The 72,089-nt window shown below is 36.0% G+C and overlaps 2 protein-coding genes across 6 annotated transcripts; one reads left to right on the top strand and one right to left on the bottom strand.

Moving 5' to 3' along the window:
* Positions 1-2,035: 2,035 nt before the first annotated feature.
* LOC136230076 (ABC transporter G family member 5) lies at positions 2,036-4,164 on the top strand. 2 transcript variants are annotated; one of them, XM_066019012.1, is made up of 2 exons: positions 2,036-3,576; positions 3,662-3,901. In XM_066019012.1, exons 1-2 carry the CDS (start codon positions 2,137-2,139, stop codon positions 3,749-3,751), a joined length of 1,530 nt encoding a protein of 509 aa, XP_065875084.1. In that variant the 5' UTR covers positions 2,036-2,136; the 3' UTR covers positions 3,752-3,901. The 2 variants fall into 2 exon arrangements, with proteins under 2 accessions (XP_065875084.1, XP_065875085.1); XM_066019013.1 differs by having other exon boundaries at positions 2,036-4,164.
* Positions 4,165-12,328: 8,164 nt separating this feature from the next.
* On the bottom strand, positions 12,329-47,645 carry LOC136231252 (DNA topoisomerase 3-alpha). 4 transcript variants are annotated; one of them, XM_066020579.1, is made up of 25 exons: positions 47,243-47,379; positions 46,245-46,359; positions 45,978-46,156; positions 45,819-45,891; positions 45,435-45,557; positions 44,877-44,998; positions 44,716-44,788; positions 44,512-44,628; positions 43,829-43,912; positions 42,942-43,121; positions 42,697-42,825; positions 38,436-38,510; positions 37,393-37,482; positions 34,350-34,454; positions 30,200-30,234; positions 28,289-28,418; positions 26,703-26,755; positions 26,528-26,627; positions 22,988-23,026; positions 20,366-20,444; positions 19,660-19,731; positions 18,201-18,272; positions 17,216-17,380; positions 12,959-13,085; positions 12,329-12,792 (listed from the first exon to the last, which is right to left on the bottom strand). In XM_066020579.1, exons 2-25 carry the CDS (start codon positions 46,269-46,271, stop codon positions 12,585-12,587), a joined length of 2,457 nt encoding a protein of 818 aa, XP_065876651.1. In that variant the 5' UTR covers positions 46,272-46,359; positions 47,243-47,379; the 3' UTR covers positions 12,329-12,584. The 4 variants fall into 4 exon arrangements, 3 of the variants coding, with proteins under 3 accessions (XP_065876651.1, XP_065876650.1, XP_065876649.1); XM_066020578.1 differs by lacking the exon at positions 46,245-46,359 and having other exon boundaries at positions 12,959-13,079; positions 47,243-47,644; XM_066020577.1 differs by lacking the exon at positions 46,245-46,359 and having other exon boundaries at positions 47,243-47,643.
* Positions 47,646-72,089: the final 24,444 nt, after the last annotated feature.

Below are 72,089 nucleotides of genomic sequence, written 5' to 3'. Positions count from 1 at the left end.
TTTGGTATATAAAATTTTATGTGCACAAATATGTTTAGTTCATTATTCAGGTAAAAATATGAATTGACTTCTATGTCAATCTGAATAAAAACCAGAAACCATTTCATTGAAATATCAGACAAATAACAAAAAGCAATGAGCCACACTAAATTTAAAAAAAAATGGCATCTAAACAACAGTAGGAAAACAAATAATGAATAAAATCTGTCATCTGAAAAAAATCATTGACATAATTGATTAAGACCTATGTTATCTGAAACATGCTACAACGACATAAATCAATATGCAAACTGTCATCATGTTAACCAAGAAGCCAATTTCCCATAAAATAAAATTTGATATTTTTATTTAGTAGACTGTCATTCAAGGGTCATATAGGTAACGAGAATAATAAATATATCGTCATCGGAATATACGTAGGATGACAGTGTACCAATAGACTGATGTCATGAAGTTATTTCAATTGATAAAAATCAACTATCATCGAAAAAATCACCGAACGACAGCGAACCTTGTGATAGTTCAGTTTTCTTCGGGACGATGATTTTTATTTTCGTTTGAAAGGATTATCGGCATAATAAGTTTTCTTCCTTTTGAAAATAAATCTTCTATATTATATTTATCCTTATATTATTCCGTTTTAAATTATGTTGGTAATGTTTATGCTTTGTTTTATCTCATTTGCTTTATTTATGTTTATTGCATATTTATTTTGGTGGGCCTAAATTAATTTAATCGAAGTAGATAAAATTCCTAACTTGTAGAGATTCTAACGATATTTAATAGGGCTGGTTACCTCAAAATCACATTAGTTATAAAAAATTTATGATTACATTATATCACAAATCTTAATTTTAAATATCAAATAAGTATGTATTTATAATTGATTATAAATTTTAAACTCCAATTCATAAATTTTAATCTTAAAAAATATATTAAAAACTCTTAATTTATAAATCTCGATCCTTAAAATATATTGAAAATAATGATTTTTTTAACATCATTTAAATAATAATTTGAAGTAGTAGTAAATAATTTTTAAAAATTATATTTCTATGTAAATTCCCCTATTTAATAATCGATCATTAACATATATGTTTCAAAAATAATTTATACAACGTTCTAAAAAATGTGCATTTACCAATTAAGGTTGGCTTGAGTGGTTACGAGTTTCAAGTTCTTAAATTAAATTTCGAGTTTGAATCTTAACTTATTCAAAAAAAACTTTAATTGTGAGAAGATTCACCTTGAAGAGTATTTAACGAGTCTCAAAACGAGAAATCAGACAAACTATAAAAAAAATATATATGTATTTCTAAAACCATTTTCCATGTCTAATTAATTGGACATATTATGTCTTTTTAATAATCATCTGTCACTATCCCTTCTTTCTCTCATATGTGGTTTTTTTCACGTACGTCGCTATTCGAGAAACTCTTTCTGTTTGATTTTCTTGAAATGAATTTATTGTAATATAAAAAAGTTGGTTAATTAGGTGATATTAATTAAACTTAGAGCATCTCTAATGAAGTATAATAAACTCCTTTATTAATTTTTCTCATATTGAAATGAGTTTAATATATTGAGCATTTATTTGATTAAGTTTTTTACTATTTTTATGTATATATTTTAATTTTAAAATAATACGAATATAATTTAATTAATTTGTCGTGATCGGTGGATTTATTATAATTGGATGCTTATAGAGTGTAAATATTGGAGTTTGGTTATGTGCACGAAGCGGCAAATTTTTAGAAGCATCCGGTTATACATGTCAAATGGAGCTCATACATATTTTGATACATGTAACACGGACCCACACATATTATAAGAGGTCCCACTATTTTAATTATTATGTGGGGTCACACTACACGTATCCAAATGTGAATTGGGAATCTTTCGTATGACATGGAAGACCCGGTGCTTAATATAAGAACTAGCACGAAGGTTGGATATACTCTAACCCCAAACTTGGTGTTTATATATATATTGCATGGAAAATGACAAATTATAGTACTGCAAGGGGGAACAATAGTTTCGTTTCACGTGAACCCTGCTGTAACAAACCATCCATTTGAGCCATTATTTTACAAAATTTTGAACACAAGAAAGAGAAGAGAGAAAACACAAGACAGAATGAAGAAACAAGGGTGTGAGATTGAAGCAAGAGGGATCTCCTACAACATTTCCATCAACAAAAGAGAAAACCCTTTCATTAACGTCAAACATCAAAAAGGTTCTGTAAAGCATGTTCTAAAAGATGTAAATTGCAAGGCAAAACCATGGGAAATCCTTGCCATTGTTGGTCCAAGTGGAGCTGGTAAATCATCCTTACTTGAAGTCTTATCTGGAAAACTCACTCCCCAAAATGGTTCCATTCTAGTCAACCATAATTCTCTCCATAAATCTCAATTCAACAAGATTTCAGGTTATGTAACTCAAAAAGATACTCTCTTCCCTCTTCTTACTGTTGAAGAAACTCTCATGTTTAGTGCCAGATTTCGCCTCAGGCTTCCTCAAGCCCACCTCAAACCAAGGGTCGACTCCTTGATTCAAGAACTAGGCCTTGACCATGTAGCCACCACTCGTGTCGGAGACGAAAGGGTTCGAGGTATTTCCGGTGGTGAAAGGCGGCGTGTTTCCATCGGAGTTGAAGTTATACATGACCCTAAAGTCTTGATTCTTGATGAGCCAACATCTGGTCTTGATAGCACTTATGCTTTACAGATTATTGATATGCTTAAGGAAATGGCAGAGAAAAGAGGTAGAACTATAATACTAAGTATTCATCAGCCCGGTTTTCGGATTGTGAAGCTGTTTAATTCTCTACTTGTGATAGCTGATGGCTCGGTTTTGCACCATGGAACTGTGGATCAGCTTGGTGCTGATTTAAGAGCAATGGGGTTGCAGCTTCCTCTTCATGTAAATGTTGTTGAATTTGCAATCGAGTCCATCGACGCCATTCGTCAACAGCAGGAGAAAGCGATGGATGAACAACAACAGCATCAGGGAAGTGGAAAGTTGACTCTTGGGCAGCTGTTTCAGCAGCAATCTAAGGTTGCAGATGAGGAAATCATGAGTACTGTAGGAGTTGAAGCCCCTCGAGGTTTCGCCAATTCTAGATTTCAGGAAACAGTAATTCTGACTCACAGATTCTCAAAGAACATACTGAGAACAAAGGAGTTATTTGGGTGCAGAACAATTCAGATGCTGGTCTGTGGGATAGTTTTGGGTTCAATATTTAGCAAAGTGAAAGATGATGATTTAACAGGAGCAGAAGAAAAGGTAGGCCTGTTTGCTTTCATACTAACTTTCTTGCTTTCTTGCACAACAGAAGCTCTTCCAATATTCTTACAAGAAAGGGAAATTCTGATGAAGGAAACATCATGTGGGAGCTATAGAGTATCATCATATGCAATTGCAAATGGACTAGTATACTTACCTTTTCTTCTGATTCTAGCCATATTATTCTCAATCCCATTATACTGCCTTGTTGGTCTAAACCCAAAATTCTCAGCATTCATGCATTTTCTGCTAATAATTTGGCTGATTCTGTACACAGCAAATTCAGTAGTGGTATGTTTGAGTGCTTTGGTACCAAATTTCATAGTTGGAAATTCAGTGATATCAGGAGTGATGGGTTCATTCTTCTTGTTCTCAGGGTATTTCATATCAAAGAAAGGGATACCAAATTACTGGATATTCATGCATTATATATCATTGTTTAAGTACCCATTTGAAGGATTTTTGATAAATGAATTCTCAAGCTCAGGGAAATGCTTGGAGTATATGTTTGGTAAATGTGTGATAACAGGACAAGATGTGCTTAAAGAAGAAGGATATGGATATGGTCAACAAAGTAGATGGACTAATCTCCTCATTATGCTTTGCTTTATCTTTGTATACAGGTTCTTCTCTTATGTCTTTCTTAGATTTAGATGCTCTCTCAAACCCTAAATTCTAATCTCTTTCTTTTTTATTTTAACAAGAAATTGAGTGAGCATGAGGGTCACAACACAAATATCGAGGCTGCTTTTGTTTGATATCTCTGAATGTAATGTATCACGAGAGTTAAGAAAGTTCACATGTATGTTATTGTTTTGTTGTTTTTTACGTAGCAGCCAAAAAGTATAGCATTATCATTATATCATTATCAAAAGAAATGTCCACTTTTCATCAAACATATCCTCTCATCTCTCTCTTATTTGCATGTCCTCTTTTTGCTTTTTTTCACATTGTTTCCCCAAAATTTTAAATCCGTATTCTTTTTCTTTTTTAGAATTTTTAACCTTTTCACTATCATTAATTGATTGTTATTAATCTAGATTTTCCAAATAAATAAGAAATATAAGAGATATTTAAAAATATCCCAATTTCAATCTTGACATGCGTAAATGTGACATGGGCATGTCACAAAAATTAATTTCAAAGTTTTGCGCCTAAAAAGTTTAGAAAAGACTAACAAATGATTCAAAGATGTATAAAATCTCACCTGAGTTGCTAGCTCTCGTATAAGAAAAGACTAACAAGCTCACACATGGCTACTAATTAAGGAGAACAAAAAATAAAAATCACATATAAAATATTTTTAAATTTTAAATTTTTTATTGATTTTTATAATACTTTTATTATAATAAGTGAAGAAAATCAAGAAATTACAACGTAAATCTCATAAATTAATAGAAATTCTGAAATGAAATATAAATTAATGGCAAAAAAGTATGCGAAGAAAAATTAATTAAAAGAACAAACTCAATTTTAATGATCAGGAATGAAATGTGAAATTTTTCTCAATATTACGACCACGAGTCAGCAACAATAATAGTTTCATAGCTCAGAAGGGGTGGAATTAATGTTGGAAAATATTGCACTTGAGCTAATTGAATAAAAATGCAAATAAATGGTATTTCTGGAGTCGGAAATGGCTTAGAAAGTCAGGTTTCGTGTAAGGGTTTGGACGAAACGAAGGTTTAGAGTCGAAGTTGGTATGTAATGGATTAAACCGGTGTAAAAAGTTTTGGATTTAACAGACTCGAGGGGGCTGAAAAAACTATAGGAAAAGGGTGGTCGAATCTGAAATTTTAGAGCTGAGATTTCAGCAAATTTGTTGTCTTGAGGGTCGAAAATGGATTAAAAATTTGGATTTCGGGCACGATTTTGGACGAAACGAAAATTTCAGATCGAAGTTGGTATGTTAAGGATTCAAATACAAAAACCATTCTGGAATTAATGAACTCGAGGTAGTCAAAAAATATGGTGGAAGATGGCTAGTTGAATCTGATTTTTTTAGGACAGAAAAATAGATTTTCATTGATTTTTGAAGTAATTAAAAGCTTGTATTCGGAGGCGGATTTGGGAAACGAAAAATTTGATGCTCGATTTTGGTTGCTGGAGAGTATTTAGAAATCGAAATTAAGCATAACCGAGGTCGGAAAGTCCGTTGAAATATGTGTTGAAGTTGGGTATATGTTGGTTTTTTGTTGTGTTTTGTTTGGGGTTAAATCTGATTTTTTTCTGTTGTATTTATAAACTTTGAAGACTTGAAAATCAATGTTTGTAACTTCCACTAACTCCACCACTTTGGAAGAAGAAATTTACATGCAACAGCCTGTATGTTTCATTCAAGAAGGCATTGAACAAAAGGTTTGCAAATTGATCAAATCGATATATGGCCTCAAATGGTCTTCAAGGAAATGGTACCTTCATTTTCATAATAAGATGACATCGAATGACTTCAATCAGATTGAATAAGACCATTGTGTCTATACCAAGCGCTTCGAAAATAAGTTTGTCATTCTATCGTTGTATGTCGGTGATATCCTATTGTAGAAAATGACAAAACTTATCTAAATCAAACCAAAGTTTGACTTGGTACAAGTTTTGAGATGAAAGATATGGGAGAAACAGCATATATCCTTGGTGTCAAGATCACAAGGGATCTCTCTAAGAAATTAGTGGCCATGTCTCAATAGACTTACATCAACAAAGTCCTTGAGCAATTTAATATGCAGGACTGCAAACCCATAGACAGCCCGATGAGCAAAGATCATGTTCTAAGCTCAAAGATGTTTCCAAAGACACAACAAGAAATCCAGAAAATGGAAAGTGTTCCTTATGCAAATGTGGTTGATAGCCTTATGTTTTCTACGTTATACACTAGGTCTGATATTTGCCATGCCATCAGGATGGTAAGCAGATATCAATCCCATGGACAAGCTCATTGATTTGTTGTGAAGAGAATACTGAGATATCTTAAAGGAACGATAGACTATTCTCTATGTTACCAATGAAAGAGTCTTCTAGAGGATACACAGATGTAGACCGGATAAGAGACTTAGATGAGAGAAAATCCACGCCTGGCTACGTCTTTTTTCTCGGAAATGGGGCAATTTCTTAGAACAGTAAAAAACAGACTTGTATAGCCTTATCTACCATGGAACTGAGTATATGTCTTACTCATCTACAACCCAATAGGCTGTTTGGTTGAATAGATTTCTGGATCACCTAAATATTGTTACTACAAGCTCTTCAGTAATAATTAGCACTGATAGCCAATTTATTATTGCTTTTGCTAAGGATCTTAGCAAAGCAAAGCATATTGAGATTAAGTATCACTTTTTAGAGATTTGGTTCCACGAAAAGAAGTTTGCATAAAGTATGTTTCAACTCATGACATGGCTGCTGGCCCTCTAACAAAACTTGTCATGATAGATGTTTTTGTGAAACATATTAGGTTTGGGATTGCTTAGGATCTAAACAAACTTCTGTTACATGTAATTTTTAGAACATGTATTTCAAATTTAGTAAAGTACTTTTGAATTGATTATAATACATATATGTAAATGTTGTATATGAATGTTTACAATTGAGCATGTCGGACAGATAAGTAGCTCATTCACACGAGTGTTTACCCTTATTTTGTTATTGTGGTGACAAAGATAAGGATGAGGCGAATTTTTTAGTAAATGAGAACTTGCTTAATTGAAGCCGACTTGTTGTAACAATGAATCTGATTTCATTAGATTGCAAGATAGAGATATACATATAACTGAATAAGTATGTATACAAAAGATTATTTACAATCTAAGATTTCAATCGGAGTCATTTAATGAAATCTTCTACCTGCAATATTCGAATGTAGTCCTATAATGAGAGAGACTAAGGTTGGATGTTATGGTACATCGGAACTGAAACCTTCATATGGTGTTACTTTGAGCACATACATGTGCTTCCTTCAAATGGAAGGAGTTGAACACTATAGCACATGTTTTTCATACCATGTGTGCTTAGTGATCAAGAGATGGAAAAAAGGACAATCTCACCTTTTTCCTAGTGTGAGACTCACTTCGTGAAATCATGTTTTTCTTGAAAAGTTATCATTGGTACCCTTAACTAGTTCAAGAAGTGTAATTCATTTTGGCTACCTTAGAGTGCTCTCAATATCTAGGTGTTGATTCAGCTCGAAAAGGGACCGACTAGGCAAGTAAAATGAATTATTATGGAAAGAACGTAGTAAGAGGGAAAGACTTTATTAAGTTCACATCTTAAGGTTCTGTGTTTCGCGAATCCGGATAGTTGTGCATCTGTGCACACTTGTGAAAATAGATAAATTGTTGAGATGATACAGTGGATGTGATATAAAGTCTAGAATAAAGCATACATTTTTTCTTAATTACACATTAATGCTAGAGGTTGTATATCTCCAATGAGTATACAGCATTTGAGTTCTCGATTGTATATCGGTCGCACGAACTATTTGCGAGTATGAACGAGAGGGAGTAATGGAGTATGTTTCCGTTACGTGCAGTGGGAGATGTAGGAATTAATGGAGTCAAATCTTAGCCCATTTACTGATCCATTAAGCCTGCTCGTAACCTTAGGGTTAGGGTTAGGGGTTTGGGTTTAGGTTTAGCCTAGCTATAAATAGATAGCTAAGGAGGTTAAACTTAACAGAGAAGATAAATAAAGACCTAAAATACAGAGAATGCAATATACTGCATTCACGGAAACTGCAAAAGGCAATTCTTCCTCTCATGCTATCTCTAGATGTCGCCCTCCTCCTATCTCGGTGTGCATTCTTAGTTCATGGAACTACGGTGATTGCTCCTCTAGTGTAGCCTTCATCTAGATTGGTGACACATAGCCAGGTTCGTTTCTTCCGTTGATAATCAATGAATATGTGCTACAAAAGGTAAACCTAAATTTGTTGTATGTTAATTAATATATGTGGGTTCATTACCAATCCCTTTGAGGTTAGAGATAAAAACCATCAAATAGAATAATTAATAATTACAAAAAAAAATAAATTAAATTAAATTAATAATGATTTGGTGTCTTTTACAATTGTGATAAAATGAATTATCACTATTTAATATATTTTTTTATATATTGTTTATGATACATTTTTAAATTTTATCTATTTGAATATTTTTTTAAATAATAATATTTTGGAAAGTTTAATTAACAATAAGTTAAAATGCGATCAAAATATTATTTATCTTTATTGTAATAATTAAATTTATTTAATGGCTAGATTAACTTGAAAATAAAAAAATAAAAAAATTTAATTTCAAGTCAACATCAAAATTCATAAAAAGATATAACAACGAATGAATTAATTTTAAAAATAATTATACATACATTACAGAAATATTGAAAATTAGTTAACTTCCAACTCCAAAATAAATTATAGATACCATATACAATTTGTTTTTACTCAACACACAAACATTTTAAATGAACTTATATTGTTGTACGATAATAATGGAAGATATAATAAGCAAAATTATAAAATTTTACAAAAGTATGAATATTATTTTTTTATATAGAAATTGGGACGAGACAGAACTAAAGCGGGGTGAGTACCATGGTCCAAGAACTGTCAAATCCGCAATATAATAAAAAAGGAACGTTTGAACAAGAGGAAAGGAAGGAGAACAAACAAATTATATATTTTTTTAATAATAAGCTGGTTGTATTTCCTTTATATAACCTAAATTTTATTATATTAGTTGTATATAAATTTAAATATTTTTATAAATTTAAAAAAACAAAATGGAGGTTATTATAATATATTTTTATATTACATTGGCCAAGCTAAGATTAATAAAAATATTATTTTAAAAATATTATTTCAAGTTATATTATTATATATTTTTTTTAATTTTGCCCTTGCAAAAGAATGTTTGATAAAACTAAAATCATTTAAATAGATAACAAAATGTATACTTGCACTATCCTCAATTTTAAAGTTGATTTTAAACGTATAACGTCACAAAATGTATTTTTTATTTCAAAACGGAATAGGTAGTCTCAGCAATAGCTATACAATGCACAAAGCCTAAACTTTCAATTAGACCTACAATAAACAAACACCTAGAAACGTCAAAGGGGTACATAGTGACAAATTTTCTCTCTTTTTATTTTCTAGGCTTAATACATCATTTGCCATCTGAACTTGTCCAAAATGGTTGATTGGCCCCCTGAACTTTCAAAGTGTCCCGATAGCCCCCTGAACTTGCATAAAATGTTCAGTTAGCCCCTTGAACTTGTGTAAAATGTAATCAAATAATAATTCGGTTGTAAAAAAAAGTAAGTCAAATGCGGAAGATATGTTACACGTGCCTTAGAATGTTATTACATACTTCACAAAATATATTAAAACATGTTAAAAAAATATATTAAAACATGTTAAAAAAGAATTTCTTACTTATTCAACTATAATACATTTTCTTCTCTAATATTATAATCGCATACCCCGATCTTGGTCATTTTACTTTTTTAAGATGCGTGCAACATATCTTCTGCATTTAATTTACTTTTTTTTTACCACCAAGTGATTAATTGATTACATTTTATGCAAGTTTAGGAGGCTAACTGAATATTTTATGCAAGTTCAGTGGGCTATTGAGACACTTTAAAAATTCAGAGGACCAATCTACCATTTTGGACAAGTTCAGAGGGCAAATGACGTATTAAGCCTATTTTCTATCTTCTTTGCTACTTTGTTTGTTTCCCATCACCAAATCCAAAATGATGATCTTTTAAACACTAGTTTCATCTTCTTATCCTCTTCAAGCAAAATCATACCCATAAGTGATGGATACTGAGGCATCATCTTGTCCGTAAAGTATCAAACTATTGACCAGGTCTACAGAAATGAGATGCATTTACATATTTTTAATCATGATAGAGAATCAGAGACTACAAGATACTTTTTAAGTATCGCGCTTATACTAATTTTAACATGTACTTTTATCCGTAAACTCATATGTAGTCTTATGCGTATAAAAAGTAATGAACATCTATTAGCAATATCAGTTCATAAAAGAAACTACAATAGAAACATAATAATAATTTTATTGAATTGAAGCACAAAATTAATAAAATTACAATAAACTCATTATAATAAACCTTCATATGGACTAGCTGAACGGAAGAAGAAGATTCTGATACCTGATGAAATCAGTCTCTTTAAGACAGACTTTACCTCAATCGACAATCGTCTATACGATAAAAGCGTAAGTCGAACTCTAACCGTGTGTGTCAAATTATCACCATAAAACCAAACGATATGACGAACAAATAAAAAAAAATTAAGAGCTGAACAAATTTTGACAAAGAGAAAACAATTCAAACAAACTATTTATGTATTTCGAATGCGGAAAAAAATTCACTGTTATAGGAAAAATGTTGAACGTTTTCCTTTCAAGTATTCAAATGAAGAATTAATCTTACTAAATTAACGTTGATGACAATTAAAATCACTGTAACCACACTATTTTACAAAGTTAATGATTACTTCAATTTAATTTCATTGACGAGATTTAATCCTCTAGTAACTACTATTCATAATTTAAAACGAGTTATGACACTTTCATTAAGACTGCACTATGAAAAGTTGTTATCACCCTTACAATATTCATTATGGACAAAAAAAAAAATTCAAGATCAAGATATAATGATTTTAATGATTGAAACACTTGACAAATGCGCAGTTTCTATGGATTTTAAGAATTGAGTATTAATGTACCTTTAGCATAACAATCAATATAGGTAGAACATACATTCATCCTTAATAAGACATAAATTCTTGACATAAATAATGATTGCAAAACTAAATTTTTATCAACGTCATCCATCTCATTAGTGTTGTCATCTGCATAATAACTCGATATAGTCACAATGAATTGACAGGAGTTTTTTTCCTACACAATAACACTAACAAAAACAAAAAGAGAAAAATGGTTAACCTGCATCGTTTCTCTCAAATAAAACGTGGCACTCTTATAAATTACTTTTTACTTTGTTGATGTGGATGAATAATGAAAAGTTATATATATATATATATATATAAAAATATAAAAACTAATAAATGCTTGTTTTGTAATCAATTTAATTTACCAGTAATTCACTTTCAGAATAAACCAAGTAACACAAATAAATATTTTGATATTTGAACAAACACTAAGGGCATTTTGTGAGACATTCATTAGGAACAACTCCCTCCCTCCCTCCCTCTTATTAATATGGCAATGGGTATTGCTATATACCGCACCCAAATTCCCTATCATCGCTTCCATTGGACAATTTTGCCCTTGCCATAAAAAATTTGTCAAAATTGAGAAAAAAAAATTTGAGAGAAAATTTAAAATTTAGCCTAAACGGATGCGGCATACCGTCCGACCCATGGGTCGGGCGGTATGCCGCATCCGTTCCCACCATGGGTCAGACGGTATGCGGCATCCATTCCCGCCATGGGTCGAGTGGTACGCCACATCCGTTCCCGCCATGGGTCGAGTGGTATGACGCATCCGTTTAGGCCAAATTTTGAAATATACAAAATCGTAAAATTTTTAGTGACGAAAAATACTAAATCATTCAATTTTTTGTGGCGAAAAATTAAAAATTCTCCTATTTTTTGTGACGAAAAATGCAAAATCGTCATGAAAAATATATATTATCTTCATGAGTTCTTTGATAAAAAATACAAATCTTAATGTTTCCGACTCGTAATCATCCATTTTCGAGGTTCGGATTGTCACATATCAATTATTTTCATAATTTTAATTATTGTTGTTCGGGTTTATGATTTTGGAGAGAAAATGCAAAGAAGGTAATCAGGATTTGAGAAAATTCCACTTTTTTGTTTCAAAAAGTGAGGAGGTTAAATATGTCACAAATGGACGGTGGACTGGAATTTGGGTGCGGTATATAGCAACTCACATTTGCCTCCTTTTTCATCCACTATCTTATCCATTTATACAGACCAAAGTGTGTTTAATCACACGACCACATGATAATCTAAGCCTAATAATTTACATTAGGCTGAATAATGAATTTCTTCCATTTAACCACATAACCAATCGTCCTGAAGTCCCAAAATAAATGCTTGAATTGACTACCCTATCCGCATCAGCTGATGCCTGATATGCCCACTGTAACTCTCTATTTAGCATTGTAACTAATATAGAATCGATTAAAAGTTATTCCTACTTTGTTTTTGTAAATTAGCAACAGCATTAAATAGCCACGATGACAGACCTACTTTTTCATATCCATGTACTTCTCCATCAGCTGGAACCTCAATTCGGACAGACATTGGCGAAATGTGATGGATCACCACATCTGTAACATCTTCTGTCAGATATGGGATCACCAGTAGCTGATACAAACGTCCTGTCAGCAGCACGTCCTCCATTTTGAACACCTCTCCCACGGCCACCCCGCCTGCCCTGATTTGAACGACCAGCATTTCTCTCATTGTTGCTATTGCTCAAGCTGTCCTCCCATCTGCATCAACACAAAGCAAACTTTTTAACATTAATATTCAGCTAATATGGATTTTTGTTCAATTTCTCCTTAGATTCACTTAAGTAGGCTTTATCTTATTCAGATAGCAAGGTGAAGCAAAATTGTAGATGAAATGTGCTCAGTAATCAAGGCACGGGATTTATACGCAAAGAAGTTGCATCCATTTGACGGGCATGAGTAAAACTTTCTTCCCCTGTTATTTGCTGTATTTGCCGTACGCAAAACACAGGTTGCTCCACATGTCCCACATGGCACTGAAGATTCCCCTACATCTTTAAAAGCAATATATCAGCAGGTATTATTTATGATGTACACATTTAATGATGAGAGACCATTAAGATAAGTCTAGCAAGATAAATACCGAAAAAAAAAAGAAAAAAAAAAACCATGCTTCTAGGTCTCACAATCTTCTTTGATTCCACAGTAGCAGGCTTTAAAAGAACAAACAGATCACTATAAGAGTGCTAATAAATAAGGAAAAAAATGGAGCAAGTCGTGAACAATTGAAGTTCATCAAGGGTTTTAATGATTTAAGCCGTTAGGTTTTATTTGGTAGGATGTAATGCATTATAAAGTAATCGAACTTGTGATATAAATTATAATGGAGTGTGATGCTATTTCAAAATGCAATTCCACTCCAATGGTTGCAGGAATAAAAAAATGCAAAGGCTAATGATTTTTTGTTCTTGTATTCAGTTTCTTTTTTTTCTTTTTGAAGTAGAAAGTGGTGATGGTGATAAGTGTAAAATACCATATAATATATGGGATACTATGTAATGTGAAAGACTGCATGAATATATTATTAATGGCGCGCGTACCAGGCGCAGGCCTTAGCGCCATGGGGCTGCCATGGCGAGGCGCAATCGCCATGGCGGGCGCCTGGTGCGCCATTTTGCGCCAAGAGCAGTTGCCAAAGGCGCATCAAGGCGCGCCTTGGCAGTTAGAGGCAGTTTTCTGGAATGTTTGGCAGTTAGGAGCAGTTTTTCTGGAATGTTTGGCAGTTAGGGGCAGTTTTATTTAAAAAAAAAGTTATTAAAAGAGAGAGAGAGATTATACATTTATTAGAAGAGAGGAGATTATACGTTTATCATTAGTAGAGGAAGAAACATAGTACGTTTATGATTTGAAGAGGAAGAGACAGAGTCATTGTATTTTATAAGAGGAAGAAGTCTAGTAGAAAGAAAACACTACGGATTGAAACAACAGAAGTCTAGTAGAAAGAAAAACACTACGGATTTAGTATTCAACTTTATCTTCCTAATATGGAGTTTATTTTGCATTTTAAAAATTATTTATGCTTAAGATATTTTCATAATTTAGTATTCATTGCATTTTTATGTTAGTTTTATAGTTTATAATTTTTAATTTTAAAAGTGCGCCTTGTCTCGCTATGGTGCGCGCCATGCGCCAAGGCTCCAAGACCCCTTGCGCCTTAGTGCGCCATGCGCCTTTAATAACTTACACATATATGTATATATACAAGACATTCCTAAAATCACTCCTTAAATCAAAGTTGACTGATTCTTACAATCAAGGATGACAACTACATATTTATGTAACAATTTCACTCAAGCTGGAGCATAGATATTAATAACGCCCAGCCTGTTACATATACAACTAACAACTTGCAAGTCTCCTTCCCATGGAAGTTTCTCGCCCCTAACGACAGTGTTTCCACAGAACTGAACACCCAAGGCAGAAACTCAAAATACAGCATCTATGCTCAAACATAGTCTCAAAATAATATCTCAAAGAAACTCAAGGTTCTTTAGTATATAAAATGTAATCTGGGAAACACAACCCAAAAGAACAAATCGGACCAGCAGATAGAGACGATAACAAAACAACAAGCCTCATCGCAAATGGAGAAGCTGAACCAAAGCAAAGGGCAAGAGGCTACACGCAATGTCAACACAAAGGGGATTCATCAGAAAACTAACCGTACAGGCAGAGAGATAAGAGAGAGGCGACAGTGCCGGAAAAGGACATCCCAAATGCCCTCATGTGTGGACGTCATTCCAACAAAAACAAGCAGAGCGTGTAACTCACTTGCAGTGATTCCAGTGACTGACCGGACCGTGCAGGCTGGTTGATCAGTGACAGGGGAAATCGGTGAGGGAGGCGATGAGACGAAAAAATGTTTCAGCCAAGGACTTTCTCACGACAGGAAGTAGCAACTCATAGCACAAACTCAATTCTAGGAAACTCAACCTAGAAACCAAAAATAGAAGCCAAACTAGATTCTGATACCATGTAAATAGGAGAAATACATAGGATACCCCGTGATCAAAAGACTACATAAATATGTTTAACTTAAGAGGAATACAAATTATATACAAGACACTCCTTAAATCAAGGATGGCTAGTTCCTACAATCATGGAGCTAATCAAAGATCACAGCTAGATATTTTTGTAATGTTACAGTTAGAATGTGAATAGCAGTAAACAGCATAGTTGTCAATAGCTTAATTATAGGAATGAGATATATTACTTTTCCTAGTTTAGCTATACACTCTTGTATAAATACCTATATTGTTTGCAAATAGATGGTTATTGAGATTTCTCTTCTACATGGTATCAGAGCTGCCCTTGTGAGCAGAGGAAATTTTCTGGGTTTGAGAGCTGCCCTTGTGAGCAGAAATTTTTTCTGGCTTGAGATTTCAAGGGTTGTTTCTTTCAACTTCACAATTTGCCCTAGTGAGCAGGCCTTTTAGACTTAGGGTTCCAACCAAGTCTTAGTTCATTTCACTGCTTATATCAGAAGGACCAGTGCTCCGATCGCCGTTTACCCAAAATAGGATGACCGTTTGACAAGCACTTGTCACAGACGCACCCCACAAGTTCTACCACCTCTACGTGCCAACGCATGAGGACGTGTGACGCCGAAGTTCCGCCTCCTATTGTGTTCTCCAGCATCTTCTGTATTCTCATAGTTGTTAAAGGCGCAAGGCACACTAAGGCACTAAGAGGTCCTGGAGCTAGGCTCAAGGAAAGGCGCGAACACGAGGCACAAAAAGAACATATATATATATATATATATATATATATATATATATATACACATATATATATATATATATACACACACACATATATATATATATATATACTCTAGTTAAAGCATAAACCAAAAGAGAAAAAAATTATGACCACAAACAAAACAAAATCACATAAAAACATAATTCTAAATCATAAATATCATAAGCACCAAGTTAAGTTCATACTTTAGAGACAGTAACATATACAGCTTAATTATAGGAATTAGATATATCAGGTTTTCCTAGTTTAGCTATACACTCTTGTATACCTGTGTTGTTTCCAATAGATATGATTATTGAAATTTCTCTCAACCTTTCTAGTGTTTCTACATGTAATGATAAGAATTTAATAAAAATTCAAAATTTAAAAAAGAAAAAATCAAATTCTGATTACATGCATTTTTGCATGTAATGGATAATTATGAATTAGAATAAGACCACCTACAATATGATTTTTTTCCTGGATGCAATCAAACGGGATAACGTGATTGAGTATATCCTTTCAAACATAACCTTAAAAGCATTAAATATGTCAACTTGATTTAATGTTTGCTTAAGTGGTACGGTTCTTCAAATTGATAGAGAAAGAAGAAAGATAAAAGTATGAAGAGACGAGAGGGGAATTCCTTTCCTACATTTTGCCTTAGGATAGGTTTACAACTCAAACCTCTACTCTAGATACTGTCGTAAATACATATAGTTAGTTGTTTTTTGTGAGAAGATGGGCCCGAACCCACAACCTCCTTTAGAGGTGTACCAATTGAGCTATGTCCCTTTGATATCATAAATACATATAGTTAGTTGTATATAATAAACATATAGCTGTATAGATATTAAATCCCCAAATCAAATCTTTAATCATAGGAATGTAATTATGTAATTAACTTTAATACAGGTTACTCTTATATATAGGTGGACCTTTCTACAATTGAATATATGGAATTCTCTCTCTCTCTCTGGTTTTACAGATAGAAAAAGAAGCATCTAAAATGCTACATTGTTTTGAAAAATTCATATTGATTTTGGATCATCTAATTGCCTTCCATAATCCTTGATGACATGAAACTGTCAATTATATTTCCTCACATTCAAAGGCAAAGATATAGCACAATCAAATTTAATCATCCATGGCAAAGTGCCCAATGTGATTATACTCCCAACAAATATCGAAAGTACCTATCAAAGGCTAGCCATTTATTATCCCATGATATGAGACACCGCACATGAAGCATTCTAATACCATATTCAACGTCATGATGAAAATGTTAAATCAGGTTAATTTAACTAGAAAAAGAAAAAGAAAAAAATTATCTTCTTAAAGCAATCATCAATTATCAAGTTAAAGGAAGAGTTCACAGTGGTACCGCTTTGTTGATTCATTCCATGGGACTGAGCACGCCGAGAAGATGGATGCTGTGAAGGGCAATCACTAGAAGAATGCCCAATTTGCTGGCAGTGAATGCAAGTACCATGCCTACTGTTACTTTGTTGGAGGTTGTTGGATGTAGTAGTAGGAGTTCGACCTCTTGCTGTAGAACATATTGAACTGTTGTTATAGTAGTTGTACACAATTATAAATGTCAGATATTAATATAAATTGGGCCGTAGCTGTCAGCTTAAGCTTTTAGTTCAATTGGTTCCATAATATGGTATAAGAACCTCTTTGACCAAGTCATCAAGGGTTCGATTCCTGACAATCATTTGTGATTTAATTTCAACACATGATAAGATGGGCTTGTGTTGTACAAACTTCAAGCCCAGTGGGCATTTATTTACTGGGAGATATTAATATGAAATGCGTCTTAACTATCAGCTTAAGTTTTTAGTTCAATAAATCCCATTTGTGTTGTACCACACACGCTTCAAGCCCAGTGGGCATTTGCTTTCAGGAGTTTCGGATTTTAATATGAATTGGGCCTTAACTATCAGGGGTGTCAGATATGAATTGGGCCTTAACTATTAGCTTAAACTTTTAGTTCAATTGGTTCCATGACAACGAGGATCACAGAAGAATAATTGCATTAAATATGTCTTTAATACAGCTCCATACTATTTTCATAATGCTACTTTATTTAAATGATGGACAAGGAAAATAGAGGTTCACTTGAAAAAACCAATCTTTAAAAACAGTACAATTATAAAATGAAATTTCCTAAATTACAATGAGGTGCTTTTGCTTTTGAAGCCCCATGTTTGACTCTGGTGTTACAATTTCCTGATTCTAGTCAATTTTTACCAACAAAACTGATTACCAAGAACAAGAACAGTGAAACAACAATCATATCATACTTTCTTTCAGATTAAGAAAATCATATGCCATTGTTAAATCCAGAGAATATGTTTACAGACCTTGTGCACGGGAACCAGTTCCACATATCTCAACTAACTGTCTTAGAGTCTCATCACAACCACCAATACAACCTGATCACCATGTGAAAGAAACCCAACATCAGATATGAAAGCCACTTGCACAAAACATCAATATAAATAATGTGCGAACAATTTTTTTCAGCAAAACGAAAACAGAAAAAAGGGATGAAGTACTTTGCTGGCCATTATAAAGAAGGGATATGAAAATAGAAACAGAATAGAGCTGGAAATGATATTAAATGTCTACAAGAGACAACTGTCTAAACTAAAATGATTTGATCATTGCTCACAAGGAAAATTGACCATCATACACACGAAGAAGAGCTGAAAATGAAATTAACTAAATACAACTTGGGAGAAGACAATCTAGACTAAAATGATTCAATCTTTGCTCATAAATAAAAGTGACTATGTTATGAACCTACAGCTCTGGTAGCCACAGCAAACAGGATCTGCAACAACAAAATCCATCAGGAGCTCAAATGTCTAGGCAACACACTCTATGACTAAAAGAAAGTAGGTATACTAATTAAGACATGGTCTATTTTCTTATATATGTATCGGTTAGGTGTGTTTAGTTTAAGTTTTTACGTCGTTTTATTTTGTATTTAAAAATTATGCAAGTCTACGATCTGTAGTTACTGTAGTTGGGGTTGATTAGTTCCTTCAAGGCTGTTACAAAATAGTTGAGACGATATGAAAGGAATGAAAAATAAACACTACTATCTATTTCCAACAAAATTTAAGCTTTGAGGTTGAAGCCCTATAATGGCTTGTTCAATCTGTTACAACAGGTCTCAAAGGGACAAAACCTAAGAAACTGCAGAGGGCCAAAAAGAAGAGGACAGTGGGAGAAGAAAGACAATCAAATCCAGGGAAATAACATCATTTCTCATATAAACTACTAAGAGAACCAGAAACTATGAGTTTGCACACACAACAACGATAGCTCATAAATACCACCCTAGCAAGAATATGGCATGACATGATTAATTAGTCTTGGTAAACTTATGTCAATTGATTCTGAAAGGCACCTTACGACCATAAAGATATCTATGGATCTGTTTGGCATAGTAATTGCGATTGAGTGAAACACATTCTTAATCATAGAAACTAAAAGCAGTAAGAGCTTATATTCAGATAAATTAACATGTTTAGACATTAAAAGCTGTTGAGTCACATTGCTTTCTGGAACAACATCAATACTGAAAAGCTTTCCTTCTCTGCAGTTATAGTCAACAAGCCTAATTCTACATCTAAAAATATAACATAATATTTGAAGGTAAAACTGAAACCAAACCTAATATGCCTAAGTTTCAAAACGAGATGCAAAAGTTGTAACAGTGTTTATAGAAAAAGAGTTCCATATTACATAATGTAGAGTTCACTGAAGATTATTGTGAAGTATGTCCCTTCAGAATGCTGAATCTTCCCTTACCTAAGTGGTTGACATCAAAACCTGGTGGGATTTCAAGCTGCCGAAACTTAAACTGAATCAAGTAAACAGGACCTAAAAGATAATTTGCATGATTAGTGAATCAAGAGAGCACAGTAGGTACCACCAAAAACACTGATGAGATAATCTGAGTGGAATATAAAATGCATGAATACTTTTAATGAGGTTGTCACCCCAAAAGGCACCTCAAAGGGAGAGGTTTGCGTCACATATTTAAGGAGCTATATAGCTTCCAAATTTAGCAATATGGGATGTTTAACACGCCTCCTCACGCCCAATTCATTTGGTACGTGACGCTAATATCAGCAGGGGACCAACATTGAACCATGGGTCTGATACCATGTCATGGACCCAATTGAACTAAAAGCTTAAGCTCGTAGTTGAAGACCCAATTCATATTAATATTTGATACCTTCTGTCTGGTCTTGTGCCATTTAAATTATGATGTATCAAGTTGAATTACAAAATAAAAATGTAGCAAAAATATTAATATTAGTTCATGATCACATTTAGATGAAGATTTAAAAATCTTAGGCAATGCAATAATTTAGCTGTGACTGCTCGAAAGAGAGAGATATGCCTTTAATCAATACCTACCCATGCTCAATGTAAACAATCAACCGAACTTGATATCCAAAATGCATATGATTTATATTAAAACAAAAGGGGAAGTATTGTCAGTAGAGACCTGGAGTGCAATATGGGCAAATGTTGGTAGTTAAAGTGGCTTCAAGCACAGGTCCAGGAAGCCATATAGCATTCCTGCACTGAAAAAGTAAACAAAATTTTCAAAACTATTGTGACGAAAGCCTTAACACTACAAAATAAAATAACTGCAGAACAATGCAAAGATAGATAACCACAAAAAAAATTTGATACCACATCAAATCCAAACTGATAATAATAATTCAAATATCCTGACAGAAAGAGTTGCATATAATGAGCATAGTTGTTAGAATCGTACGAGTCGACGCGACTCATACGATTCGATCCGATTCTGTCTGATTTCGAGTCGTATCTATGGTACGACTCGAAATCATAAATAATCGGACATGAATCGGCCGAACCAGTGGTGAATCGGCCGATTCAGTCAATTCATGAACTCCATTTAAAAAAGAAAAAACTGTTTTTAATTTTTAAAGAGCAAAATAAGTGTGTGCAGAACTAAAAATAATTAAGAAGTTATGGAATACAAGTAGGAGCCTCTTTAGACTTTACAAATTCCAACTCTTTCTTTCTCTCTGTTTCTTTTCTTTTCATTCTCTCTTCTATTTCTTTCGTTCTTTTCAACTTTCCTTCTCTATTCTTTTCGTTTTCTTCAACTTTCTGTCTCTGATGATGATTCTTTGGCAATTAGTTTTATTAGGATTGCATTAGATTTGAATTTTAACTTAAGTGTTTGGTTCATAACTTGATATAATTTCTATTTGGATATTAAAATTGCACTTTTAGACTAATATTTAAAGGTAAAAATGGTTAATATTTTATTTTTTATAATATTTTGAATTTGATCCGACTCTTACGATTCGGTTCAATTCACTAGTCCCGATTCACAAAATGAGGATTTCGAGTCGCGAGTAGAATCTCGATTTAACAACTATGATAATGAGTTTGCAGGTTGTTCCATCCTTAACGAAATGTGGTATAACTTGCTAGTTGATACATAAGCAGTGAAGGAAAATGAAGCAATTTTTAGTCAGGATCAAATTGCTTGAAATAAATTTCAAAGGAGTGTGATTATATATTGTCAAAGTATTCCGCAAAAAGGGGAAACCAGGGCTTCACAAACTTTTATTTATCCAGGTAATTTCATTGAAATAAACGATAAGAGAGGTGTTACTATATAGTGTTTAATAATTAATCAGTAGTCAGATCTTCACTTCTCAACTTGGTACATTTTGATAAAGAATCTGATAATGAGTTTTACAAGTAGCTATTTCTATGCTGTGCTCTATTTTAGTGGTAACTCTAGCAGGTAGTAGGGTATTTCTGCTTGGCTCTTTTAAGGGAGTCGGCTGTACTATTTGAGTAGAGAACTTAGGTTCTGGGTGGATTTGGGATTTCTCCCAGTTCTGCATACCATTTTCTCTATTTGGTTCATATCTTGATTCAACAATGTCAGTTCATCTTTGGTTGTTTTCCTTTCTGTGATTTGTATCTGTTGGCCTTTTCTAAACTTGTTTCTATCAGATTCCCAATTCCAAGTCCACGAAGTTCGTTTCAAAGTAGTGGCACCATAGATCTAGTGGCAATTTATCTTTGTCAAAAAAAAAAAAAAAAAAGGTCATCAATTCTCTCTCCGACATTAACCTAACATGTTATAATTGAAATTCTGGAATCTGGATAGTCATGGCACAGCAAAAATTAGAAGAGAAATTGATTGTAAGTGAACAAAAATCAGAAGCCCATAGGTTGGATGCTAAAGAACCGTCAAAAATTGAAAAACCTAACCAAAAGAATAGGATAACAAACAATTATATGCATGCCACGTGCATGCATGATTGGAAACTGAACTTCGTAAGTTTTATCTATTTATTTATTTAGCAGGTGGGAATTTACTTTATAAATCTCTCCTGATTTTTGTAAGAATAATAAACATAAACTTCTGTAACAATTTTAGAATCCTGCTTCATCTTCACTCACTGATTGACCCAATTGTTTTAGTTGCAATTTATGCTCTTCACCACTCTATCTATCCTAGGCTTCATTCCCTTTCCACTTTAAGTATATTACAAAGCTTAAAAGAACTTGAAATTGTTGGAATAGGAATTATTAATTCTTTACTCATTTTAAATTTTTATCACTGTATGATCATATTTTACAATAATTTTTCTTATGTTTCTTATTTTTCATTTTTAGAGCCATGTTTACCGAAGATCTATTTTTTATCAATTAATTGGATATATTTTTGTTTGTACTTTTGGATTGAAGACAATTAAAGCTATGCTTTATTGCACTTATTTTGAAGACAATATTAGTACTAACAGTTAGCATGTAATAATCATCATGTCCAAGTACAACACAACAAAGTCTTAGTCCCGAAATGATTCGAGGTCGGCTAACATGAACCATCATACGAAACCGTGAAATCAAGTCGCGTCAACAACATAAATTCTCTCCCTCCACTCCTTCCTATCCACTGTCATATTTTCCTCAATCCCCAATAAACTCATATTCAATCACCCTCTTCCAAGTTTGCTTAGGCCTTTCCCTACCCCTCACCATTGCATATAAAAGAAGCCCAGATAGTTCATACTAATGAAACATCCTAGAATGCCAAATAGGTTACAAGAATGAAATAAATGCCAACCTGTGGAAATGCCATGCATCCAACCATGAAATTGCCATCCTGTTCAAAGAAAGAACGCCAGTTTCACAAGAACAAATGACAAAATGTTAATTATGCCATACCATATTGGCATAAAAAATAAAACTAAACTGCAGAATTCAGATTAGAACCAAAAAACTCACGATACAACTAGTTAGGTGAAACTCTAGAATCAAACTGGTAAGGTGAAGCCAACTAAAATTATCAACTAAAGGAGCTAATAATTGATATTATGTATTGTAACAGTACACTAGGAATACCATATAGATTAAGAGTCTACATCGATATATTTTACTTGGGAGCAATACACAGATATATACAAGGTTCTCCTTCAATCAAGGAGACAAACTAGTTAGGTGAAACTCTAGAATCAAACTGGTAAGGTGAAGCCAAATAAAATTATCAACTAAAGGAGCTAATAATTGATATTATGTATTGTAACAGTACACTAGGAATACCATATAGATTAAGAGTCTGCATCGATATATTTTACTTGGGAGCAATACACAGATATATACAAGGTTCTCCTTCAATCAAAGAGACAAACTGACCCCACCAGCAGCTCTAGCAGCCCTACAGCAGCCTTAGGCATGCTATTCATTAATTACATTAACTTATGCTCTAACATTCCCCGTCAAGCTGAAGCATGGACTTTAATCACGCTCAGCTTGCAACGGATACTTATAATATAGTCTTAAAGACAATACAACTCAAAACAAGAAACTCAAGATACTTTGGAATATAAAACATAATTCCGGAAACGCAATCTAGAAGAACAAATCGGACAGGAGAGACGACAGAGGAACATCAAGGTTCGTTGGAAACGGACGAGCAAAACGTGATTGCACAAAAGGAGATTCAACGGCAAATTAACCGGACAGCCAGGTCAGAAACAGAGAGACGACCGCGGCGCAAGAGGAACGGCGACAATCCGTTGAGGTGAAATCAGACTCTGCTCACAAGGCAGACAATAATGCTGAAAGAAACAACCCAAATATACAACAAACCCACAAACCCAGAAATTCTGCTCAGAAGGCAGAAAACAAATTCTGGTATCTCAATCCAGAAACCCGAAACAGAAACCAAAACAAGGCTCTGATATCATGTAACAGACCATGTAATACACTAGGAATACATGGGATACCATGTAGATTAAGAGTCTACATTGATATATTTTACTTAAAAGCAATACACAGATATATACAAGGTTCTCTTGATTAGTCTACATTGATATATTTTACTTAAAAGCAATACACAGATATATACAAGGTTCTCCTTCAATCAAGGAGACAAACTGACCCTACCAGCAGCCTTAGGCATGCTGTTCATTAATTACATTGACTTATGATCTAACATGTATCTAAGGGCCGATTTGATCAAAGGGTTGGTAAGAGTTTTCCTATATAAATCAGAAGACTCTGTGTAGTTAGGGATTTAACTTTTAAATTTTTATTTTCTTCTTTTTTAACATTTCAAAGGGCTGGCGGCTTAAGGTGGTTTAGGGTTTTATTTCATTCTTTTACATATCAACCCCCCCTTTTTGTAAAGCTATCTAAAAAAGAACCCTATAGTATTTTACATAGTTAACTCAGAATCCTCCGTGGCCAAGAAGTGTCCCCGAGTTTCCCCATGTTTATAAAAAAGGACACCAAAGCATCCAACACTCGTACATTAACCTATTAGAAGTGCAGGTGCTTCATAGAATGAATCCAACTATCTCGATTTCTTATATATGTATAATTATAGAGATTGACACATTTGTTATTGAATAAAGTCATAAAAGTATCGGGGAAAATATGAATTGAACGTCCAATTTATGTTAAAAAAGAAGACAATGAGATCTTTTTCCATATATATATATATATATGCAATGTAAATAATAATATTTAAAATTATCCAAAACTTTTAAACTGCGACCCTAAAATGCTATGATAACTTATAATTTGATCTTAAAAAGAATCCAATTTATAAATAATTGGAGCGTTAATCTCACAAATAAATAGTGTTCCTAAACTTAGCAGCCACCCTATTAAGGAAGAGGATAAATTTGGAATGGCACTACTTAAAGCCATAGAAGTATAACGGTGATTTTGTAATATAGGGAAATGGTGAATTTGCAAATAGAAAGATGGTAAAATTGTCACTAAAGAAAGAAGAAAAACTTGAAACTAATTGATTCAAGGATTGAGAATAGTGTAAAGGAGCTGTCCCTTGTTTTATGTGTAAGACCCACAGATAGAACACTAAACGGAGAAACAGATTTAATGGAATAACAGCACAAATATAAAACGATGAAAGTAATAGGAAATTGTAATAAATAAGTTTGCTACTCAATTCAAAGTTCAGGAATAAAACAAAATGGTTAATTTATAACTACATTATTATAATAGGTATATACCTGGAACTGCACTATGTAGAACTAAAAAGGAATAATGGCAATGTTATGACAAAAATTATAATATGATGTTAAAATTAGTAAAGATGACAAATTTTCATTAATTGAATTCGGAAAAGTAAGTACAGAAAAATAAAAAATTTAGACTTTGTGAATTGAGTAAATTAGTTGTGTTTAGTTTTATACATATACAATATAAATAAAGATTCATATATTAAGTTTGTGACATTCATTTAATACGTCTGAATGCCATGTCTATTCTTCTTTTTTTCTTTTAAATTCAATAAAAACATAATACATTCAAATCAAAAAACTAAAACCAATAACACCTCCATAAATAATCCTTATTTATGATATTTACAATATGAAAAATATGTTTGTGAGTTCAAAAAGATGCATTACAATTTTAAAATAGTTGTTGAAGTATATAAACTTTTCATTTCAAAGCTCACCGATTCTATTAACGTGCATGTTGTGTAGAAACAGATATAATAATATTTCATCAACAAGTTAAATCCAGTTTTTCTTAAATCATCAATTTGAAAAATAAGTAAACACAGTTATGATTGAAATGTTTTATGTGATAGCCAAAGAAGGAAAATAAAAGGAAAAAGAATTTACTATCAGTTGATAATTGATAACCATTTGTCTTCTTTATAGAGAGACAAAGAGGTTAAAAATATCTATAAAACGTAAGGATAAATGGGATAATAAGTAACGAAAAGAAAAGGCAAAAAAGCAAAGAAAAATGAGAGAGTAAATAAATTTAAAAAGAAAAGGAAGCCACAAAAAATGCCTCTGATTCAGTCAGTCGTTGTCTTAAAACTTTGTTTTGTACTCTAAGCTGGCCATGCATATGCAAACAAAAATGTCTGCTCCTTATTACTGAAATAAAGGCATTTGAACAATTCAACTATTTGTGCCTCTTGGTTTATTTGCGGGATAGATGTGCATTATAATATTCATTAGCAGAATGTTTGAATTGCCAAATGCATCTAATTCAGTCAATTATTGTTTGTTTCGTTCTCTACATTAAATTTCTAGTGCCCTTATTTGCTATGCAAACAAAAACAACTCGTAGTGGCAATTTGTTGCCCTTGAAAATGATCAAACTAATAAATTATTACCCGGTTTCGTCTCAAAACCATATTTGATTCTTGACAAAGTCCACATGGACGAACAATTTCCCCTGCTGTATGATGGTCATTTCCACTAGATCTATCAGATCTGAGAGAAAAGGAAAAAGATGTGTCATATGGTAACAAAAACATATTTATGACACTCAATATAATAAGAACCTACCTCTCAAAGAAAACAGCCATGGCTTCTAAGAGCTTTACTTTATTCACCCTTGCCTGTACAAGAACTCAATTAGGACTACAACAAATGAACTTGGCCCATATACAAGAAAATTAAAAAGAGAAAGAGGGAGAGAGAGGAGAGTATTAATTTGTAATATTCCACAAAAATAATCAATACAGGAAAATCAAGAATTTAGAAGCATGAGCTCTTTTCAGAGTTTAGGAAGGTTATAAAGTATAATTCAAGCGATTTTAGTAGAGGGTCCATATATCTGCACCTTGATGATTTCCGGAAGGGGGAAAAAGGTTGCCGATTTAGCAATAGTGGAGAAAAGCTAAAATTTAACACATACTTGGTGCAATTTGTTATTTTGGCCTTGTACTTCAATTTGGCACATTTTGCCCCTACGTTTTAATTTTTGGCCAAATCTGACTTTCGACAGAGTTCCATAAGCAGTTTATTACATGTATCGTTTAAGGCACATGGTCAAACTATGTCCTTCAATTTGTAAAGATGCAAGTAATACAATGCTGAGGGAACCATCTACCAAGGGCCAAATCTTGCAAACATTTAACATACAGTCAAATGTATCAAAATTGAAGTACAAAAGCTAAAAATGGACGTTTGTGCCAATACAAGAGCCAAATGTTGGGTATTTCCAGAAGTAGTCTAATGGTAAAGGGCCTCTGAAATTGTCTACAAGACGGTCTTCGATTTAAGTCCATGGAAATAACATTCAAAGGAAAATGTGCCATTTACCTATTTAGGCTATGTTTTTCACCAAGCAAACTTCCAATACGTAACACAGGAGAATTGGAGAAGACAAAAAAAAAAAAAAAAAAAAACATTCACTCTTTTAGAAGACATGCTCCACACAGCAAATTTTCAACTAAAATAGGATTTCAAATCTTTGCTTCTTACTCTCTAACAGCTTTAATATTGTTTAAAAAGTGTAACCAAAAAAAAAAATTATTGTTTAAAAAGAAAGTTAAGTAGAAAATCATAATTCACAACCTTTTCAAGGAATAAGATACACATACAAGTGAGTCTATTTTTTGCTTCTGTTTTTTCTTTATGTATATAGGGGGATACAATTTCAGCATGTGCTTGAAGAGCTTCTCTAATGGAAAAGAAGAGACTAAATAATTGCAAAAAGCATGTCAGACTTCCAGTTCACAAGAATGGATTTGGGACAGATGTCACATCCATGACCATAGAACATGGAAAATTCTTGGCTCATCACTCCACATTACAAATCCAATGTAGCTACTTATACTAACTTAATGTTATAATTAGCATATTTCTCAACCGAAAATATTAATAATCATCTACAAATAGTAAGGAAATATTTGTCAGACTAGAAAGTAATGTATATAAATACATCCCCATGAAAATTTATAGGGAAAAGAAAATTGTTCGAAGTTGTAATGCAAAAAGTATTTCCCTGCAAAACATTTTTAAGCATCAACAAATTGCAAGAGAATATATATCGAGCTACCACTGCTCTACAATTAATTGCTGTAGAAAATCAAATGATGTTATGAGAACAACTCAGTAGCAATCATATATAAAAAGCAAATACTTACATCCAAGAAGCAAGCTTTCATCTGCTGCAAGCAAGTTTCCAAAACTTGTGCTTTACTTTTATGGCCCATGCTGACTTCTTTCATGTCATACTCCATCATTGATCTGAGATTGGGCTTCCAAAGTTCATATCTGAAAGAGAAAAATTCCATGATGAAAAACACCAAGAGCTTATCTACACTAGAGTTCAATGTAATAATGTAAACTACACATACAGGCAATAGTCTTATTAGATTTTGTGACTGATTAGGAACTCTCGTGTCTCTAACAATGCCAATTTGATAGATTTGGCAATAGAAGTTGTACCGATAGGTCAGAAAGGCATAGACAATTAATATAAGCAATATTGTTTATGTACATAACATATTATTTTTTCATTACCTAAACAAGTATACACAACGAATCTTATAATTACATCATTGCAGTTAGCCCATAATTGGTTGACCACCAATGAAATTTTCGAACACTATGCTACAACCCCTCCCCTGTCGGAACTTCCAAATACATGTAAGAATTCTATATTTCTAATAGCTTATACACTTATTGACAATTGAAATGCCACTTTAACCATCAGGTTTAACTAGGAAAATTTTGCTTTAGTCTAGCTTTTCAATTCGATTTTCTACCGAGTCTGAAACTCTAAAATGGACTAGATGCACCAATAAAACTGCCTAACTCCGCGAACTCCTCACTTTCTTCTTCATTGTTGTGTTCTTCACAAACAAGTCTATTTTCCTTCCCTAATCTCCACCATCACAGGATAAGAAACCAATGATATCTTTTTTTGGCAGTTTCTTTGTTCTTTTATCTTGCATTTTAAGGAAAGAGCTTAAAATTTTCATCATTTGCTTGGAAATCAATAAAAACAAAACATTTGATTTGTTTTGTGTCTGAATATAGGAGACACATAGGAACGATTAAGGGACTAGAGATTCAATTCCCATGCTATCTTGATGTGTTGAACTTAAGATTTGTTATGTTGGTTGAGATATGAAGCGAGAAATGGAACATTTATACGGAAAATTAAGAAAACTGCGAGAAAGATAAAAAGGGCTTGAGCGAGAGGTGAATATTTTTGAAGGAAATGAGAGGTGAATATAAAGAGCAAATGGAAGATGAATGGAGTGGAAGTGTTGGGGTGGCAATATGGTCTATTTCAGCATTCCAACAAGTATATTCAGCCAAAATACACTTCACTTGTATGAAAATGGTTAATTAGAGTTGATTGAAGCACTTCATTCAAAGACAAGATGAAGAAAAGAAAAGAAGCTTAGAACTGAAGTTACAAGAATACAAATTTCCCAAACTAAAAATGCCTTTGGTACATTGCTAATATAGATAATTTCATTGTTTTTCACAAGGGGATATTGACTACAGTGAAGCTAGTCATACTGAACTATTAAGCGCTAGTGACAGGCTCCAATTCCATATGGTAGCTACTCAAACAATAATTTAAAGGTAAAATAGTATACATGAGCCTCTTTTAACCTGGACCAAAGATGGGCTACATGATTTAACCAAGTATAAAAAGATTTAAAAACATCCAATTGGTAAAGCTAGTTCAAATCCAGGGGATATTGACTACAGTGAAGCTAGTCATGCTGAACTATTAAGAGCTAGTGAAAAGCTCCAATTCCATACGGTAGCTACTCCAACAATTTAAGGTAAAATAGTATATATGAGCCTCTTTTAACCTAGACTAAAGATGGGCTATATGATTTAACCAAGTATAAAAAGAATTAAAAACGTCCATTTGGTATAGCTAGTTCAAATCCATGCCATCTACCTGAAAAACATAATACTAATGCGGAGGATGGTAATTGCCTCATCAGATATTGAACTACTTCAATCAGGCCAATGTTAAAAGAAGAGCTAGTAACTCTTGAAACTCATAAATAGAGTGAACTACTTACCCCATGTCATCATATCCCATAACCAGAGCCTCTCCCTGAAAATATTTAAACACATCATCAATAGACAAAATATGAGGAAAATTGGCCGAGGCATCATTTATATAGCCTTTGTCCTTAATTTGTAAAACCAAGCGTCACTTATAGTCTTGTACCATTATTTGATAAGAACAATCTGCAAGCAACTCAAAATGCAATTAGCCAACAGGATGTCAATGAAAAAACAATATTGAAGACCAATATTTATGTTTACTGGTACAGATTGTTCCACACCTCACAAAGACATCTTTAATCATAGTTCAGTTTCACATTCATGTGTACGTAGCTTCTAGGTAGATATTTACACGTTTACCCCTATATTAGAAACTAAAATTATTTTAGAAACTTCTGCATAACATCCCTATGGGCTTATCATATTTTATAACTTAAGTTGGCTATACTACATTCCAAGTCTTAAACGAGCCATAATTTAGTCTAAAAGTTGAAAAAAGAAAGAAGTCAAAGCATCATGAGAATTAGGCACTTGAAAATTCACACATTTAGAATTTTTGAGTTGGAAAACCTAGGTTTGCAATGCTCTACCAATCATTCATTCACTGAATAAAGAAATTCCACCATAGATAGTGAGGAAGTTCATTGAAAAAATAGAATCCTAAGACCTCTTAAAATAAGCTCTTAGTTCTAATCTGCACTTCTTCATTATAAAGTTCAAGAATTAAAAATAAATTCTCTTATCTCTGAACTCAAATTTGTAAGTCTTACCAAATCAAGTCCTAATTTCTATGTAGCAAGTTTTTTGTTGTTCTTGTAAGAGAATATAAGTTATAATGGAGAGCATACAATAGAGTGTTAGAACAACATATCAAAATCACATGGCAGGGGTGGTCACAAAAAAACTCATATTTGCCCTAAGTGTACTTCAGATACAACAAGAAAGCCTGGCCATAATCACAGCATAAACAACTGTTTACAGCAAGTATTGCTGCTACGATTTTATATAGAGTATAGCTGTGCACTCATCAGGTGCAGAAATTTCAGAAAAAGCTCACGAGTTTCACACAATTGTCAGTATCACTATTTGCATCAATTGAGTTTGATATGAAAACTTCCACACAACTATCATCAATGAATTCCAAAATATAAAACGAATGAACTGTTAGTTCAAAGTATTTTAGCTGCAATAACTCAAAGAAAAATACTTTACTTTTCTCTTCACTTGCAGAGTCAATATTTGTTCAAGCATTTCACTCTAGCATTTCAATCAAATTTTTATGAGTTTATGCATTAGACATGACCTGCTAGCCTAAAAATTGAGGTTGTGCCTATAGTCTACAACTGATGGATAGCATCCACCACCGCACATTCCTAGGACACCTTGGTGGCAACCATAGTAAAAGCCATGACCAAAAGAAAAATATCTGAACCAAGTTGTACCATTCACATATTGTAGGATAGCAAATTTAAGTGAAGGAAAGAAAAGCTTCAAGGTAAATTGATATATTAATTCATGCTCAGACCCTTAAAACTAAGAGGTCACAATCATTACTACTTAATTAACTCCAGTAAGATCTCAACCACACAGAAAGACAATGCCACTTTAGAAATAATTCTTGTTTTAATTTGTCTAGCTCGGATACTTGTTACAGCTAGTAATGTGAACAGCATCTTCGTGTATAGCTATTAGCACAATCACAGGCTTTTGTCGACTTTCCTAGTGTAGCTCTTGTATAAATACCTGTATCATCTTAATAGAATGCACAACATTATTTTCTCTCATTCTCTCTGTAACATGGTTTCAAAGATGCCCTTGTGAGCAGTTGAGTTTTTCTTTTGATTCCATCTGTTTACAGTCTGCTGTAGTGAGCAGATATTTGGGAACCTAGGGTTCCAGTCTTCTTTTTGTCTCACAACCCATCCCAACAGAACCCCTTTCTCCGAACGGTGCCCCCTACAAAAACGGTGATCATCCGACGCAGGATTGTCTCCCACACGCCTCTGCCAGTTAGCGCCACTTCTCCACGCGTCGGCGAGTGACGACACATCCACCGTCCGTTCCACCTCCTGTTTGCTCCTCCAACATCGCCTCATCATTTCCGGCCTCCCTATCTGTTTAGTTTCTGGTTCCTGCAATTTTTCTGGTGTGGATCGCCATTTCGTGTCTTCTGCTGCTTATTTGGACAAACAGGAAATTCACACTTCATTTGGAACTTTTATCTGCTGATTATTTTGGAAGTTTGAGAGTGCTTGGTTTTTTTTTCTGTTTATGGGGCTTCTGCTTAGGTGTTGTTTGTTTTCTATGGATTTAATTTATTTGGGCAGTCTCTTATCTGTGTGGTCTTTGTGCTTTGGAAATTTTATTTACTGAAGTATCAGTGGCTATGGCTACCGAGAAGAAAGAAGCTTCTAATATTGTGGTTACTAAATCGGGATCTTCGAGAGGAAGTATATATGGAGGAACCATTTGGGTTTATGGCTCACTAGAAGTATGGAAAGGTCTATCTTCTTCGAAAATCTTTATATGGTTTGAAACAAAGTCGTCAAGCATGGTTCAGAAAGTTCAGTCATGCAGTTGAGAAGTTCGGGATAAAGAAGGACCAAGTGTGATCATTCTATTTTCTATAAACACTATGTATCCGGAATCATTCTTCTTGTGGTCTATATCGGGGATATTGTTATTACATGAAGTGACATTTCAGGGATCTCATCTCTAAACACCTTTCTTCACTGTCAATTTCATACTAAAGAGCTAGGAGTCTAAGGTATTATTGGGAGTTGAGATATCAAGAAATAAGAAAGGAATTTACCTATCTCAAAGAAAATATGTTCTTGATTTTATTGGTAGAAACAGGAAAATCAGGTGATATGCTATGCAGTGTGAACTTGCATCTCACAACAAAAGGAGAGTTATTTGAAGATCTTGAGAGATATAAGCGGTTGGTTTGAAAACTGACCTATCTTATAGTAGGTTGCTCCTTGGACAAGGATTGCTATACAAAAATCATGGTCATACTCAGATTGAATGTTTTTCTAATTCGTTCACTCAGATAGAATGTTTCTGAGGTGAAGATTGGGTAGGATCCAAGGATGATGGGAGATTTGCTACTCGCTATTGTGTTTTCATTGGATGAAATTTAGTTACTTGGATGAGCAAAAAGCAACATGTTGCTCTAGTGCAGAATCTAAGTATCAAGCTATGTCCCAATCGGTTTGTGAAATTATGTGGATTCGCCACCTCTTGTGCGAATTTGGATTCAAGGCCACTATTCCAATAAGGTTATGGTGTGACAACCAAGGAGCGCTTCATATTTTCATGAACTAACTAAGCATATTGAAGTGGACTATCATTTTGTTGGTGAGAAGTTAGAGCAAAATATAATCTCTACAACCAATGATGGGACTGATGAGCAACTCGGTGACATTTTCACTAAAGCTTTGAATGGGGTTCGAGTAAACCATATTTGTAATAAGTTGGGAATTATCAATATCTATAATCCAGTTTGAGAGGGAGTGTTACAACTATTAATGTGAACAGGATGCAGTTGTCACCTCAATCACAGACTTTTGTTGACTTTCCTAGTATAGTTCTTGTATAAATACATGAATCATCTTAACAGAATGCACGACATTATTTTCTCTCCTTCTCTCTTTAACAATACTCATTTTTCAAATTTCTTGGAACAAGAGGACGACCCATCATCTTCTACTTTCCATTAAATAAAAAACAAGTATCTATAGAAAAGGTGATTATTCGAAGGATATAACTATGAGTCAACCATTCAACTTATACTTGGGTGCAGATTTAGCCAATTGTTTTGTTCTATTCAACCCAACTTAATCAATTACCTCACCTCATTCAACATTTGTGAAACACTAAGTTGATTGACGAATTAAACTAAATATATCAAAAAGTAAAATTCATTGAGAATATGGCCAAAAGGGTCATTTCGGTGCTAAATTGGCCTCCAACTACAACTTCATGGTCTAAATTGGATCATAGCCATTATTCTGAAAATGTAGAGAACTCCACCACCATCCATATAAGCATATAAAATACACAGATCAAGGAGAACATCACTAAGCAATTCCTCATGCAGAAAACACTTCTTTTCAAAGTGATTTTGTAATGGAAAAAAATAGAGTGAAGATTACATACAAGATTCGTCGGTGAGAAACGAGTGTTAGCGTCCTTTTCCACATAGAATCGATCAAGAAGCTTCTTAATGTGATCATGCATTGTTGCATCCGTACCAATACCTGCCTAATAAATACAAGAAATAGACAGAAAAGAAATTTAAAACTTACAGAGTACATAAGAAACTAAAGGTCTATAACTTGTAGAAACAGTTATACATTTCTCATTTCCTATTTTCTTCCATGTCTTGTTTTTATTTGCATTGGAGGGGGAAGAGCCTTCTTTTTGTTCTTAAGTTCTAGCTTTTACTAATTTTTATATCACTATTGGCTTCATTTATAGTGAAAATTGGAAAATGATCAGGATTTCCTTGTGTATGAAGTATTAATGAGGCTGAACATTTTGGGGGAAAAAAAAAGATGAACTTTAGATATTCTGTTTATGGAATCTCACTATATTTGGACTAAGGTCATCAGTATAATGATCTCAACATGTTGAATACAAATAATCAATTTAGTTTATCGCATACATATAATATGATAGATTAGTGTAACATACCATGTAAATGTAAGGCAAAAAGCATCTGGATGCCCCTGATTATTCTAATTTTGATGCATTGAACCCCTCATCTTTTATTTCAACATATTAAACCTTATTTTTGGTCACACCAAGCCCATGATAACCAAAAAAGTCAGCTTTTAACATAAAACCCGGTTAACAAAGTGTTTCATTTCATTTGCATTCAAAATTTGCATTTTTAACCGTTCAAAAGCATATGTTTACGCATGAAATGTAAAAATTAAAATTTCAGACATAAATGAAATGAGTAAAGCTCTGTTAATTGAATTAGATGTTCACAACTAACTACTTTGGCTAGCAGGGGCTTAATGTGATAATAAAAAATAATAATAATAAAAGCTCCAATGCACAAAAATCGGAATGATCAGGGGTCTCAAGATGCTTTTTGACTAAATAGAAACAAATACATGGGATACCATGTAATCTGGAAGACTATGTGAATATATTTAGCTTAACAGGAGTACACATATATACAAGATATTTCTAAAATCACTCCTTAAATCAAGGATGATTAATTCCTGCAATCAAGGAGCTAATCAAGGACGACAGCTAGGTATTTCTGTAACAGATATAGATAGCAACTAGCAGGTCTCCTCCCATGGCGACTCCTTTCCTTCAACGGATTGTTTCGCTTGAACTGAACCACGGAGGCAGAAACTCAAAACATAGCATCTTCCAAACATAGTCTCAAAACAATATCATTCAAAGAAACTCAAGGTTCTTCAGGATATAAAATACAATCTAGGAAACGCAACCCAGAAGAAATGGAACAGGCAGATAGGGGACAGAGAGAGGATAATGGAACAACAAGCCTCACTGGAAATGAAGCAGAACCCAGTTGAAGCAGCTCGCAATAGGCTGCCAGCAACGTCAACACAAAGGATATTCACCGTAAAACTAAACGGACAGGTAGAGAGATGAGAGAGGGCTACGCCGGAATAGTTGACTTCGTCTGAAATTGAGTTGTCACGCACCGGCACGTGGACAAAGCTCCGGCAATAGTGGCGGCACGTGAGACTCAAGCACTAGGACATTGGCCGTCAAAATCTGCAGATCAGATGGTCAGCAGCAGGAGGGCCGGTGAGACTAAATGGGGTGAAGAAAAACGTCACCCATGGACCAGCTTCTACACGTTAGAAGAAACCTCTGGGAAACCCCACCCAGAAACCAGAAAAAGAAACCAAGTTAGGCTCTGATACCATGTAACGTACCAGGTAAATAGAAAGAAACACATGGGATACCATGTAATCTGAAAGACTACATGAATATATTTAACTTAAAAGGAACACACATATATATATACAAGACATTCCTAAAATAACTCCTTAAATCGAGGATGACTGATTCCTACAATCAAGGATGCAAGCTAGCTATTTCTGTAACATAGTTGTTAAAGGCGCAAGGTGCGCCAAGGGGTCCTGGAGCCTAGGCTCAAGGAGCAAGGCGAGGCACGCGCCTTAGAAACACAAGGCACATAAAATATGAAAAAAAGAAAAAAAAAAAAATATATATATATATATATACTCTTTTACTAGTTAAGCATAAACCAAAAAAAGAAACACTTATGACCGCACAAACAAAACAAAACTACATAAAAACATAATACTAAATCATAAATGTCAAAAACACCGAATTAAGTTCATACTTCATAGAGACACTAACATATACTTAACGTTTTAACCTAAAATACCTAACTATAACTAATGCTACTAAACTAATAATCATCCATTGTTCAATAAAAAAGAACACAGCAAAAACTAATCATCATCATCATCAAGATCATCCTCCAAATCAAGATCGTCCTCTTCATAGTCTCCTCCATTATCATTTTCATCTCCGATTCCCTGCTCTTCATTTTCATCTTATTTAAATTAAGGATTAAGATTAATCTTATTTAAGTTAGATTAGTGGTTGAGATTAATCAAACAGTTATTTTAGAGAAAACTGTAAAAATCAAAAACAAAACTAAGTAAAAACCACCAGGCGCACCAGGCTCTCAGGCACGAGCGAGGCGCACAAGGCGAGAGTCTTTTGTACATAGCCTCGTTTTCAACAACTATGTTCTGTAACAATTAGCAAGAATATAGATTGTATTAACGTATATACTATTACTAATATAGAAGTTAAGATTTTCTATTCATGATAGAACCAAATTTTGCTCGTTCAATTACCTAAGGTATTTATGGTGCTCACTTAAGTTCAGCATATAAGTTCAATAAATTTTGTTAGCATCAATTCAAGTATGATTTGCTTCCGTAATTGAAAGCATAACCCTATATGCAAGTTGAGCAAGAAGAAACTTTGGTAGTGGCAATTGCAGCAGGGTAATGTTGGTGAAAAGTGAACGCAGCAGCTACCATACTGGACAGCAACAACAACTAAGTTGCCAGTATTGGTGTAATGACAGGGGATAGGGTAACATCGAGGAAAACCTGCGACAGCAAAGTTGATAAACATACTTCCATCAAAAATTCAGTATTCTCACCTTGTCCATACAGCCAAGTAAATCGGCTTCACTTAGAAGAGGAGGTGGCCGAGTAACTCCTGAATCAAGAGTCAGTGCCGTTGGGATGAACTGCAACATCAAAAACATTAATTAAATTCCCATATTCTAGTTTTCACATCTAATAGAGACCATATACTAACATCAAAGTTTACAATAACCAAGTATTATTATAAATTTATATTTGCATTCATGAGTTTCACACTACAATATAAATTGCCAATTCCATGGTGTAAAAGCAATTCAAAAGGAAAAAATAACTCATTTGACCAATCCTACAATGCAAAGAATAAGGATGAGGACTCCCTCAAAGTAAATATGAACAAACAATGGAAAATGACATTGTTTTAAAAACTAAACCTCAAGCATTATCAACATCTGTATTGTCAAAACACAATCAATGTCTGAATCAGTTTATTTCCTGAATCTGCTTCAAAGATATACTGATTTCTACATTTGCCATTTGATTAATTTCCTATTTTTGCTTTATTCTTGGTCAAAAACTCTGATTTATTTTTGCGTGACTGCTTTATACTGAAAGTGTTTGGATATGATATTTGCAACCAGTGGCTTCACTTTTTAGCAAACAAAAGAGAGAAAATAAAAGGCTAGCTAGTCATACTATCCACCTTTGAACTGCTAAACCAATGAGGAACAGTCAGCCATGAAAAACACAGAAGTTTTAAGATATAGAATGCCAATTCTGCAAGCCAAGTAGTTGTATTCTATGAGGAACTAAAAAAAAGTTTGTGAGAATTCTTAATTTTCCATTGCATGGCAAGAATACATAAGGATCAGACGAATACATTTGGTACTTTATATAACAATTATAGCCAAAGTTTGGTTTATTAATTAATGGAATATAGTAAGCAGCAAAATCTGCCTAATTGAAGGACAAAAACATGAGGATGATGAAAACTACATGAACAATTTGCTTAACTAACATGAAACATGCAAAGCAAGAAAATAATAGTAAATAAATAAAGAGCACTTTTCCTACCAAGATTTGATGACAAGTAGCAAACCTGTTGTCCATGGACATAGGTAGGAATCATTGAATCTCCCCATGACTCAAAACGATAAATGTCCAAGTAATTTTTCTGTCAAACCAAAACGTCATCAAACAAAATAACCAAAAGTCAGAAAACAGACAAAAGGAGAAAATACAAGCAGAAACACACATACTTTATTTGTATACAATATAACAGAGCAATGGTCCCACAAAACACATGGGTTAGAGCACTAACTAGGGTTTCTGATTTAAAGATCTAGAGTTGGATTAACAAAAACACATCTATTCAATTAGGCAGAACAATATCCATTGATTAGTTTACTCAACCACTTAAATCGAGTACTTAAATTTCCTGTAGCTGTCCAAGTACCATTATTGAAAGATGTATGATTCAGAAGTACAAAAGTACTGCTTGGTGCAGTGATAAGAGTCTTGTCATAGGGTCCTGGTCTAGTAACAGTACAGGTTCGTGTCTCAAAAGAAGTTGGGATCCAAAGGCTAAACTGCAGAATCCTCTATAAATTATCACTCCTGAGGATTCATTTCAGTCAAATGATACAATTCAATCGAATAAGATGTACAATAGTAAAAGTGAGTATTGAGCAATGAAAAATATTTCAGAAATTTAGCATTATAGAGATAAGAATACCCAAAGTCCCAAGACAAATGAGAGGAGATGCAACACAGGACTTGTTGAGTGAGAGAATTTGTAGGAAGCCTCAAGTGACAACCTTGAAGATAAGTTGATAAATGGTAAACTGATGATTTGGCATTTGGGAAGTACCGCGAGTGCTGAAGACCAAGAGTACTAAACCAGCATGTGAAATGACTAATATGGTACACATCAGCTTACTCAATAAAGTAAAAAATGATTATTAAAGATGTGAATAAATCATATACTTAACTCTAAAGTGGTATGCGAGACTATAAATCATATACCTAACTCCAAACAGATTATGAATAAAGCTTAGTTGAGTACTGCAACAAACCATGTAATACACTAGGAATACATGGGATACCATGTAGACTAAGATGCTACATTGATATATTTTACTTAAGAGCAGTAAATATATATACAAGACATTCCTAAAATCACTCCTTAAATAATAAGGTTAAAGATAATACACTCAAGATACTTTAGAATATAAAATATTATCTGGGACATGCAATCTAGAAGAACAAATCCAGCAGAACATCAAGCTTCGTCGGAAACGTAACGTCATTGCACAAAAGGAGATTCAGCGGCAAACTCACCGGACACAGATAGAAAACAGAGAGGCAGCGGAGGCGGAAGAGGAACAGCGACAATCCGTTGAGTTGAACTGAGACTTGGAACCCTAGGTCCAATCAGTCTGCTCACAAGGACAGACTGAAATCGGTTCCAACTGGGCTGCTTACTAGGGCAGACGGAAACCCAGAAAATTTCTGCTCACAAGGGTAGCTCTCAAACCCAGAAAACAAATTCTGGAATCTCAATCCAGAAACCCAAAACAGAAGCCAAGACAAGGCTCTGATACCATGTAATACACTAGGAATACATGGGATACCATATAGAGTAAGATGCTACATTGAGGCACCTGGTGGATTCTGGAGCCTGTGGCAGATGCAGAGGGTTTGAGGAAACCTTGTGTCATGCTCTCAGGGATTGTGAGAGAAGTAAGGAGGTTTGGAGGAGAATTCTCCCTAGGGATGTGCTACCTTCCTTTTTAGCCCATCCTGAAAATGATTGGTTTGTTGATGGTATTAAAGGGATTCTTCTGCCTGGGAATCAAGGTGTCCTCCTTTTTGTGGTGGCTTGCCATCAGATTTGGAAATGGCGGAACGAGGAGATCTTTGGAGGAGGAGTGGTGTCTCAGCCTAATGTCCTTGAGTTCTTCTCTAAGAAGATTAGTACCTTGGTTGAGAGTTTTGTTGATGACCCCTTACCTAGGGATGTTCAGAGGAGGGAGGTCAATCTGGTAGGCTGGTGTAAGCCGAGGGAAGGGGTGGTTAAACTCAACACTGATGGTTCTTGCCTGAGCGACGGAAGAATTGCCGCAGGAGGGGTCCTTAGAGACGATGGTGGCAGGTGGGTTTCTGGCTTCTCTCAGAATTTGGGTATTGGATCATCCTTATCTGCAGAGCTGTGGGGGATTTTCTCTGGCTTGAAACTTGCTAAGGATCTTGGGGTGAAGAAGCTTCTTGTTGAATCGGATAACCAAGAAGCGGTTAAAATGATTTCTGAGGGCAACGCTGTTTGCCGGAATAACCTGAACATTATTAAAAGCATTAAGAGGATTGGCTCCTCCTTTGAGTATATTAGGTTTGCTCATATCTATAGGGAGCAGAACCGTGTTGCGGACCGTCTTGCGATGGAAAGGCACTCTAGTATGTTGGGTCTTTCTACCTTTTCTTCCCCGTCGGTCTTCATCTCCTCTTTGATCTTGGAGGATGTGGTGGGGGTCAGCTTTCCTAGGCTGATCCCGGATTGAGCGGTTTTTTGTTTTTTGTTTTTTTTTTTTTCTTTTCCTTTCCTACCAAAAAAAAAAAAAAAAAATACCATCACTCTGCTATCTGTACACAATTAAAACCCTTGAAGAATGTCTCTGCTTGCAAATTAAGAAAAGTGTGCATGTTTTTTACTCAATTGATCGCTTGATTTTGACATTTATCAGTTTAGTCAAGTCATCTGTGGTTAATGCAGCGATAAGAAAGGGCATTCATCTCAATTTTCAATAGAAACAAAACAGCCATTATTTTATACAGACAGTATTTCTGAATTAACATGTATTAGGGACCAGACTCATTAAAGACCAATGAAACTAGCTATGATCATTAGTTATGGAGACCGAGATTATTAGTAGGGGAAAATTGGGAGTATCAAATTGAATATGGGAAAAGGACATACTTCCAAGAAGTTGAAGACAACAATTAAGAGGGAAAAAGTAAATTGAGAAGAGAATGTGATACAAAACAAGTTAGTAGGCCTTTTATGGCCCATTTGCAGCAGGGTCCTAAAGTGTGGAGGGTTTTCACAAGAAGGTCTAAGGGTAATTCAGGAATGGGTAAATGAGCTGGCAAAGTTAGTTATTGCCTAGGGAGAAGAGAGTTAAATATCTGTAGCGTGTGATGGCAGGGGGTGTTGAGAATGATGATATCCAATTTTGGCTCTTAGCTAACCAACGTTGACAGAGGGAACTTTCCCTGGAAATCCTTTGTTCATTCACTGTTCTACTTTCTTGTCCGGATTATCAATAATACCATTCTCCTCCTTTCCAATTTCATTCTTCTGTGTTTGTTAATTAATCTGCCTCTTTAGCTAGAATGCAACTTCTGCTGCTGTTCAAGACAAGTTCCCAATAACAAGATTATCTTCTGCATATTTCTCAAATGATCCATTAGTCTGAGAAATGCTGTGGCATTGACTACTTAACCAACATCTAAAAAGTTACCATTGCTGACACTGTAAAAGCTTACAAACGACATGCCTTATACTTAGTCTGCTAACCTCACAATTTATTCTTACATTGATCCTTAGAATAGTTCAAACCATTGAATTTTCTAAAAAAGGAACATAACTGATATTAACTAAGATTTCAATTACAAGAATTTTGTATATCTGAAGAATCTAACTTGTACTTATGTGATGCACGTCCACCTATTGAGCAGAGTCTACAAACCATATAAAAAAAAAAAAAAGGGCGGCCCGGTCGCATTACGCGTCCCCGCTGAGCGAGGGTCCGGGGAGGGGTCCCACCACAAGGGTGTATTGGGGGCAAGCCTTCCCTTGCCAATTTAATTGGCAAGAGGCCGCTCCTAAGACTCGAACCCGTGACCTTTGGTCACACGGCAACAACGTTTTACCGTTGCGCCAAGGCTCGCCCTCTCGTCTACAAACCATATATAAAAAAAAAATATCGAAAGAAGAATTTTGTCCACTTTTTTCTTCCTTCCTCTTTTCTCCTTTCTTTATCACATTCCTCAACTCTTTCTTCTCACTCTTCATATGTATTTTCATTTTCCCATTTATTCTTCTCATGCATCTCTTACTCCAATCTCTCTCTCTCAATCACGCTTTTCAATTCTACTATTCATAGAAGAACTAAAAACATGACTTAGCAATCTTGCAAAGAAGGACAATAGGTGTCCAATTTAATATCATCCCCAATTTCTTGAACATATCCAATTAGATTAGCAGATTGACAAAAGAGTTGAATAGTCAATGACTCAATATTAAGTGATACATCATTACTTTCCATAACCTATAAGTGTGAGAATGATACAAGAGTACCCACCTCTAATATCACCCTCCCTGATGCAGAAAACTGTTCACCAGCAATATCAATTTGAACAGTAGTTTCAGCCCCTAGAGCTGGTTGCGAAACGCATGCCAGAAAATGACGAACAACCAACTCATACACTCTCTGCCAAGAATAAAAATGTAAATGTAATAACAGAGCCCATAATCCCAAATCTTTATCCAAGAAAATTGCAAAAATATATGTATATAGTAAAGAGTGGTAAGATCAAATGTACTTACATGATGATCTTGACTCCACCCAGATTCACCAGCAGAATACTTTGTTGGGTGAATAGGTGGATGGGCCTTGTCATCATGTCCACCACTGCTAGGATTTCTCCACAATCCTGCTCCAGGATCTAAAAGCCTCTGAACATAGAAGCCCCACGTAGGATGCTCCTGTTGTTCTTGCACAATTGTCTGCATTGAATTAAGAGAACTATTAATCCAAACAATATTCACAAACTTGCAGCTAATAAACTAGAGTATGCAGGTAATTATGTAAAATATCAGCTAGAAAATTGATGAACCATAGAATATTAAGCATATCGATAATATAAAGAGAAGACATCAATAGAACTAGACCAGCATGGAGACAGTGTTACTTTAAAGGAGTCCAGACTATCATTATGGTTTAATACTTAATCAAGCAAGAAATATATACTAAGTTACTAACTGAAGTTAGAGTTTAAAATATGAGAATCAACCTTTACGAGTCCCAATATTGTGGAAAACACCTTTTAGAAACATAGAACTAATAAGGACAATTAGCATCCCATTCACTAACTAATTATCAATTTTTGTATTAGAAAACTTGCTAGGTCACTGTTTAAGACACAAAAACAGTCTCCATACAATGTAAAAGGAAGGTTGCATAAATCAAACAATCCTCAAAACCATAACAGGGAAGCCCCAAGCACTAGAATACTTTTTTCATACACATATTACACAATATGCATGCACATTCTCATCTTTTGACTTGCTTCGAGTAATTTAGAAAGTTAACATTCTTTGATTCTTATGTTTGTTTCCATTTGATTATATTATAGACATTTTCTTTCTCTGAGGATGATGATATACAAGAAAACTATCACCAGAACTGAATAAAGAAAAGGCTAGTTACCAACATGCAAATCAGTCCTGCTAGAGAAGCCATCTGTCTCTGTGCGTGGATAACTAATGAAACCAGCTTGGTATAGATCTTCTGCCACCTGTAAACAATGAAAGAACAAAGTAAGAAGCTAGATATTGCCAAAACTCCAATATGTAAAACTGTCAATCGAACTATTTAATATCATAAAATATATTTGCTGCATAATGCAAGAAAAATGGATTCTTTGGACACCAAGAAAGAGCAAGCAGCAAAAATTATTAAAAATTCAATCCATTAATCTCATCAAAAAAAATTAAATTAAAATTCGTCAAATAAATTATATTTGTATTATGCGAGAAAGAGTTGAGGCAAGGCTTACGGGTAAGTAAATCATGGGGCCATTAGCATAATAGTGAAATTGCAGTTAAAAGAATGTATACTACTACCCTGGATTTTCTCAAAAAAGAAAAAAAGTAAAGATATGCATTTGAAGCAACTCAGATTGCTGTGCACTATACATTAAGAACAAACTCTTCTGCTTTAATATTCAATTGAGGTTCTCCATTTTATCCAGCTTCATATTAGTTGCAGTAAAACAATTTTCAGAAGGAATTCTGAATTCTTTATACAAGCTAATAAGTCTAAAAACAATCTAATACATGCATTTAAAGTGCATTTATATGCATCACAAAAAGGTATTAAATCCCAACAGTTCACCTTCATGGTATGTTCAGAACTCATCCGGAAATATCGTGAAGCGCGCTTTTCAAGCTCAATTGTACTCAAAGGATATGGAGGGTACTTCCGCTTCTCTAGCTGCTGAACTTTTGTCACCTGATCGAGATTTAAAAATTTAAAATGTTCTAGCTTCACAAGTAATAATCCTTCAACTATAACAAGTCAGTGGTGTCCATGACTTACAGTGGCAGTTGGTTCCTGAATACACATTTCATAAAGTACAACAGCAGAAGTATAGTCAAAAAGATGTCCACGCCTGCAAAGCTAAATGGCAGTGAATGTTTAGCTTATGATTTCTGCAACTGCAAAAGAAAATGCAATGTACCAAGCGTTCACAGTTTTACATCCAATTGAAGGTGGCAAGGCCTTCATCTGATTTGTGAGAACAGTTAATTGTCCAAAACTCTTCTGACTCATGTGATTGTATCTCCCAGTATCTTCCCACAATAAAGCCCAGTGTAGGGAACTGCGATTATAAAGGAAAAAGAACAAACAATTCTTGACACTGAACACAGGTTCAAATTCAAAGCACTTATGTTTATAGTATTATATACCAATTTGCCTCCTTAACTTAACAGCAAAGCCAAAGGGAAAAAAATGACTTCATTGCCTAGGCCCAGAACACTAATAAAGCGATGAAGTTAGTTGCATTTGTAAGAGTCAATGATAATTCCAAGGATAACATGACTATATTTGGAAAAAAATTCAACACAAAATAGTTCAAATATTTCATGAGTTAATTTTGATCAAAACTAGTAATTTGGAAAAGGTACTGACTTTATTAATTTGTCAAAAACTTGGAATAAATTGACCACAACATTATTTTGGCCTAAATTGGATTTCACTAACAAGTTTAGAAAGAAAATTGGTATCTACTTTTATATTGTTAACAAGAATCATACCTGACAAGGCCCATAACTTAGAACGAGATTTCTGTCATCTTGAGCAGAATCAATGATGAATCTGTCTCTTAACAACATAGTTTGGAACCTAGTGAAAGAAGCACCAATCCGAAGATCAATTTCCTGCAAAATATCCACAATTTTAATTTCATACAAATAGACGGCCAGAGGAACTAATATATAAAAAATTGAGATAATTCACCTAGACACTTTATCTGATAAAGTGAGTCTAGAAAGAGATAGCACATAAGTGAACAAGGAACTAAACATATGTGTCAATAAGCATATCTCTATGAATTCAGCTAGTATTACTATTAGGTCACTAACTCCATATTGATTGTAAGAAACTGAAAGCCATCTGACTTGAGAACGAAAAATACTCACTTGCCTAGCATCCACAGCATCAGAAAACCACTGGTTAGGAGAAATAAGATTTTGGGCTGCTTCATGAATATCTCTAGCATATGCCAAATCAATCATCAGAAACATGAACCCGTAAGAATAATAATAAATCAGGAAAGAAGAGACTTTAGCCTTCAAAACCTGTCAATTAAAGCAGAAAACCGAGCCCTCCGAATGGTAAGGTTGCGATTTACTGCTGCACAGACACCCACCACTTCAAATGCAATATTTTCTCCTTCTCTATCACAATCAAGCCACAAAACAAGCCATTGACATCTTCGGGCTTCTTCTTCCAACGTTCTTTTGATATCTTTTTTGTCCTACCCAAAACCAGTTGAAAAGATAGTTTAGTAAACCATCCATGAAAACAATGCCAACCATCAATGCCAGAGGCAGTCGTCCCCTCACCTGTTGTAACCATAAATTATCTATCATGCACTTCGATGCACAAGTTTTGCTATGTACTGTAGTTGAAAAATTATGAAATTTGAAATTCCACCTTGAGACCCCTTAAGGTTAAGATCTGTCATTTGGATGATTTCATCATAATACCAAACTAATTTATATAAATTCTTGTAGAAAATAAATTACAAGGTGAACTCAAACCATAATGATAATGATGAGAAAAAATTAATATGATTCAGTTATCCCAACTCATAAACGAGATGATTGGGTGAAACACAGTTCACTAGCTTTCACTTATAAACAAAAGAAAAGGACAAATATCACAAGACCTAAAATAAACCTCAGTACTGTTACCAATCCATCTCTAAGATGGATTGGAAGGGACTCAAAAGAACCCTGAGGTATAGGAAGTGCAACCCCACAAGACCTCCAAACAGTAGGGGCACAATAAAGATTCTTGTGATATTGATAATTGAGTTAAAAAGTTTAGGAACTACTTTAACAAAAGAGAAAAAAAAAATTTCATTGAAATATTGAGTTATTTGAAACGATTTGATTATTTTCTAAATGCATTAATTACTTATAAGAACTTATTGACTATGCATGTTATTGTTGCATCTACAGAAATGAGTTTAGGATCAACCATGTCCAAAAAAAAATTATTAAATGGATTAGCTAGGTCATCTATTAAACACATTTGTTTGAAGATGTAGATTATAAGAGTCCAATTAGTGATTTTGCTTCAAATAAAAAATGCAAAAAAGACTATTTTTACTTTAATTTTTGTAATTAAATTCTAGAATTTTTTTTGTTTGTTTGTTTTATTAGTTGGGTTTGTATAGGTCACTTGAAATGCCACCAGACCAGTAGCCATAAAAAAAAAAAAAAATTTTAAAAAAAAACACTGTTACTAATGGAACCACCACTCAACAGAACTAAAAAAGAATAATGCAAGCAGCTGAAGCAATAAAATCATATAAAATGTAGGGAGAGACGGAGACCTCGGGGACGTATTTACGGACGGGGGCTTGGTACAGATCCGCAGGGTCACAAGAATGCCATTTGCGGTATCGATCATCGAACTCAAGCTCCATTAGATGACCAGTGACGGAGGTGACAAACATGTGGCACGGCTGCCCGTTAATCACATAACTGAACTCGAAGATCTTGTTGTAGCGGGACCGTCCCTCTCTAACTCTCAGACCATGCTGCTGGTTCCTCGAGAGTATAGTCGCCACCGACTTAGCCACAGACGGCTTCTCCGCCACGTTTAAGACGTTGATCATTGACGGTGATTAGACGGTGGGTTTTGGGATTCCGACCGAATTTCAAGTTGGAAAACGTGCGGGCTTTTCTCGAAGGTGCTCTCTTTTCCCGCCGCGTTCAATGAAAACGGGGTAAATTAGTAACTAACTTTAATTTATTTCACAGGTGTTACCCGTGCACATCAAAGTACCCGAAATGACCTTATTTATCAAAGCTTAATAAGGTTCTCAAAAAAAAAATAAAAACTTGATTGACCGACACGATGTTATTAATCCCTTAAATTTAGGATGTTGTTAAATATAGCCTCAATTTTCCACCTCTAGTCCCGTGAAATGACGAAAATACCCTTTGAGACTTTGAGGTGGAAAATGGATGATTTTCTCCTTTCTCGGTACGCGGGCGTGAGGCTATCACGTCCGCACCTACTCTGAGGCGTGATTACCTCACACCCGCGTGGTTTGGTTTGGAAAAAAATGTATAATTTAACTCGGATTAACCTTTTAGAAATAAAAATTACGGAATTTAACTCGGATTACCCTTTTACAAATAAAATATAATAACATAAACATTAAAATAAATTAATAAACATAAAAGAGTACATATAATCTCAAAAGTGTTAAAATGTAATAAGTTTTAATAGATAAACTCATGCAAACATAATTTAGTTCGCCCGACGCCACGCGTCCATAAACTCATTCATCTCCCTCCTAATGAGTAAAGCCTCCTCTTCAAATCGGTTGGTAGCCACTCGCTGGGTGATACGCCATAACCAGCTAACCCACTGCAAAAATAAATAAATAAATAAATATTAAAAAATAAACACATGTAAACTAATATTAAATAATAATAAACTTACAAATTCGTTGTTGGAGCTAGCATGCTTGACCGGTCCATCATGTGGGGCATGAAGGAGATGAGGATGCGAATATCGCATGTACCAGTCCATGTAAGCAACATCACAGACAGTGGGATCGTATCCAACTGGCCGGCATCTCCTCCGATCAATGCCCCGAGCCGATGGAAATCTTCGCCAGGTATTGATAGGGATATTTTACCCCTATCTTTTAGCGTGATTTACGGGTTAATTTTGGATGAAATAAATAAGTTTAATTACAGAAATAGAGTGTTTTAATAAAATAACAAAATAAAAATAAATTCCGTACTTTCGGTTAATTTTCCTTATGTTTGATTAATATTAGAAAATAAAACGTCAAGCTAACTCGGCTCTCGAGAATTGTATTTCAGGTACGAGCAAGGAGTGGAAATCTACCAAAATACGCGGGGCGTATCACTCCTCACGCGGGGCGTGGAACACTTAGTCAGAAATAATTGCCTTATCCGCAGACTCCACGTGGGGTCCAACCATTGATACGCGGGGCGTACCCCAATCTACGCGGGGCGTAGATGCAATGATGAGCCCAATCATAAACGTCAGACTGCATTGTCTCCTAAGTCAACCATCGGTACCCGAGGCGTGTTTTAGGATACGCAAGGCGTAAATGGTGTATTTCAAGCAATAAAACGTCAGGAGCTCAAACACGCGCGGCGTATATCACTATATGCGGGGCGTGGTCGAGACAACAAGACCCGGATTAAGTCCACATGCAGGAAATTATTGGAGGAATTGGTCATTATGATCATGATTGCTCCATGCTTTGATCCATGCTTGTAGGAATGGGAAATATGCACAAAATCATGTTGCTCCATGCTTTGCTCCGTGCTTGTATCTTGTGGAATTATGATTTTGCCCCTAGCTTGATGTGTATAAATAAGAGTGACTAGCACTCATTTGATACACCCCTTTTGATACACAACTTTTGTATAATTTAAGTTCTTGTTATTATAGTTTTAGATTCGGTTTTTATGTAATAAAACTCTCCCACCTTGAGAGCTTGTTCGTTCATTCCGGCATTTCCTCGAAGTTCCGTTCCACCTTCGTTCACCAAGCTCGAGAGTTCCACCTCCAAGTCCTGAGAGACGGCCTTGAGTCCGGTTAGCTAGTTCCGAGGGCCGATTCTTCCCTCTTTACTTGCTAATTAGCTTTGATCTCATCCTATGTACTAGGCTTGGTTGTATTCTATATTCTTACTCTCCATATTTATAATATATGATTTGCAATTTCCGTTTCTATATACGTGTTGATGTTTATTGCTTGTTTTGATACTCATAATTGACCATTGTGTAGGGGAACGCGATTTCCGGCGCCATTCGGGCTATCTTTAGGGATTCATATAGGTGTTGCCTTACCGGAAGTGACAAACCGGAAACCATAGGAATTGACACACCACGGAACTTACGGGCCCTAGTTTCTGATCCCCAGCATTAGACACGCCTTGACTAGGAACCACGTAGTCTAAGTACTTCACGGGTCGGTCGAACTACACGTAGTCGTCTTTGCAAAAGTAAATCGTCAACCGAATATATTCGGAGTTATTGCCTATTATATTTATAACTTATCGTCACCCATATTATTCTGTGGAGTTTTCCATTGCATAAATCTGTTTCATCTATAGTTAGGAGTAGTTTGTAGTTGTGTCTCACACCAACCTCAAAGTATTCACCGCTTAAATAACGTATAAAACCGAGTCGTCTAATGCTTGCAGTTATAAATCCCGTGGATTCGATACCCGGTCTTAACCGGATTATTACTTGATACGACGGGGTACACTTGCCCCTAAGTAGTGACGTCTAGTAGATACAAAGCACTTAGAAAGACCACATCCATAGTCATAGCACAATCATCGTAATAGACATTTCATCGTTAAAAAGAACACTACTAGGTGACACGCATCAGGTATCCTCAACTGTGACAGAGGAATGCGTGAGCCTATACGATAAAGACTTCCATGGTCGTACTGCTCTATCAGGTTTAATACGCTCAGCTGGGATATGCTGAGTATATCCGACCTGACGTAACGCTCGATCCGACATTTACGACTCGACAATATCTCTACACCGTATCCAACCGGCGTAGGACACTCGAAGATGATCATCATCGGCTACAGGACCATTAGGCAACCACATCACCTGCAATAAATAATACTTAAATTAAAATTAAAATTAAAAATATAATTAATACTGAAATTATAAATAAAACAATAATTAATACCAAAATTTTATAAAATACCTCGGCTGCTGTCATGCGGTCCAGTTGTGCACGTATGGTCTCTAGTCGGGCGGTCGTCTTGCCTGGTACCCCGACCTCCCATCTACATGCATGAGACGATCAATTGGGATCTTGTGTGGTCGTCTTGCCTGGTACCCCGACCTCCCATCTACAAATGACAATCTCTTGCTCCGGTGGTCTTCCATCGTCCGAACGCATCGGCAGTATAGTACAACATCCTAACTGTGGCGCAGTAAAAAGGAATATCACTACATTCAACACAGATGCAGCAACATATAAGTCATCCGGACTCACCATCCAGTGGGATTGACCACATCCGGCTCCTGTCCATCTAATACGCGTGAGGGCATCATCTACTCGGTTCCAAAACATTTGCTCATACATATCATGGTGGGCCCGCACCTCATTTTCTAGAAGCACTCTCAACAGCTTCCACTCCTTCTGATTATTTATGATGGCATCGGCTAAAACACGAAATCCACAGTTACCATCTGATATAATATCTAGGTATCCAGTAATATATGGTATGATGAGTCCCTGAACCCTATGTAAATATTGGTATCCACTGATATCCGCATCAAATCCGGCTGCAAATATGAATATATGAAGTTCGTCAGTGATAATATATTTACTTTAACATGAACTTATTTATTACGAAAATAATAAATAACTGGTTATGTACAGGGGACGATGAGCTTCGGCCTCGACTACAACTACTCCTCGAAGTAGAAGACCGAGCACGACCATGTGCACCCTGACTATACTCCCATGCACTCAGACTGTGCTTCGTAGATGAATTCCCGTTTGGTCTACCCCTAACTGTATCTTTGACCTCAGATTCTTTGTAACTGCCTTGATCCGGGTTAATTTGATCATGGATGTAAACAGATATGCTACGCACTATTGCAGGATCTAATTTGTCAACCTTTTCCACAAGAGAGTGAAAAAACCGGTGATCCTCGGACCCATCACCATATACGGGAGCAGTAGCTGGTATGTCACTCAAACCATCAAAAGCAAGAGTTCTCCAAAAAGGATGGATGCGGTCCACACTAACCAGCGTATTCGAATCAGTATGTTTTTTTAATTTCACATGCATAAGGAATACCATGAGTCATGGGCAACACACATCCGCAATTCGTTAACGCATCAACACTCAATTCGCGCATACGCACCATCTCATCATACAATACATGCAAATAGTAATGTGAAACATGTAAGTTGAGGTAAGTAAAAAGAGCTACGCAGTGAGACACCGCAAATCTTCGTCTCGAGTCCTCAAGTGAGTATCTGGTTATATATAGTAAAACACATTACAAAACTAATCCATTACAATTAAAAAGATTAAATTTAATAACAGAAAAAATGTCTTACTTGATAGCATCAATCTCAGCCTCAATGTCCTTGTGCACCTTCACCCATATTGTATCAAGTTCACCAGTAGATGAATTCAACTGCTGCTTCAACTGTGCATGTGCACTCTCTACTCGACATGTTGTTGTGTTTCCTAAGTGCAACACATTGTTCGTCCACGCTCGGCACAACTTCTCCTTATGCACTAGTGGAACGAGTTGTCAGGTGCCATTGTCAAGAAGGGCTTGAATCTCTATAGACATTGTCGTGCGCCATTCAAGTTGTTTGTTGGCCTTGCTAAAACATATAGGATCAACCATGCCATTGGGATGAGTGGCAAGAATTCCCTCAAAATGCCCTCTCGAATGAAGATAAGACTGTCGAAGATGCATATAATATTGACGTGGACCAATCATGGATGTGGGATGAGATCGTGGTCTTGTAGTAGGAACAGGAATGGGTGTTGCAGCTGGTGCAGCTTCATGAGGAAGAGATTGTATTTGTGTTATGATATGCAGTTTATGAGGTGTTGAGGTTGTTACATCTGGTGTGGTGTTATCCGGAGAGTCAATAGGTGTAGCAGGATTGTACTGAGAAACTGGTGTGAGTGCAGATTGTTGAAACACCTTTCCACATGATTTTGATTTGATAAAAATATTCTAACACATTAAATTTAAATGCTTTGATTTATTCATACTAATGTGTTTGTTCAATGTTAAGTTATTTAATCTACAAGACATTAAGTTGAAAGGCCCAAAGGCCCACAAGAGAAAGTCAAGACCAAGTCAACGGATGAAAGCCTCACGGCCCAAGATCAAAACGCAGCCCGTACTGAGCAAAACGCAAGCCCAGCAATGAGAAGGATCGAGAAGCCTTCGACTAAAAGCTTCAAGATGAAGCTGCTGAGTTAAGCGACAATGAAGTCAGGTCAGCCGTTGACCTGAATAAACTTGAAGACAAAGTATTTCTACTTTGGGTAAAGTTCAGAAGACGCAGAAAGCTGTCTGGAAAACCTTGCCACAAATGTGGAGACATTCTGTCTTACCTGACGAAAAGCTACTGAGCACTGCTGAAGATAGAAGATACAAGAATTTGATTGGCCGATGACGCTGAGCACGTACTGAGTGAAAGCGACAGGAAGCTGTTTCCCTCCAATGGTTATTTTGAAATTTGAAATTACCGGTGCATCAAGTGTCACTATAAATAGGCCACTCAAACGCTTCATTCAATGCAGATCTTCAATTAAGTCGAAACGCTGACCAAATTGATATTCGAAGTTCTGTGAGAAAAGCAAAGCAAATCTTACACCAATTTCAATCTTGTGTAAAAGTCTAGAGTGATCTCGTTCATCTAAAGTGGCTTAGCAATTGTTGTTTAGGACAAACAAACACTTATCATTTCTAGAAGTATAGAAAGGAGAAGCTGAGTACTCGGTCATAGTACTCAGCGGTAGAAATAGGAGTGAGTAGAGGAATAGAGGAAGGTACTCTTGTATACTCAGCTTTCTATTGTAAAAGGTTTGTGCTCTACCTTTAAAGACCTCGGTAGAGGATTCTGAAAAGCTCGAAAGGAATTTCGGGGACTGGATGTAGGCGGAGAGGCCGAACCATGATACGTCTGCTGAGTAATATCTTTCTAACCCTTATCTCCTTAAATTATTGCTTGCTATAACACTGCCTAGGTAAACACTAAAAAGAACATAAGCTGAGTTGAGTGAACTGAGAAACTGAGTTCAGGAATAGACTCAAGTGCTATCTCCTGACTCAAGTACAGATTCAGACTTAGTCACCTGTTGACTAAGCTTGTATCTAAAACTTACTCAGTATCACTGTGCTAAAAGACTTCGAGAAAGTCTAAGTTAAAAATTGACAGTCAGCCTAACGTGAAATTTTTTAAATAGTTCCTAACCCCCACCCCCTTGGAACTAATATTGTCACATTACACGGGACCAATAAGTGGTATCAGAGCTTAACAGCTCACTGAACAAGATATAACTATCTTGAGCTGATCCCCACAATGGTTGAGAACAGCATTCGTTTCCTCCTAGGAAATCAGACAACTCAGATTCTCCCTGAGGGACTGTCCATTACTAGGCCTCCTTTGTTCTTCGGGTCTAACTATACCTTTTGGAAGAACAGAATGAAAAACTTCATTCAGGCAACAAACATGAGTGCATGGCTTTCTATAGTCCAAGGCCCGTTTGTTCCTGTTGAAACCGTTGACGGACAAACGTCTGTCAAAGTCGAGGCTAAGCGGTCAGAGGATGACCTCAAGAAACTACAAAATCATGCCGCTGCTATAAACATGCTTCACTGTGCGTTAGATGCTGCAGAGTACAATAAAATCTAAGGTTGCGAGTCAGCACAGGAGATATGGAAGAAGCTGGAGGTCACCTATGAAGGAACCAGTAAGGTCAAGGAATCCAAGGTGAACCAACACATGAGGCTGTACGAGTTGTTCGAGATGAATGATGGTGAAGGAATTTCTGACATGAACTCAATGTTCACCAACATTATCAACAAACTCAAGAGGCTCGGCAAGACCTTCACTGAGGAAGAGGAAGTGAAGAAAATACTGAGGAGTCTTCCCCAAAGCTGGCAAGCAAAGAAGACAGTTGTTGAGGAAGCCCAAGACCTAACCACTTACAAATATGATGAGCTCATTGGATCTCTGCTGACCCATGAGATATCAATGAAGAACTTTGAGGTGAAAGAAAAAGCTGAGGACAAGAAGCAAAAGTCTCTTGTCATGAAAGCTGTCTCCACTAATGGTGACTCATCTGATGATGAAGAAATGGCCATGTTCACAAGAAAGATGAAGAAGCTGTTCCGCAAGAATGATAAGTACAGCAGGAAGCCATTCAAGAAATATGACAGATACAAAGCTGAGTCAAGCGATAGCAAATACAAGAAAGAAAGCTCAAAGCCTATCACATGCTTTGAATGTCATCAAACTGGCCATATCAAGTCAAGCTGTCCTACTCTGAAGAAGGACAAGAAAAGTGGGAGAAAAGCAATGGTGGCCACATAGAGCGATAGCGATGAATCATCTTCATCAGGAGCTGAAGCCACTGAGTCAGCAAACATCTGCTTCATGGCAGATGAGTCTGCTGACCCCTGTCTTTCTGAGCAAGCTGACTCATTATGTGCATCTGACAATGAGGAATAACCAACTGAGGTAACAACTCTACCTTTGCTCAAAAATGAAATGATTAACGCCCTGAGTGATCTTTACACACTTGTCAAAAAGTGTAACAAGAAAGTGCGAGCACTCAGCAGGCGATGTGATGAGATTGAGGAGGTCAAACTCAGTGACCTTCGTCATCTTCTCCAGGACAATACCAGGCAAGATGAAAATCTGAAAATCATGCATAGGTATGTCACTGAGGTCCAATCAGACTCTAAGAAGCTGAGGAAGGACATCACATCTATTCAGAACCAGCTAAAGGTTCCGAATAAGAAAAATGTCCATCATTACGCTGAGTACTCAGGTACTAGTCATCGGAAATGGACTCCCCAACGAAATGTCCATTGTGACTTTTATGGGAAGAAAGGCCACACTACCAAGGTGTGTTGGCATGCTCAGCATAATGGTGCTGACCCGCCAATAAGGCGTCCATAAAGGAAGGTCCATTGTGACTTCTGCGGTAAGACTGGCCACACCACCAATGTGTGTCGTCATAAAATTAAAAATGATGTATTACCTGCTGTGTCTAACCAACGAGGACCCAAAAAGACTTGGGTACCTAAAGACAACTAGCTATATTGCAGGTAGGCCTGAGGTGTGCTGAGAAGTCAAATATGTGGTACATTGACAGCGCATGCTCAAGTCATATGACCGGTGATGAAACTCAATTCATCACACTTGAGCTTAAACGAGGAGGAAGCGTAAGTTTTGGAGACAACAAAAGGGTAAGATAGTAGGGTCAGGAACCATTGGCGGCAATCCTACTATTGAGCCAGTTTCCCTAGTCAGAGGACTTGAATATAACCTACTGAGCGTAGCTCAGCTGTGCGATAGTGGTAGAAAGGTTATATTCGATGCCACTGGATGTAAAATACTCGAGGGAAAAATGAATGAATTGATTTTAACCGCCCCTCGTGTTGACAATGTCTTTATGCTGAATTTAGAAAAGAAATTTTCAAAAAATATATGCTTAGTTTCAAAGGAAGAAAATTCCTGGCTATGGCACAGGAGACTTGGACATGTAAGCATGGACCTCTTGGCCAAATTAGCAAGAAAGCAATTAGTTGAGGGACTGCCCGAACTTAAGTTCGAAAAGGATCAATTATGCAATGCTTGTCAGCAAGGAAAACAAACCAAAAAATCTTTTCACAGTAAAAACATCATCTCAACCAATCGTCCACTAGAGTTGCTACACTTGGATCTTGTCGGACCAGTCCAACCGCTGAGCTTGGGTGGTAGGAGATTTTCTTTGGTCATTGTAGATGACTTTTCTCGATACACTTGGATCATCTTGCTGAGTAGCAAGGATGAAACTTTTGAGACATTTTCAACATTAGTTAGAAAACTTGAAAATGATAAAGACCTAAAATTAGCTCACATCCGAAGTGATAATGGTGGAGAATTCAAAAACTAACAGTTTGTTGAGTTCTATGAAGCCAGCGGCATTGACCATAACTTCTCTGCTCCTAGAACTCCTCAACAAAATGGGGTAGTTGAAAGGAAGAACAGAACCTTGGTTGAAATAGCCAGGACAATGCTGAGTGAGAATAGGCTTCCAAAGTACTTTTGGGGTGAAGCTGTCAACACAGCCTGTTATATACTCAATAGGGTTCTAGTCAGACCCATATTGAAGAAGACCCCCTACGAACTCTAGAAAGGACGAAAACCCAACATTGGATACTTTCGTGCTTTTGGTTGTAAATGTTTTATTTTAAATACCAAAGACAACCTTGCTAAGTTTGATTCAAAAGCTGGTGAAGCTATCTTTTTAGGCTACTCAACAAACGACAAAGCATATAGAGTTTTCAATAAACGAACTCAGGTCTTAGAAGAGTTAGTACACATTGAGTTCGATGAAGCTAACCCTACAGGGAAGGTCGGTCAACCGACTGAGGATGATCCATACTCAGCAGATGCTGACCAAAATGGAGATGCTGAGTTACCACTTTAAGGGCTGGCCAAAGGTAAAAACGACACTCAAATTGTTTTCACTGACCAATCTATACCTGAAGAGATTGTTGAAACACAACCAGTCCAAGACATTACACTACCAAAAGAAATCAGAATCCCAAGAGGACACTCTGAAAGCGCCATTCTCGATGCTACTGAGAATACCCTGATGACAAGGAATCAACTCAGGAGATACCTCAGCAATGTAGCATTTGTCTCAGTTCTGGAACCAAAGAATTTTTCAGAAGCTAAAAACAATGAGTTCTGGATGGGTGCAATGTAAGAAGAGCTTGATCAGTTTAAAATGAATGAAGTTTGGGACTTGGTGCCAAATCCAAGAAGCCAGAAGACCATAGGAACGAGATGGGTTTTCCGCAACAAGCTGGATGAACAAAGGAATGTAGTCAGAAACAAAGCAAGACTTGTAGCTCAAGGCTACAGTCGGCATGAAGGTATCGACTACGGTGAGACCTTCGCCCCAGTGGCAAGGCTTGAAGCAATTAGAATATTATGTGCATATGCCAGTTTTATGATTTTTAAATTGTTTCAAATGGATGTTAAAAGTGCATTTCTTAATGGAGTTATAAATGAGGAAGTCTATGTGAATCAGCCTCCTGGGTTTGAGGATCCTAAGTTCCCAAACCACGTTTATAAGCTCAAAAAGGCTCTGTACGGTCTCAAGCAAGCACCACGTGCTTGGTATGAGAGGCTGACCAGTTTCCTACTGACTAGAAATTATGTCAGAGGCAAAGCTGATACAACCTTATTCATTAAGAGAAAGGGTAAAGATACCCTGTTGGCTCAAATATATGTTGATGACATCATTTTTGGTGCCACTAATGAGTCCATGTGCAAGGAATTTAGTAAGCAGATGCAGACTGAGTTTGAAATGTCAATGATGGGAGAACTCAACTTCTTCCTTGGACTTCAAATCAAGCAACGCAAGAATGGCATCTTCATCAGTCAAACTAAGTATGCTAAGGAGATATTGAAGAAATATGAACTTGAAAACTGTAAGCCAATATCTACCCCAATGGGTACTGACACTGTCCTCTGTGCTGATGAAAGTGGTAAGTCAGTAGATAGCAAATAATATCGAGGTATGATTGGCTCCCTACTTTACTTAACAGCTAGTAGACCGGACATTCAGTTCTTAGTATGTTATTGCGCTAGATATCAATCTAACCCTAAGGAATCTCACTACGTAGCTGTAAAAAGAATCCTTAGATATTTGCAAGGCTCAGCGAATGCAGGTTTATGGTATCCCAACACTCATGACTTTACACTTCTCGGATACACTGACGCTGACTATGGACGAGACAAGCTGGAGCGAAAAAGCACTTCAGGAGGATGTCATTTCCTTGGAAGCTATCTTGTGTCTTGGTTCAGTAAGTGAAGGAAAATAGGCAAACGTTTAGCAGCGGAAATATAAAAATTTTAACCTTTTTCCATTAACCCAAGATCCGTTAATCGTTATTTCATATAAAGAGGGATAGAAGGAAATACCTTTTGATGTTCTATCTACCGTTGCTATCGAAGTGCCCACAACTCTTACTTCGAGTTCCCGAGCATAAGACAAAAAACACAATTCAAAACCAAGTTAGAATTCAACCGTATGAAAGCAATCAAGAATAGATTGCCTCTAATTAATCAATACAAGATCAAGGAATATAGAAAGAGATTAATAATCAATTGAAACGGAAGGAAGCGGTGAATGATCTCGTCCTCAACAAGGGGTCGAAAATTCTTCTCTTCGGTAGACTAGGGCTTTACCAAAATTTACACATAAGGGGGGTATATATACTCTCTTGTATCTAAACCCTAGTTAGGTAGAATTAGGTTACTGAATAAGAATTTAATTCGGAATATAATTCTTATTTATTATCTATAATTATATCTAAATATAAAGATAATAATAATAACCTTTTAGGATAATAATAGGAGCAATTTAATCTCATTAAACCTCCTAACTTATTTATCCTTTAATTAATTTAATTCATAATCATAATCTAATTAGAATTGTTAAAAGTCAAATTAATTATTTATGTATTTTACATACATAAAAATCGCCCCCCCCTTAAGTACTGGGCCTTAGTGGACTCAGTTGGGCTTCCATCAATTAACTAACATCTGTTTCTCTTTTGGGCTCCAAGTCTTATGTGTGACCAATTAGGTTCGTATTGCTTCTAGCCGTATGCAACTATTAAATTAATTTTCTCAGAATTATATTTAATCTTTGCATAACGGAATGAGTACGCGAAATGTGATTAGCAAATCCGAAACATTCCCCCAGAGCTTATAAGAAGACAGGTTGAATCTGTCGTTGACCTTTCCGTATTAGTTACAGTATAATTCGATCCTTTATCAACTACATCCTTGAACTGAATCTTATGACTATGGATAATGTCAAGTCACATATAGCGAGACGTTCATTTTACTTGTACAGGTCGAGTTAACTCTAATTAGATAGGTTAAGTGAAATCTGCATTTCAAGTCTTAAGCTATCACCTTGCAAGGATTTAGAGTCAAGTCTTCCACAAGCGATCCTTGGACGTATCTCCCATTTATCGGGAGTGACAAATGCTCAATCCAATGTATAACTATCCTGCAATTACTTCCTGCGATACCCAACATCTGCCGTTCACACCCCAGAGTCATCTTTGTTATGGATCGTGTTACAACAGGATCAAAGCATCACATTCCATAATCCAGAATCACTAATTAACATTCCTTTGAGTCTGAGGAATACTTATACCTATTAATACCAATGAGATGAACAAGTGATAAGGATAAATCTACCCATCCTGTTATCTCAAGTCGGGTCCCCAATCCTAATGAACTCCCTTTCATTGGATCAATGTAACTGTCCAGATATCTGCATATCTGAAGCTTGTGAGATCAGCTCTTTGTCTCGACAAAAGACATTGTTACATGCAAGTCTCAACAGTGATATGTCAATCCTATTTCTAAACATATTACTTGACTTGGGGTGGTTTTAAGTTTATTAGTTTATTATAAAGTTTCGTTTCACTTCATGTTTGTATGAACACTTTATAATCACTTTAAACAAACTTAGGGATTTCCTTTTATTAGACTTATTTAGTTCTTAAAAGAGGTTGCCTTTATATAGTTTATGAAACCATATCTATTTAAAACAAATGATGTAAAGAACACTTCATTTACATTAAGTTTATATCCTAGAACAATTGTCTATAGGACACTAAACCCCAACATACTCCCACTTAGACTAAAGCCAATTGTTTCTACAACTTATCCCAGTAGAACTTAGATGACGATCATGTACTTTCTAGGATAAGGGCTTTGTCAACGGATCTGCAACGTTGTCATCAGTAGGTACTCTTTCTATTCTCACATCTCCTCTTGCCACAATCTCTCTTACAATGTGGTATCGCTTTAGGTAATGCTTAGATGCATTATGAGACCATGGTTCCTTTGCTTGTGCAATGGCTCTATTGTTATCACAGTACAGTGTAATGGGATTTACAATGTCAGGCACCACACCAAGTTCAGTAATGAACTTCTTAATCCAAACCGCTTCCTTTGCTGCTTCCGCAGCAACGATGTACTCTGACTCGGTCGTAGAGAAAGCTACGCTTCCCTGCTTGGAAATCTTCCAACTGACCGCGCCCCCATTCAAGATAAACAGGTATCCTGATTGGGATCTAAAATCGTTCTCATCTGTGAGATGACTGGCATTTGAAAATCCTTCTATTTTCAGATCCCCTTCTTCGTACACTAGGAACATGTCTTTAGTCCTTCTCAAGTACTTAAGAATGTTCTTGACGGCATTCCAATGCTCGTCTCTCGGATTACCTTGATAACGACTCGTTATACTTAACGCGAACGCTGCGTCAGGTCTAGTGCATAGTATAGCATACATAATCGAACCGATTGCGCTGGCGTACGTGATTACAGCCATGCGTTTCTTATCATCTTCGATTTTAGGACATTGATGATTGCTTAACTTTACTCCATGTACCATGGGTAAGTTACCTCGTTTCGATTCAAGCATGCTAAATCGATTAAGCACCTTTTCAATGTATGTAGCCCGTGAAAGACCAAGCAGTCTTCTTGATCTATCTCTGTAGATCTTTATACCAAGTATATAAGCTGCTTCACCAAGGTCTTTCATGGAGAAGTTACCTGATAACCAAACTTTTACCGACTGTAGCAGAGCTATATCATTCCCCATTAATAATATATCGTCCACATATAATATTAGAAATGCAACTGAGCTCCCACTTGCTTTCTTGTAAATGCAAGCTTCTTCGCAATTTTGTTTGAAACCAAATTGTTTTATGGTTTCGTCAAAATGCTTGTTCCAGCTTCTAGATGCTTGCTTGAGTCCATAAATGGATCTCTGTAGTTTGCAAACCTTGTTTGCATCCTTTGATATGAAACCTTCAGGCTGCATCATATATACATCCTCAAGCAGGTTTCCATTTAGAAAAGCTATTTTCACATCCATTTGCCAAATCTCGTAATCGTAGTGAGCGGCAATAGCGAGCATTATTCTGATTGATTTGGACATAGCCACAGGAGAGAAAGTTTCGTCATAATCAATTCCTTGTTTCTAACGATATCCTTTCGCTACTAACCTAGCTTTGTAGGTGCTAACCTTTCCATCCATGTCAGTCTTCTTTTTGAAGATCCACCTGCACCCAATGGGTTTTATCCCTTCGGGTGGATAAACCAAAGTCCACACTTGGTTGGTGTACATGGAATCCATTTCAGAATCCATGGCCTCGAGCCATGCTTTAGAATCTGGACTGGTAAGAGCCTCTTCGTAGTTTTTGGGTTCATCGTCTAACACGGGAACCTCATCATCATCTCGCCCTAGAAAACCATATCTAATTGGGAATTCACGAACTCTTTGCGATCTACAAATGGGTGGCACTTGAGTCTCATCCAATGGGACTGCTTCGGGTTCCTCAACCGCCTCTGTTGTCTCAGTCGGTGTTTCTTCTTCTTGAACTTCATCAAGTTCAATCATGCTTCCCGTTTCTGTTTCTTCGAGAAACTCTTTCTCTAAGAAGGTTGCGTGCTTGGATACTATTACTTTCTGATCATCTGGATGCTAGAAGTAATACCCTACAGTTTCCTTAGGATATCCAATGAAGAAACATTTATCAGATTTAGAATCTAGCTTGTCTGACGCTACGCGTTTGACAAATGCTGAACAACCCCATACTCTCATGAATGAGAATGTGGGTTTCCTACCAATGAACAATTCATATGGTGTGGAACTAGCGGATTTAGTTGGTACTCGATTTAGGGTGAAGAGGGTAGTTTCTAAGGCATAGCCCCATAATGTCTTTGGAAGTAATGCTATGCTCATCATAGATCGTACCATATCTTGTAAGGTACGGTTCCTCCTTTCAGATACACCATTATGCTGTGGTGTATAGGGAGGTGTCCATTGTGAGCATATCCCACATTCAGTTAGATAATTCAGAAAATCATCTGAAAGATATTCGCCACCTCGATCAGATCGAAGTATCTTTATTTTCTTTCCTAATTGATTTTCTACTTCATTCTTGAAGCATTTGAATTTCTCAAAAGCCTCGGACTTGTGCTTCATCAAGTAAACATAACCATATCTGGTATGGTCGTCTATGAAACTTATGAAGTATCTGAATCCTCCTCTTGCTTGGACTGACATAGGACCGCATACATCTGAATGTATTAATCCTAGAGTGTCTGATACACGCTCACCTTTATTGCTAAAGGGTGTCTTTGTCATTCTACCTTTTAAACATGCTTCGCATGTTTCCAATGATTCAGAATCAATTGAACCTATAAGCCCATCTTGATGTAGCTTAAGAATGCGTCTTTTGTTTATATGGCCTAAACGACAATGCCACAAGTAAGTCGAATTATCTAGCTTATGTCTTTTGGTATCAATCGCGAATACATAAATTTTGTCATCTAGCACATAAATCCCATTTTGTGATATTCCTGAAAAATAGAAAATCCCATCTCTATAAAACTCGCAATGTTTGTCTTTTATTGAAATATGAAAACCGTCGTCAACAAGACGACTAATAGAAATAATGTTTCTGGACATTTCTGGAACATACAAACAGTTCCCTAATTCTATTACAAGCCCAGAGGGCAAACTCAAAACATAATCTCCAACAGCGAGGGCAGCAACTCTTGCTCCATTTCCTACTCGCAAGTTTATGCTTCCTTTCTTCAATTCCTTAGTCCGATTTAGTTCCTGCATATTTGTACAAATATGAGATCCACATCCGGTATCAAGTACCCAAGATTCAGATTGTGAAATTGTATTTATTTCAATATAAAACATACCAGATGTTGAAGCACCGTCTTTTCCCTTCTTGAGGGAGGCTAGGTACTCCTTGCAGTTCCTTCTCCAATGCCCATCTTTACCACAGAAGTGGCACTCTCCTTTGGGCTTCTTCACTTCCTTTCCCTTAGCTCTAGTGGGCATAGCCCTCTTGCCTTTCTTGTAATGTTTAGGATTGGGAAAATTCGCTTTCCTCTTCTTTGATCCCTCTATGACAAGAGCTGGTATTGCCTTGTCTTTCTTCATATTGGGCTCAACTGTCTTGAGCATGTTTGCAAGCTCTTCAAGAGAGGTTTGCAAGTCATTCATTTGGTAGTTCATGATGAACTATGAATAACTCTCTAGGAGGGATTGAAGAATTAAGTCTACACTTAGTTCGTTATCCATCGCGAATCCAATACTAGAAAGCTTGGTAATATAGCCAATCATCTTGACACAATGTGTCATTACAGATGTGCCCTCTTGCATCCTGCAACGATATAGCAATTTTGATATCTCGTAGCGTTCGCACCGAGTTTGTTTTCCAAACAACTCTTTCAGGTGCACGATGATGGAATAGGCATCCATTTCCTCATGTTGCCTCTGCAATTCCGGTGTCATCGATGCAAGTATGATGCATCCCGCATGATCGTCATCAGCCTTATGCTTCTGGTAAGCATCGATCTCTTCGATGGGAGCATCATCAGCTGGGATAGGGGGTATCGATGTATCAAGTACATACCCTATCTTATCGAACTTCAAAACGATTTTGAGGTTACGAAACCAGTCGGTGAAGTTTGAACCGTTCAACTTGTTATCAGTAAGTATATTTTGCAGATTGGTTTTAGTCATGATTTTAAGAGTGTTTTAATTTAACCTGAGAGTGAGAAAGAGTAAACGTATGTTATTCATTTGCTTTAAAGTACATCAATCTAAAATTATAGGTCTTTTAGTTCATTTTAAATTGCTCCCACTATTTTGCCAAATTAATAGCCCTCCATATTAATTCGAAGAATTTCACAAATCCTTTAGTGAACTAGGATCCTAACTCCTGAGATTTCACCTTGAGTTTGCTCAACAAGCTAGTCTCATTTGTTAGGTAGATTCATGTAATCAATCACATCTTTAATGTGATTCCTAGGTTATTGGGTTACTAACCACATTAGTAACTAATATGCTATTCATATTAATCCCAACCATATTGCCCATTAGTTTATGATAACATGAGTTTGCTCATCCAATTATCATAATCTAATTTAAGTATTACCCCATATTCATGAAAGTGCGATTTTCGATAATTCAGGTGTTACCTTAAGACCCCGAGCTTGAGTTTGCTCAACAACCCAAAGGCCCCCAGTACTGCCGGCTGAATTATAATATTAGGGAAGGGCAACCGATTTTAATAACTTGTTTATTTACTTGACTTTTAATTAGTGAGGGATTTTTATTTTAAGTCTCATAATCTAACTTAGTCTTGATTTGCTTTAGCATACATCAGACACATACATTGGTGTTATGGACATATTATCTAAATTATTCCGTCGAGCCAGAGACGGAATAAAGGGCCAAACCTAGGGAAATACTAACTATTACATATTTATCTTTAGGTCCTCCGTCTTCTCCATGGTGCCTTGAAATTACATATTAATTTCTATACTACTAAAGAAAACTTCAATTAACTTGAAGGGAATTAGATGAGAGGAGAAATTACAATAGATAGTAGATAGGCAGGACTTGCAGGCCCTATTTCAAAAATACCAAAAGACTAAATAGAGGGTGCAAATATGTCCATAACTCCAAACATACATAGACTCAATTAAATAAATTTAATTGGTTGATTACATAAAATACTTATGTAATATTTAGGTTAATCACATTAACTCATCAAATTAACTTTCATCCAATTTTAATTCTATCAGTTTCGTATCTTCTATATTAACCTATTAGATTAATACAACTATACAAAACTTTATTTATGCATATCCCAATTATTTTGATTTTAATTCATTTAATACTTTTGATTTACAAATAGGTAAAACAAACTTTTAAATAAATTCTTTTATCTGATAATCAAAAACATAAAACTATTAATTTCTGAAACATATATGTATATAAATATATTTAAAAAAAACTATTTTAAAACGATTTAAAAATATGTAGGTTTCGGGGCGGGCCCGAACACGTGGCTGCTGCCGTTTGGCAGCAGCCACTGCGTCTGGTCCGCCGCTGCCTTGCGGCAGCGGCCGCCAGCCGCGAGGCAGCAGCCGGGTTGCGCCGTGAGGCGCAACCCGAGTTGCTGTCCAAAATTTGTTTTTTAAAATTATATATATATATATATATATCAGTTTTAAAACGATTTTCAGAATAAGAAAAACCTATTAAAGATTTTCCGTTTTATCTTTAGAATAATAAAACTAACTTTTATCAATATAACTATAAAACTAATAGATTTTGTTATAACGATTATCAACCAAAATAATTAGGAACATATGCATAATCTATTTTAATTAACAATTAATTAAAACTTATTTATCTTTAGAATTAATTAATCAAAACAGTTTCGTTAATTAACCTAACTATAAATATTCATTCAATCTGATTGAAAAACTTCTTAATTTTCATATATGAAATAACGGATTTAACGCAGACTCTGATACCACTGAAGGAAAATAGGCAAACGTTTGGCAGCGGAAATATAAAAATTTTAACCTTTTTCCATTAACTCAAGATCCGTTAATCGTTATTTCATATAAAGAGGGATAAAAGGAAATACCTTTTGATGTTCTATCTACCGTTGCTATCGAAGTGCCCACAACTCTTACTTCGAGTTCCCGAGCACAAGACAAAAACACAATTCAAAACCAAGTTAGAATTCAACCGTATGAAAGCAATCAAGAATAGATTGCCTCTAATTAATCAACACAAGATCAAGGAATAGAGAAAAAGATTAATAATCAATTGAAACGGAAGGAAGCGGTGAATGATCTCGTCCTCAACAAGGGGTCGAAAATTCTTCTCTTCGGTAGACTAGGGCTTTACCGAAATTTACACATAAGGGGGGTATATATACTCTCTTGTATCTAAACCCTAGTTAGATAGAATTAGGTTACTGAATAAGAATTTAATTCGGAATATAATTCTTATTTATTATCTATAATTATATCTAAATATAAAGATAATAATAATAACCTTTTAGGATAATAACAGGAGCAATTTAATCTCATTAAACCTCCTAACTTATTTATCCTTTAATTAATTTAATTCACAATCATAATCTAATTAGAATTGTTAAAAGTCAAATTAATTATTTATGTATTTTACATACATAAAAATCGCTCCCCCCTAAGTACTGGGCCTTAGTGGACTTAGTTGGGCTTCCATCAATTAATTAACATCTGTTTCTCTTTTGGGCTCCAAGTCTTATGTGTGACCCATTAGGTTCTTATTGCTTCTAGCCGTATGCAACTATTAAATTAATTTTCTCAGAATTATATTTAATCTTTGCATAACGGAATGAGTACGCGAAATGTGATTAGCAAATCCGAAACATTCCCCCAGAGCTTACAAGAAGACAGGTTGAATCTGTCGTTGACCTTTCCGTATTAGTTACAGTATAATTCGATCCTTTATCAACTACATCCTTGAACTGAATCTTATGACTATGGATAATATCAAGTCACATATAGTGAGACGTTCGTTTTACTTGTACAGGTCGAGTTAAATCCAATTAGATAGGTTAAGTGAAATCTGCATTTCAAGTCTTAAGCTATCACCTTGCAAGGATTTAGAGTCAAGTCTTCCACAAGCGATCCTTGGACATATCTCCCATTTATCGGGAGTGAAAAATGCTCAATCCAATGTATAACTATCCTGCAATTACTTCCTGCGATACCCAACGTCTGCCGTTCACACCCCAGAGGCATCTTTGTTATGGATCGTGTTACAACAGGATCAAAGCATCACATTCCATAATCCAGAATCACTAATTAACATTCCTTTGAGTCTGAGGATTACTTATACCTATTAATACCAATGAGATGAATAGGTGATAAAGATAAATCTACCCATCCTGTTATCTCAAGTCGGGTCCCCAATCCTAATGAACTCCCTTTTATTGGATCCATGTAACTGTCCAGATATCTGCATATCTGAAGCTTGTGAGATCAGCTCTCTGTCTCGACAGAAGACATTGTTACATGCAAGTCTCAACAGTGATATATGATAGGGGCGTTTCGTCCCTATCTTTTAGCGTGATTTACGGTTTAATTTTAGAAGAAATAAATAAGTTTAATTACAAAAATAAAGCATTTTGATAAAATAAAGAAATAAGAATAAATTTCGTACCTTCAGTTAATTTTCCATGTTTTTTATTAGTTTAGGAAATAAAAACGTCAAGCTAACTCGGCTCTTAAGATTTGTATTTCAGGTACGAGCAAGGAGCAAAAATCTACTCAAATACATGGGGCGTATCATCCTTTACGCCGGGCGTATCATCCCTTACGCAGGGCGTAAAACATGGTGTCAGCAATAATTGCCTTATCCGCAGACGCCATGTGGAATTGACTCAGCATACGCAGGGCGTATGCCACCCTACGCGGGGCGTATGACACATGTCGGAAATAATTGACCTAATCCTAAAAGTCAGACTGCACTGTCTCCCCGAGTCAACTCTCTATATGCGGGGCGTACCAGGCAATTCCTCAATGATAAAATCTCAGAAACTCATTTACGCGGGGCGTACTTCAGCTACGCAGGGCGTGTTTGAGACAACAAGACATAGAATTGGTCCACATGCAGGAGATTTCTGACGGAATGGGCACTTACACGGGGCGTAGACCACCTTACGCGGGGCGTATCATAGGTTTTCTGCACCAAATAATGTTGCTCCATACTTGTACCTTGTGAAGTTACAATCCTACCCCTAGCTTGATGTATAAATAAGAGTGACTAGCACTCATTTAGACATCTCTTGAAACCTTGTACATAGCTACATCTTATTTCATTTGAGAGAATTCTTGTTGTTTTAGATTCAGTTTTATGTAATAAAACTATACCACCTCGAGAGCTTGTTCATTTGATCCGTCATTTCCTCGAAGTTCCGTTCCACCTTCGTTTACCAAGCTCGAGAGTTCCACCTCCAAGTCCTAAGAGACGACCTTGAGTCCGGTTAGCTAGTCCCGAGGGCCGAATTCTCCCTCTTTACTTGCTAATTAGCTTGCACTCTTCCTATGTACTAGGCTTGGTTGTATTCCACATTTACGCTTTCCATATTTATAATATATGATTTGCAATTTCCGTTCTATATACGTGTTGATGTTTATTGCTTGTTTTGATACTCTTAATTGATTATTGTGTAGGGGAACGCGATTTCCGACGCCATTCGGGCTATCTTTAGGGAGTCATATAGGTGTTGCCTTACCGGAAGTGACGCTCCGGAAACCGTAGGAATTGACAAGCCACAGAACTTACGGGCCCTAGTTTCTGATCCCCAGCATTAGACACGCCTTGACTAGGAACCACGTAGTCTAAGTACTTCACGGGTCGGTCGAACTACACGTAGTCGTCTTTACAAGAGTAAATCGTCAACCGAATATATTCGGAGTCATTGCCTTTTATATTTATAACTTATCGTCGCCCATTTCATTCCGTGGAGTTTTCGTTACATAAATCTGTCTCGCCCATAGTTAGGAGTAGTTTGTAGTTGTGTCTTACTTTACCCAAAGTAATCACCGCTTAAATAACATACGAAACCGAGTCGTCTAATACTTGCAATTATAAATCCCGTGGATTCGATACCCGGTCTTAACCGGATTATTACTTGATACGACGGGGTACACTTGCCCCTAAGTAGTGACGTCTAGTGAATTTAGAGCATTTAGAAAGACCACATCCACAGTTAAAGCACTCATCATAATACACATTTATCTGTCGTAAGAGAATACGACCATTAGACTTCGCGCTATCAATATATCAATCCTATTTCTAAACATATTACTTGACTTGGGGTGGTTTTAAGTTTATTAGTTTATTATAAAGTTTCGTCTCACTTCATGTTTGTATGAACACTTTATAATCACTTTAAACAAACTTAGGGATTTCCTTTTATTAGACTTATTTAGTTCTTAAAAGAGGTTGCCTTTATATAGTTTATGAAACCATATCTATTTAAAACAAATGATGTAAAGAACACTTCATTTACATTAAGTTTATATCCTAGAACAATTGTCTATAGGACACTAAACCCCAACAGTAAGAAGCAGTCATTAGTAGCCTTGTCAACCACTAAAGCTGAGTACATTGCTGCTGGAAGCTGTGTTGCCCAAGTCCTTTGGATCAAGCAACAGCTAGAAGATTATGGTGTTCAAACCAAAATTATTGAAGTCAAATGTGATGACAAAAGTGCCATTGACCTATCAAAGAACCCAATCCAGCACAGCAGGATGAAGCATGTCAGTATAAGGCATCACTTCATCCGAGACCATGTACTCAAAGGTGAGATCAAGCTGACCTACGTCCCAACAGATGAGCAGCTTGTCGATATCTTCACCAAGCCGCTGGCTCGTTAGCAATTCAACATACTTAGAGAAGCTATCGGTATGTTTAATCCTCTTCAATAAATTCTAAGTATTATTTATGCTGAGTGATTTGTTACATGCTGAGTTGCTATGCATGCTGAGTGCTTTTACCAATGCAAAGTTATAAAACTGACTTATACACTCAGCACTAGAACTGCTGAGTAACTATGTTGCTGAGTAAAGCAACTTGCACAATTAGGGTTTGCACACGTATTTAAGTAGCCTCTAGGATGACGTAAGCGTCATCATTAGTAAAACCACACACCGTTTCTCGCAATTAATGTCAGTAATAACTGACTATCGATGGTTCAAATTCCCACCGTTCTCCCCGTCCTATCAAATCAACACTTACCGGCTATAAATAGTGAAAGATTTCTCACTATTTACTTTCTACGCTTGATTTTCGCACTCGAACTCTCTCTCTCAAATCTCAAATCCCTCGGCCAATTCCTAAGAACTCTTCAAGAACACCATGCCTGATTCCCAGAATCTCTCCGATGACTAGTACGAAGACAACCAATCAGATATCAATCCTGCTTCTCCACCTGAGCAGGAGTATGACGAAACCTCAGAAGAAGAGGCTCAGACGGGTCATGGTCGGCACGACAAACCCATGGATGAAGTCAGTATCCTTGGCATCGACCCCAGCACTGAACACTCAACTCCTCCAAAGAAGGAGAAGAAGGACAAGGGTAAGAATCCTAAGGAAAGAACCTTCTTATTAGTATTTTCAAATGTTGATGACCTCGATGTCATTCCCTCACGATGGTTCTCCAAGAGCTTCATTGAAGCTGAGAAACCCTACAACGAATGGATATCCAAGAACGGATGGACTAAACTCTTTTCTCTCAATGGCCTAACTTACCCGAGGCTAGTGATTGAGTTCTACTCAAACTTACTGGTTGCAAAAGACGATGTTGATTTCATGGTCACATACGTAAATAACAAACAAATCATCATCAACCCCTCATACCTGGCAACACTCTTAGAATTAAAGGCGGAAGGAGCTGAATTAAGAAAAACCAATGATTATAAATGAGTCAAGTACAATGCTGAGTTCTGTAAGCCAGAAGGTCATGTAGGTGAAGTTTCATGCACTTCATTAAGTCAGCCGCAAAGACAAGCTCACTATATCCTGACCAACTATCTGTTCCCAAAGGTCAATGCCACATCCTCCGTATCTAACTTCGAGCAGTGCTTCATCTGGCACATGCTGACCTACAAACCCATGAATATGCCTGTGTTTTTTATCGGGGCAATTCAATGAAGCACTGGAGCTCTTCGAATGGGATCACTCATTACCGCAATCCTCAAGGATCATAAGATTAGCTTCGAGGGTGAAGACAGTTTGGTGGGGACAGAGATCACTGTTGAGATCCTTATTAGACTAGCGCACAACATTCCCTTCAAATCCAAATCCAAGAAAGGCAAGGAAACAATGATAGACGAAGAAGAGCAAATCGAGCTGCCTAGTAAAGGGAAAAAGAGAAAAGTCAACACATCAGCTGAACAAAAAGCTAAGCCGGCAATCCAAACTGCCAAGAGAATTAAGGTGGTGATGGCCAAACCTTCTCCAGCTGAGTCAGCTAAGAAGAAAGCTGATCCTGCTAAGGCTTCTAAATAACGACCCGTCGCTGTCCCAAAGACTGAGGACGAACAGGAGGAAACTGAGCCACCCCTAAAGAGGAAGAAGGTTTCTGAAGTTACACCATTGAACGCAACTCCTCTAGATTTTGCTGTTCCAAAGGACTCCTTCTTCCTGCGAGCTCAGGAAACTGATGGTATTGAAACAACTCCTCATAATCAACAGGATAAGTCTGTCTCTGTTGAGAAGACAAAGAAGAATGCATCGAGCAACTCAACTGCTAAAGTACAGGCTACTGAGCCAGAAACTGAGTCCCCTATTGACACCACGACTGTTGAAGAACAGGCTGAGGACGTCCATCTTGATATCTCTCCTAAGTCAACAAACACCATCTCTGCTGACCAAACCCCTTCTCCAAAACTATCCAAAGAAGGCAGTGATAAAAGGTTCAAAAGGAAGTCATTCAAACCTTCTGTGTTTGATGTGCTAGACGACT

This window comes from Euphorbia lathyris, chromosome 5 (genome assembly GCF_963576675.1).
Source record: "Euphorbia lathyris chromosome 5, ddEupLath1.1, whole genome shotgun sequence".
Taxonomy (NCBI): Eukaryota; Viridiplantae; Streptophyta; class Magnoliopsida; order Malpighiales; family Euphorbiaceae; genus Euphorbia; species Euphorbia lathyris.
This window is presented reverse-complemented; position numbering and strand designations above follow the sequence as displayed.

Bases quoted from the DNA above. Each gene is read 5' to 3' on its own strand.
- LOC136230076 (XM_066019013.1), top strand. From the start codon at position 2,137: ATGAAGAAACAAGGGTGTGAGATTGAAGCAAGAGGGATCTCCTACAAC.
- LOC136231252 (XM_066020577.1), bottom strand. From the start codon at position 47,527: ATGATCAACGTCTTAAACGTGGCGGAGAAGCCGTCTGTGGCTAAGTCG. The intron at 45,558-45,818 runs GTGAGTATTTTT...GATATTTTGCAG, and splicing joins ATGCTGTGGATGCTAGGCAA to GAAATTGATCTTCGGATTGG. The intron at 44,999-45,434 runs GTATGATTCTTG...TTATAATCGCAG, and splicing joins TAAGTTATGGGCCTTGTCAG to TTCCCTACACTGGGCTTTAT.